This window comes from Myxine glutinosa, chromosome 2 (assembly GCF_964187855.1).
Source record: "Myxine glutinosa chromosome 2, kmMyxGlut1.1, whole genome shotgun sequence".
Lineage (NCBI taxonomy): Eukaryota > Metazoa > Chordata > Myxini > Myxiniformes > Myxinidae > Myxine > Myxine glutinosa.
This window is the reverse complement of record NC_136262.1, coordinates 17,077,739-17,149,827: the sequence shown is the minus strand read 5'-3', so window position 1 is coordinate 17,149,827 and position 72,089 is coordinate 17,077,739. Positions and strand designations below refer to the sequence as shown.

The following is a 72,089-nucleotide window of genomic DNA, read 5'->3' as shown; positions in this document are numbered from 1 at the left end:
TTTAAGCGCAAGGAATCAATCAATTCAATAAAAAAAATGAAAAGGAAAAACACGCAACAACGTGTCCCGTGATTGGCTACGGGAAGTGAGGTCTTTGGCTGATGGGTGATTGGCTGCCGGAGGAAGGTCGTATATCGCAGTTACGATGAATCGCAAATTCGTTTTTATTAGTTTTAAAACATCGTTTAACGCCAACATAGCGCCAACATAGTTTGCAAACGTGAAATAAATGAATACGCTCTCAAATGTGCCATCCGAGGCAGAGTGTGTCCTCCACGTTCGGCACACGCGATCGTTCGCTGCTCTCTGATTGGTTGAATCGTTTTTTGGACATAGCTCGGTAAGTAATTGTCCGATTAATATGAAACCTTGAAAAGGCACATCCTCGGGTCCCCAGCAATATACCTGGCAAGTTAAAAGTATATCGGACCCGTGGTTGTCGAGAAACAGCGGTCACAGACAAACAGACGTACAGACGTACAAACGTACAAACGTACAGACAGAGATTACTGGAATTATAGATAGATGTTGCAGTGTGATCCAGGCAAATGGTCACATAAATTTCCTTGGTGAAGGTAAGCATTCATCTCCAAGTTACACGGGAGAATGTCTTCATCATTCTTTGAGAAAGAGGGTGTATGCCATGATTAACTTCATTTTTAGCCACAAATTTTCTTTCTCGAACTTCTTCCCAATTCCGTTAGCACTCCCTTCAAAATGTGATCTCGTCTTATCCTTATGCTCAGTCACATCTGAATCTGCTTTCCGCACACACTGAATCAGATAGGGTACATCTTACCATGAAATCAGCATAATCATGTATATCTTCCGACAGTTTCACATTCAACAATTTGTTGTTTTTCCTTAACACATTCAAAAAGTTATATTCATTTATATGCGTCACACAAATAATATTCAATCAGGTATGTATTTCACTACTAAACTAAGAATAGCATCCACAATTGCTTTCAGGTTAATATAGTTCAAAAATTAACTCATGCAGGTATTTTAGCACTACTCTAAGAAAATAAATTGTATATGATTACAATCACAAACGGGAATATTTAATTCCCAACAACAATTTTCCCAAACCAACAAATTAAGCATAATGTATTATTACCATAATTCCTCTCCACTTTTCTTTTTTCTTTTTTTTTTCTAACAGTGTGTCACTCGTGGTGATATGAGTTCACTGATATTGTAATTGACACAACTCATAACATTGTCGTTATGCCATTATCTTAATTCTACTGTATTCATTTGCAACATCACTTGATTTAATCTTTTAATCTCAGTATTTATGTCGCCATAAAAGTCTTCCTTTTCTGGTTCCACATTTCTTTCCTCATTTGTCACTTCATGCGTTATCATCGTGTTGTTGGTTACCTTATTCAAACACACCGTCACTAAGGCTTTCAAGCAAGCCACCACTAAAACAATTGCCAATATAACTACTAAACCAACAAACAAATATTGGAGTATCTTAGCTACCGCCCCTCCAAATGTGTTTCCCAACAATGCAAAGGCACCCCCTTTTATATAATCGTGGTATCTTGCTCCCTCTTGTCTGATTGTATCGGCTATGTTATAAATTTCTTCTGACTCATCAGGTATGTACGTACAGCAATCTGTACCAATGACTGCACATGTACCTCCTTTTTCTGCTAACAGCATATCTAATGCCATACGATTTTGTAATGCCATCGTTCTTGTTGCTGCCAGCTCTCTTGTAAGTTTTTTCAATCCACTTGCTGTTTTATTTGCCAACTTCTCCATAGCCAATGCCATGTGCCTGAGTTCTCGCCCTGCCTTCCAGGTTCCATAAAATGGAAATATTACCATTCCAATCCATTCCCCCATGCTAATAGTTCTTTTCTGCCTAGAATGCAGGATATGCGTTGGTGACTTTGTTAACAGGCGCATGTGTGGAAGCACAAACCCAAGAAAACATGATCCTGACCATGTCAGTGGGAGATACGCATACGCCTTGTGTCCACATATAAAATATGTATTATTATAGGTCCATGTCGTATCTGACATCCAAGTTCCTTCCCAATACAAAGATATCATCTTTAAGCTAGTGTCCTTTACTGGGACAAGCAATCTCATATAGCCCAACTCGTAACTATAATGGTGGCAGGTGGAGTTTCCCATCAACTTATTATTCTCTGTGGTTCGATGTCGGATGAAACATAGGAGCCCTTTTATTTGTTGTTGAATAGTTACGTAAGGGGGCATAACTTCATTGTCATATTTAGGCCTATAACTGTCTTCAAATTCCTCACATTGATATCCCCCTTTTTCCCAACTAGCATCCCCTAGCATCATCGACATTGGTAAATCAGGTCGTATTGTTGCTACCAACCTCTGTGGGAAGCGACTACATAATTCATCCCAACCAAAAGGAACTGCCTCCAATGGTACTCCGTTCTCACTAGAATGCGGCATTTGTGTGCATATCCAACAATTACTTTCATTTGCTATATCAGCCCTTGTGTGGTCTAAATGTAAAAAAGTATTAATCCCGTGTAATCCATCGGGTTCTAAAGGTGTGTCCCTTTCTTCCATTAAACTTCTTTTTTGCTTATGTCGTCCCGCATAATCATATATCTGTATGTCGGCCACCAATGTTGCGTTTTGTTCTCTTATTACCCCGAAACAATGTATGCAACACAGAGTCCCCACTACAAGAGAACTCATTCCTAGGATGAATATCACCATTTTCAAGGAGTATCCGAAGTAGAAGTCTCTGTTTTCCCCTGATTTGTCGGCTTGTCTTGATAAGGTCTTTCCCTTTGTCCCACCTGTAGCCATCTGTAAAACATGTGAGCTACCCCTTGTATATGTTCACACCTCTAACATAATTATATGTCCATGACATTCAACATTATATACCAAACTTCCTAACCTTTGTAAGCTTCCTAACAGGTAAATAAAGAAAAATCCCTTAATATGTAGCATAAATCAGATTATTTGTCTTACCCTGATCCCCCTATCTCCCGGGGTTGAACTCAATCCCCTGATCATGAGTGTAGTTGTGATACATTTTTTTTTTACTCATGTTGTATTAATATCAGCAGGTAATTGGCAACCCTCGACTCTGATTCTGCAACTGGTCCTGACGGCATCAGCCCACGGGTCCTAAAATCATGTTCTTCTGCACTTTCACTCCCTCTTTCTGTTCTCTTCACCCTCTCTTTTGCTCAAGGTCATCTGCCATCTGCTTGGAAATCAGCCAACATCACCGCTTTGCACAAAAAAGGTGCAAAAACAGATCCCAGCAACTACAGACCAATCAGCCTTCTACCAATTATCAGCAAAGTCATGGAATCCATCATTGTTTCAGATATTAAATCTTTCCTCTTCTCCAATGGCTTGATCTCTGATCATCAATTTGGTTCCAGACCTGGTCACTCTACTCTGGACATGCTGCTTCTGCTTTCTCAACAATGGATGGAGGTCCTCAACGCCAAACAGGAAATTAGAGCTGTCTCCCTTGACATTTCACGTGCCTTCGATATGGTCTGGCACCCTGCTCTGCTCTCCAAACTCTCCTCCTTTGGTATCCATGGAAGTCTCCACGCATGGCTGGCGGACTTCCTCTCTGGTCGTAGTCAACGTGTGGCCCTGAATGGGTTTCTCTCATCTCCTCTTCCTGTTCAGGCTGGAGTTCCCCAAGGTAGTGTTCTGGGCCCTGTGCTTTTTCTGGTCTTCATCAATGATCTCTCTGACTCTCTTGAAAATCCTCTCTATCTCTTTGCTGACGACTCTACTCTCTGTCGCTCAATTCCTCATCCCTCAGATCGGCAGTCTGCAGCCTCCTCACTCTCTGCAGACCTGGACAAAATCACAGACTGGTCAAACAAGTGGAACATGTCTTTCAATCCTGACAAATCTCACACTCTTACAATGTCTCTCCGAAAGGACCGACTGGACAACCCTCCCATCTACTTTCTCAACAATCCTCTCCAAGAAGTTCTGTCGCTCAAGCTTTTGGGTCTCACTATCTGCCATGATCTTTCTTGGGAAAACCACATTTCCAAGCTGGCCTCCAAAGCCAGTCGCCGACTGGGCATCCTCCGTCGTGCGAAGTCCTTCCTTGGCACACCTGAGCTCCTCACCACATACAAGGCTTTCATCCGCAGCTCAATGGAATACTGTTCCCCCCTCTGGGCTGGTGCTCCTGCCTCACACCTTGCTCGGCTTCACGCTGTTGAGGCCAAAGCTTTCAGAATCATTGGAATCTCCTGCGATGTAGTCAACGCCGAGGGCCTTTCACTCACTCACCGCAGGCAGGTTGGAGGTCTTTCTGTCTTCTACCGACTCCTCTCCGGCCTTGCTCCCCCAGCTCTCTCTGTGCTCTGTCCCCCCAATATTCCTTCAGGTCGCACAAGATCTGCCTGCAACCCTCTTCTGGTTAAACTGCCAAAGTCTAGGCTCTCTGCTCACCTTCACTCTTTCATTCCCCTTTTCTCCCGCCTCTGGAACAAACTCCCCCACTCCCTTCAATCCCACTCCTCCCTCCAGGTCTTTAAAACAGCTGTTCACCACCATCTCTTATCTTCCCCCATCGAAAACCTTGATCTTTTCTACCCCCGGTAATTCACCCCAGAGTCCTTGCAGTGTTCATATGTTTTAATCCTCTCCCACCTCCCCCCAAGTCCTCCCGATGTCCCTGCTCTCAAATGTTGTGTTTGTGTCCTTCCCCCTCTCTTTTGTGTCCTTCCCCCTCTCTCCCCATCTTGTCTACCGCTCCCCTTGTTTTTTGTGTTTTGTGTGTCGGTTTGTCTTTTTGTGTGATTAATGTTAGCTCTTTCACGAGCCTCGATCTTGTATACAAAAAAAAAAAAAACAAAAAAAAAAAAAAATTGTATGTCATGTAGGCAAATAAATGTCACTATCCCAAGTAGGAATATCACATGTTGAAAATGTAATGTTTATCAATGCAAGGGGTGTTAAAATGTAATTCAAATGACTGTAAATCACAACTATCATTTATCTGCCACTGAATGTTCTGCTGGGCTGCTAGGTGCAGCCTCATTTTCTGTGGGATCATCCACCTTAGCCCCATGTGCTTGTTTGCAATGAGGGGCATGAATCCAACTTTCTATTTTGGGTCCATTTTTTTTTTTTTTTTCTATTCTTATCAATCTCCTATGGTTTATCATTTCGTTCCAAGATACCGCAACCAAAGGTTTTAACCAAAGCTCTACGAAACTATTTCCAATTTGAACAAAAAATGCCAGTGAAACAATGATTCGAAGAATTAACTTCAAGGGGTCAATAAATTTATTCTATAGCCAGATCTATTTTTCCCATCCAATAGTTTGCCTTGCCACAGTTTGCCTTGCCCTATGATGTCACATTGAAATTACCCTTTCAGTTCCCACCATAATTTATCCAAATTTGACTACACACCCATTTGCATGTCAGTCGACCACTGACCTATCAATCATGCGGAACACTAGTCCGAAATTCCCACCTGATCATCATGTGACCCTTGTCACTTGGTTTCAAAAATTTGCAAAGCAATTGTTCCAACTTTGTAAATTTAAAATTGTGTGCCCAACATAAAAGATCCAATTTCGGCATGTGATCAATTAATTACTAATTTGCTTACAAGCAAAAGAAAAAATGAATAATTCTTGCTCCGAAAACTTTTCAGACCCAAGAATCATCGACAGTTATTCATGTTTGTCCAGTAATCTAATTTGTTGAGGCCAATCGTCATTTGGGATTTGTCGCAATGAAGGCCTAATCATTGTCTGAGGTATCGGTCAGCACTGGTACCCTTGATCTTGGTTTACCCTATTAACTTGTCTTCCTGTTGACATACGGACATCTTCTTCTCCAATGTCCCATCTTTCCACACTTGAAACACCGGTTTCTGTCGTTGTCTGATCTGTGCACCTGTGCACTTGTATTGCTGGGCTGCATCTCTACATCCCTGAGTTGCCACTGCAATCTCTCGTTATCTCCTGAAACACGAAAAAATTCTCTGTATCGTCCTTTTTGGGGAGACAACTGGAAATCAGATGGGACAACTGTCACTTTCATTCCTACTTTCGAGGGCAGTTGTGCATTTGTCTCCTCCACTGTATCCTGTATCCTTTTTATTTTAAGTTCTAGATCCGTTATCCGTTCTTGCTGTTCCCGTTGTCTGGATTCACCATCCCAGAGATGGAATGCAAGCCAGTCTACCGTTAGATTCTGTCTCTTCCTGGCTTTCAATCTTTGTTCCAATCTTTCCAATCGACTTCGCTCAAATGTACCATCTCTTGGAAACTCCTCATCATGTCCCTTTGTCCACAAATACCAATTCTCGACCTGCCTTATAGCTTCGGCACCATAACGGTCGTACATATGATGTGTACAAGTACCTTTTTGTGGAATCTCTGGTTGTCCTTGTGTATTCTTGCAGGCTCCATTTCCCATTCTGCCTTTTATCAAAGTAGTGTTGGATGTGTTGTAGCTTGTTCCAGGTTCCTCTAAAGCTTCACTCGTACCTCCAGGAAGGATCTCTCCACCTGTTCACACGGTGATTTCCAGAGAGTCTCCCTCAGCTGTGGCTTTTGCACAATCCAATCTCACAGATCAGTATTTGCAGATGAGCCGGAGGGTCAGTATGAAATGGGTGAATCCTCAGGTGTCCGCTCTGTTGACGGGGAAATCACACAATGGTAACCGCACATATATATCTGTATATAAACTCACCACCTTGCTCAATTTTCCCAGGTTGTCTCCACATTGATAATATCTCGCAAAGATATCAAAGCTTCTTTCTTGAGACCGCATTTTCATCAATCAAACAATCAATATATTCAATTCAATTTATTCAGTTCAATTTTTTCAGTTAAATTTATTCAATTAAATTCAATCAATTAGATTCAATCAATCAAGAATATCCAGTCATATCATTCAACTTCTTCCATAAGTGTGAAGAATATCCAATCATATCATTCAACTTCTTCCATGATTGTCAAGAATATCCAATCATATTATTCAACTTCTTCCATAAGTGTGAAGAATATCCAATCATATCATTCAACTTCTTCCATAAGTGTGAAGAATATCCAATCATACCATTCAACTTCTTCCATGATTGTCAAGAATATCCAATCATATCATTCAACTTCTTCCATAAGTGTGAAGAATATCCAATCATATCATTCAACTTCTTCCATAAGTGTGAAGAATATCCAATCATATCATTCAACTTCTTCCATACACATGCATTATTTACAGATCGCTAGAGAAAAAAAAAAACACGAATAATAGATAAACCCGTGTGTAAGACCTCTCCCAAATTTTGTCCGCTCATTCACTTTTCCTGATTCGCATCAAGGATCTCCATCATCAGACAGCGTACTTAATTCCGCATTTTAATGAGAATTCAACAGGATTTTACGACTCAAAGGAAAAAGAACGAGCAGACCTTTTGCAGGACGATCGTTACAAAAATCGTTACATATATTAAAGTATTTATAATGTCGAAAATCATATCTTAATTCTTACAAAATTTGGTTCTTTGAATAAATCACAGCACCGGGAGAACCAGCTCAAAAATGGATCTTTGTGTTTATTCAGCACCCTAGTAATTGGTTCTTTGTGTACTAATTACACAGCACCCAGGCCCTGCTCATATGGATCTTTGTGCAGCGCTGCACAGCACCTGAGCAAAAGGGGTTTCATCTACATTTTCCTTATCCGGTGTACCATCCGTGATATTTGTTTGCTCATTCACTATTCCTGATTCGTCATCAAGGATCTCCATCATCACACAGCGTACTTAATTCCGCATTTTAATGAGAATTCAACAGGAATTTACGACTCAAAGGAAAAAGAACGAGCAGACATTTTGCAGGACGATAACTGGAATTAGTCGTGAAAATATATCCAAAATACACAAAAATACACACCCACACAAATAAACAACATTTATTCCGTTTTACAGAACAAACATTTTCTCTATCATGACATGCATGTCTTCAAAATTATATGACCAAGAGAAAAAGTAAAATTAATTAAAAACTGCGGGCAGTGATGATCCGGGGACCATACCGCTCCATCCTGATTGGACGAGTGCGTGCTAGAGTCGTTAACAACGACAGTCCAGATCCGATTGTTCAAAATTTCAACTCAATCGATCGAAAAATGAACGCAAGGATGCATTTTAAAGGTGCAGTGGCACTAACTGAGTTGCCACGAATATGGCCATGAAATTGCCAATATGGCCATCACAAAATATTTTCCTTAATCAATTGGCTCATAGCATAACCAATCTGCAAGTATTTCATCCGAAGATGTATCTCTGAGGAATTTTAATTAAATAAGTCATTTATAAATCAACGAGTTAATTTATTAAATGATTAATCAATAAATCAAAATTTTCCTTGACAGCCACATCACTTGGTCAGTGTCATGTCCAAATATCAGCTTCCTTACTCAAAAGGTGCCTGAGTTAATGTAATGTAATTACTGTAATAAGATTACTGCAATTACTGTAATGATTACTGTAATTACTGTAATTACCGGAACTGTAATTAATTAAATAAGTACTTCATTAATCGCTAATAATTAAATAACTCGTGAATTCTTATCCGATTTACTTAACATTTGAGTGTCCCCAAAACGTTGGAGCAAAACGTTGCAACAACGAAAGTGAAACGTTGTAGCGACGTTGTGGAAACGTCAGCAAAACACAACATTTGAATGTTCCCAAAACGTTGGAGCAAAACGTTGCAACAACGAAAGTGAAACGTTGTAGCGACGTTGTGGAAACATCAGCAAAACACAACATTTGAATGTTCCCAAAACGTTGGAGCAAAACGTTGCAACAACGAAAGTGAAACGTTGTAGCGACGTTGTGGAAACGTTAGCACAACCCAACATTTGAATGTTCCCAAAACGTTGGAGCAAAACGTTGCAACAACGAAAGTGAAACGTTGTAGCGACGTTGTGGAAACGTTAGCACAACCCAACATTTGAATGTTCCCAATTTATCCCATTAAAATCCCATTAAATCCCATTAAATCCCATTAAAATCCCATTAAAATCCTATTAAAATCCCATTAAAATCTTCAGACAAACCACTAGCAATATTATTCCTAGGACTAAAATTACCAGGACCATTATCAAACATTTATCAAAATATTAGGACCATCATCAAACCAATGAATGACTCAATCCTTTAATGACTACATCCAAACCCAGACATTTTGAGTTCCGTAACTTTAATACTTCAAATAATTCAATCCTTCCCTTCCTGATCCTTAGAGGTAGGGATGGGTTCTTTTTAGGATCATGTTGCATCGAGCATTATTTTCCAAAACAGTGTGAACATTAAACCACACCATTACCTCTGACATCCCACCATTTACACCACCTTTCCCATGATGTCGCGATATGACCCCATAATCCCACAAAACTCTTCGTTGCTTTATCATCCAATATGAAAATTCTCATTTAACCCGTTCAAAGAACGTCCATTTCGCAAAATCGAACCAACCACAACCTTCGCCATTAATATCTATTGTAAGCGTGCCGAATCAGTAAGCATCACCCCTCCTATGAGCCTCGACCAGAGGGTGGTTGTTACTCACAAACACTCGTCGCTAGCTGTTCCATTGTCTGCCGATTCCCACTCTGCTGCCGATTTCCACTGAGCCATCAGAGTGGAATTTGGAATTTTTTTATTTCTCTGAGCTCATGAAAGTGGTGGCAATGGGTGGTCTGCCATTGCTCTTCCACAAAAGCATCTTTCACCTTTCAATAAAATATTTGTACCAACCAAATCTGCGAGTATGGGGCGCAGAGAAAATACACAAAAAGCAACAGCCCTGGCTTTGCTTCCTGGAAGCTTCCTGGAAGCTTCCTGCAAAACGCTTTGCTTCTCGCAAAACGTCCGCCTATGGGAACTAGAGGGCGGGGAGGGAGAAGGAGCGGGAGCAAGAGACAGGGTGCCGGAATGGACATGAGGGACAATGAGGAACAGTGAGGGAGTGTTGGTATGCAATTTTCATCCAATCGCCATCTTTCACAATAATTCTGGACCGGCATGAGGTGGGATTGTCTGTCATGAATTTATTTGTTGATCGAACGAGTTTTAGACATGGCGGGAAAACTGGAAAAAAATTTTCTCTCCTCCACCCCTTTTTTTTTTTTTTTTTTTTTTTTTTACTTTTGACCCACGGCTTTCGTCCTACACAATTCCGTTTAATTTGTCTAAATCCGATCAGTCGTTCCAAAGATATAAGCCGTTTTGTCACAATACCATAAATTGGAATGAGGTAAAAATATATATATATAAATATAATTCCATTTCCCGGCTCCCTGTCGCACGCCGAGCAAGTCGCGTGCTTTGAACAAGTGCAAAAAAAAAACTACTTTACACGTGTACGGGTGTGTAAACGAGTGTACCGGCCTTACACGACCTGGAAGCAAATGGTCGCATGGTGCACGCATGCTCCGTTTGCTCCCAGGTCACAGTAAGGCCCTTAATGACCAGCACCGACCTGGTGCATTTTATTTAGACAGCGCAAAAAATACGTATTTACAGAAATCATTTAGAAAAACACGAATAATAGCTACAGTCGTTTATCGAAGTACCATTCGTGATGGGTCACGCCACCTATATCGCGGCATCGGTGCACAAGGAACCCCCAGGACCACCTCCTCCCCCATGTATGTACAAAACTATTCCCAAGTTCGTAAATCATATTGGACAAAAACAAGACACACTCACCTTTTAAAGACTTGTTTGTGTACACTTGATCCCAGCGGTGCCTCCAAATTGTAGGGGAAGTAGTGGGGGAGACTCAAGACTCCAATGACCGGACACAGGTTTTACAAAAGGTCTGGTTTATTAACTGGTTATTCACTTCATTCCATTACCAAATAATACCGCTTAATTCAATGGACCAGGTTAACTCTTTTCGCATGGTCCTTCTCGTTCGGCCGATGTTCCTCCGCCACTCCCGTCGGGCAGAGGGTCTGATGATGAGTGCTCGTCCGTTCCGTCGGTCAGAGCTTCTGGTCACAAGTCTCCTTGACTCAACGTTTGCTCTGGTTTATATGGACAAAACTGGAGTTAATCCCCTGTCCGCTGAATGTTAATCCTTTCTCCGCTGAATGTTAATCCTTTCTCCGCTAATGCCCCGAGGTCATGCATGCACCAAGTCCTGGCATCAGCTCGCTCCCTTCCTGCTGACCAAACGATAGGGGGGTGCTCCAGCCAGGGGCTGTGACCAGGTGGACAAGAGATTACCATGTGCGTGCACATTCTTGGCATCCATTTACGAAATCGTTACCAGTCTTTAATCAATAAGTTACACTGAGTTACACTTCCACAATGCCATCCATTTGGAGTCCGATTTGGTGTCAGGACCGGTCACCGTAGGTTTATAAGCCACTCTTCCTGTAGAGGGAGTATCTGTGGTTATCGGGAATGATTTGGCCGGTGGTCAAGTTTATGGTAACCCGATGGTTGTTAAAAAGCCCAGTAGGGAAAATAACACCACACCAGTTAGGGATGGCGACAAATGTAGCAAGTTATTTGTAGGTGGACTGAACTTCAAAACAAAGGAAGAAGTTCTGACCTCTGTCTTCAGCAAATATGGACCGCTTTTGGAAGTGCGGTTGGTAAAAGACAGGGAAACACAAAAGTCAAGAGGGTTTGGCTTTGCCACGTTTGAAAGCACAAAGGACGCCAAAGAGGCAGTGAAGAATTGGAATGGTAATGGAGGGTCGGACCATAGCCGTAGAAAAGGAAGGCCGTAGGCGGCGAGGGGGCGACCTAGGAGGACCACGGAGTAGTAGTTTTGGTGGTGGCCGCAATCGATATTATTATGGAGGCTCCCAGAGTTACGGCAGCTCCCAAAGGAAGGATTTATTAGGGTAGGGGCAGAGAAGGAGACCGCTATTCCCCGGACTACAGTGACAAGCGGTCCAACCGTGATGATTACGAAAGTTAGAAAGAGTTGAAGCACTGAATGCTGCGGAGCAGCCGAGCCAAAATTCCGACACGGATTAACCGTGAACGCCACGTTCCTCAAGGCGTCCATGCAGTGAACTTTCCGACACGGATTAACCGTGAACTCCACGTTCCTAAAGGCGTCCATGTAGTGAATACTTCCAGGCCTCACCACCCAACCACCATGGAACCTGGCTTTCAGCTCGGCCTCCCGCGAAAAGTGCTGTAGATTTGCTTGACTTTGGGTTTTTGATTACTACCCCTTAACCTTCATTCAAAAAAAACGAAAGTCAAATCAGAGGGTGATGAGATGGAGTTTGGCTTTGCAGGAGTCCAACTGGGAAATTGAACATGTAAAGGGCAGGGACAATGTCGTGGCTGACGCTTTGTCCAGAGTCAATTAACTTTGGAAATCTCTGTGGGTTGTTCGAAGTTTGTTGCTTTATTTTTTGGAAATATTGATTATTGTGGTTCACGGAATTGATGATTTGGGTTGTGAGTTTACTTTGTTTGTTTGCAGAGTTTGCCTACAAAGAAAGTTTTCGCTGTGTTCAAACTTTCTTTCTTGAGGGAGGGAAGTGTTACGGATTCGGCCCTTCCGTGGTTGTGGCTTTCATCCACTTGTAACATTGCTGGTTATGTATTATTATTCTTATCAGGGTTGGAAGGAAATGGCGATTATTGTTGTTTAAAGGAAATGATTATTGTCATTAAAAGGTTAAAAGCACTTATGGTAAAAATGTAACAGGAAATTGGATCGTGCACCGGAAGACGTGAAGCGAAGAAGCAGAGGTCGTGAGGCAAAGGTCGGGAAAAAGGCGTTTCGAAGCTCCGTACCTAGCGTGGTCGAGCATACATCGCGAGTGAACTTTGAGTCTTTGAAAGGAATATCGTGCAATAGGTGTTATCGCCGGAATATTGAGGAACCTGCATAGTCAGGTATCAGCATTGAGGTTCCGGAGAATCCTTGTCTGGAGGCTCCGGCTCGAGTGAGAGCCGTCCGCCATTCTGCCCCGCAAGCTGCGTCCACCGAAGAAGGTTTTGGTATGCGGCAACTTTTCTCATCCTCCGGCCGTCTGCTGGGGATGCGTGTGTGTGAAAGCGGCGTTTCAAGGTTACACGGCGGTTCACTGATTGAACGGTGAACGTGTACGTCGGCGCGTGTCTTTGGGGATTTTACATTCGACCGCGAGTTTGCTGGGTGTTGGACCACGTGACTTCTGTGCCGCTTCGACCGCCTACGCCTCGATTGATCTGGATCGGACATTGTTCCAACGATCGCTGGAGCGAATCAACTTCGCCTTGGAGAGTTATAGAGACATTGAGGAGTGCCGTGAGTTTGAGATAAGTACGAGATAAGATGGTACCATCTTAAGAGATTTTGATTGTCTGGATTTGCTATCGTTATTGGTGATGTTCTTCCTGTGTGACTTTTAATATATTGTTGCGGATATGGGATTTGCATCCATCCATATCCACTTGTAAATATTCCCCTATTTCCTCAATACTTCCCAACTATCCCCAATCCCCCATTCCCTAGTCCCATTTTCTGTAAACAACACTCTGTAGACCCGACCTCCCTCTATTTCCCCCATTAAATGTCGTGCCCAGGTTCACCGCATCTCATGTAAGACAACTATAGGACATCTTGCTAGTTATTCTTAGTCTATGTCAGTTAAGGACTCGTTTCCATTAATTCTGACCCTTCGTTGCACCAGAATGTGATTGTATGGCACCGTTAGGAAGTTTAGGACCTCCCAATACCTCCCCGCAGCTCTTCCTCACGGTTCAGCAACAACAACAACAACAACAGCAACGGCGGCGGCGTGCACAGGGAGTGCGCGTCCTCACTCCGGCTTGGTTGGTAGGGGGTGTTGGGAGGGCACGAGGCCTTCCCAACGAGCCGCCATCGAACATGTGCTCGACGGGGTTACCAAATAGGGGCTCCCTGTCAGCTCCTCGTCAAGAGCGGAGCCCGGTAACCCCCGCACCCAATGGAAGCGGCGGACCGGTCCCATCTGGGGCGGAGCCAACCAGCCGAGGGCGTGTCACTCCCCGCTGAGCATGCGCAGGAAGAGGGAGGTGACGTTAGATGCGCGCTGAGCTTGGAGCAAGCAAGACGTACCCTCCGAGCGCTGTGAGGCCTCCCCGCATCTCTGGACTGGACCGTGCTTTATCCTGTCCCCGAGCCAAGGTGCACCTTGTGCTATCGACTACCTGTCCCTTCCTGCCATCAATCTCTGTGTAAGTCAGCCTTGTTCCGTTTGTCTGTGGTCTGTCTGGGATAAGATAAGACTGTAATTAAGTGCCTATCTCTTCTGTGTCTTTACCTCACTCTACCTTGTAATCTACCCCCTTTTCTCCACCACTGTAATTATACCCTCCTCCGGAGGTCTTGAGAACTGTACCCCTTGCGTCGTTTCATCTATCCCCGTCGTTGTGTCCTTTCCATCATTGATTTAGCATAGCGCGATTTGGTCAACGTCTGGGTGGAATCGGGGTCTAGTCGGGGAATAACTGTTCGGTCGCGGTCATAGCAACCGCTCGGTCAAAATAACATCTAAACCGCGTCCGTAACAATTGGTGTCAGGAGTTGGGATTCGAACCTGGGACTACATTTATTTAGCCCAAATTTTGGACACCAATTGTGTTATTACCGTAACAATTGGTGTCGAGGAGTGAGATTCGAGGCCCGAACCAAATTTTTAAAAAAAAAACATCTAGAAAAAAATTTGGTCAAAATTATAAAGTCACCGAAATTTGATTTTGTTTTACAAAAAAAAAAACCCGAATTTTGAAAGTCGCGCTATGGCAGATCAAGACGGCTGGGTTCCGGTAGAGGAGAGTGAGGCAGGGTCGATCCAGCACCAAATTGAGGGACATGAGGAGAGCGAAGCAGTGAGGGCGGTAGGTTCGCAAAATGGCGTCCTCGCGCACGAGGTTACGGGCGCGCAAAATGGCGCCTCGCAGATGGCTACGGCGGCCGCGCCCGCTGCACAAGTGGGAGGGATTGACATGCAGGCCCTCATTGCGCAGCTACAGGCAGCTGTACAGATGAGTATGGGGAGCCAAATTGAGCAACTGGGAGAGCGATTGGAGGGCCAAATGGGGGTAATGAGGGACAAAGCGAGGGGTACCGGTGAGGGATTAGACAAGAAATTAGAGGGGTTAGACAATGGGATAGAAGGGGTGAAACATGGGTTAATGGGGGTAGAAAACAGAATGGCCGCTCAAGAGAATCAAATGGAAGGGATGAAAAAGGGGTTAGAGGGGTTAGAAAACAGTATGGAAGGCAAATTGAGGGACATGAGGGACCAAGCGGAAAGGGAAGTTAAAAAAATGGGGCAGCAGATAGAGGGGGTCAGAATGGGGGTAGAAACTAAATTGGATGCTCACAGGGAGGAAATGGAGCAGATGAGGGTGGCATCTGGGCAGGAGATGCAAGTGATGGGAGAGGAGATCAGAAGAGGTGTGAGTGAGGAGGTCGGAGGAGTGCGCGAGGAGGTGAGGCACTGTAAGGAGCGCATGGAGAAGGAGGTGAGAAAGGGGACTGTAAAATTGCAAGGTGGTATAGAGGATTTGACGCTGGGAGTAGAACAACTGACAGTGGGACAAAAGGAGTTGGGGGACCAGGTAAAGAAGAACACAGCGGTAATAGAGGGTTTAAAATCGACACAGAAGGAGATGAAAAAGGACGTAGGGGTAATTAAAAAAGAGTGTCAGACAGTACATGAGGACCTGACGAGGAAAATGAACAAGGTGGTAGAGGTGATGGAGGTTAAAGAGCGGGAGGTGCGGGAGCACATAGAAAAAAATAAGGTGGAGTTAGAGGAAGAACTTAAGGGGGCGCACAAGGAGATGAAGGAGGTGAAGCAGAAATTAGAAGAAGTGGAAGAAGGGGTGAGCGAAATTAAGAAGCGACGGAGAGAGGATAAGAAAGAGATAAAGGAGGAAGTAAAAGAATTGGTCCAAAGTCTGTGTTCGGATCGTGATGAGGTGCTCATTAACCGGATGAGGGATTCGCAGGTGATGGAGGAGAAGCGAAGAGAAAGAGGACCCGGTGTAAGTGGTGACCAATATGGTCGTGCGTATGATGCGCCAGGTGATTTAATAAGCTTGGGGGTCGAGATGGACCCGGATGTTCGTGAGAGGCCAAGAGTGAGGTGTATGGCTGGTCCGGAGGGTATGGAACGAGGGTGCGAGCGAGAGGGTCCGGTGATGGGAGAGGTGCGAGGCGTGAGTGAGCAAGGTTGTGGTGGTATGGAATGGGTAGCGGGTTGCGGAAGTGTGACCCATGCATCGACACCAACAGGGGTAGTTTTTAGAGGGACAGGGGAGGCACGGGAGCCCCTTGGGGGTAATGTACTGTGGGGGCCCGGCCGGTTCGGCCCCGCGCTGACCCCGCAAGGGGCGACGCACGGGGTCCGGCAGGCGGGCAACGACTCGCATACGAGGTGGTCCCACAAGGTCCCACTCGCGCCGTATGACGGCAAGAGTGATCTACGCATGTACCTGGCGCAGTTTGACTGTGTGTGTAAGGGCAACGGTTGGGGTGAGGACGAAGGTGGAGTACACCTGGTGGCCGCATTGCGCGGTGCGGCGGCGGAGGTGCTGACGGCATTACCACCGGGTGCTCTCACCCTGCCAGCCCTCCGCGACGCCCTAATTAATCGATTCGACATTGAACAGCAGAGCGAGCTTGTTAAAGCTCAGCTCGCGCTGCGAAAACGCAAGCCCCAGGAAGCCATCGGGGAACTTGCCCACGACATTCGCCGCGCAGTGGGGATCGCACATACTAACATGGCAGCGGATTCCCGGGAAAGCCTGGCGCTGGACCATTTTATCCAGGCCCTCCCGGATATTGAGCTCCGGCAACAGCTCGCCATGTGGCGCCCGCAGACTCTGAGCCAGGCGGCTGACGCTGCAGCCCGTTGGGAAGCAGCGAGGCCACTGGCCCGGGGGAGCGAGCGTCACGCAATGGCGGTCCGCCAGGTCGGACCCCCGATGGAGGGCGGACCCCTTAGGGGGCCCGCCCCCGACGTGAGTCCTGACCTGGCGGGCATGGTCCGGAGGCTGGTGGACCAGCGCCTGGCGGGACCTGGACCATGGCAGGCGGCCCCGGAGGTGGCCCGCGGTGGACCACGAGCGGGTCATCCAATTCGGACCTTCAGGGGGGGAAATTTGGAATTCCGGAGACAAGCACCTTATCAGGTGAGGTGCTATACTTGCAACCGTCTGGGTCACCTGGCGCGGCACTGTCGAGCCACGCGCCGGGATGATCCCCGGCGGTTGAGGTCCTCAACTCCGCCCAGGGGGAAGCGGGTTAGCCGACCCCAGACACCCCCCCACCAGACCCCGGGAAACTAGAAGGCCTTACACCGGCGAGCAGGCGCCCCCGTGGATTGCCTCGGCTTTAGATGCCGAGGCGGGACCCAGTACCTCTGAATAAGGGGGGCTTATTAGTGCCAGAGGACTGGAGGATTGATGAGCGATGGGCCCGGTGGGTAAGGGTGGCATCCCTGCCACCCTTCCCATGAATGGGGCAAATGCGCTATAGATTATGGGGTGTATGGCAGTGAAAACTAGCCCGGGTGGGTTAGGATATTGTGTGTAGGGATCTAGCGAAGATGACATTAGGTAACGTTAAGGTTAGTTAGTGACAAGGATACCTGTAGTGGGGACGCAGGTAGTTTAGTGTGTTTGATAATGACGTGGGAGCGCTGAGTGTAAGGGAAGACGGAGGAGCGCGAGTTTTAGAAGGGAGTAGACAGGGCAGATGATGCAGTGTGAACGGAAGTGCTGGTGAGCAGCTTCAAATGAGGCATCGGTGAGGCAATGCTCCGAGGTGTGTGTGAGTGTACAAGTGATGAATGAGAGAGCATTGCGGATGAGTGTCATGGTGAGTAGTGAGTGTTGTGGATCAGCGCGAATGCGCTTGGGGGAGTGAAGGGTGCAGGCGGCACCAAGTATGAGAGCACAGGTGTGCAAGTACAGGTGTGTGGAATATATGGAGCAGAGAATGAGTGGTGTGGAGAGAGTTAGAGTAAGTGGTATGGAGTGGTGTGCATGGTGCGAAGGTGTGGATGGGGGAAGAGTGGACCCCTTTTCACGAGTACCCGGGGAGGGTAGTTTAAAGAATAGTTAGAGGGTATAGGTAAATTGTGGTTGGTGTCAGTGGGTGCATGAGGATCCCGGGTGTGGATCGGGCAGCCCGTGCCAGAGAGGGCACTGAGGGGGTGAGAGTGCGAGAGGGCCTTCCCCAGTTAGTTAGGTTAGGGGGAGGAGCAGGTGAGCTCGGTAGGCAACAACAGTGGTGGAGGTGTGCAGGTGGGCGGACCAGCTAGGAGCGTCACACGACCCAGCCACCGAAATTGTGCGGGGGCACCGAGTGATGAATCGGGGGAGTGAGACCCCAACTTGAGAAGCACCACAGTTTGGTCAATGGGAATTGGTTTTTAGAACCCATAGTGTAAGTGGGCCAATGGTTTGGCAGGAGAAAGACCCCGGGTAATGTAAAGTTGTTAAAGTCAGTTAGGAAATAGTTAGGATTGATGAACCTGTCGCACCATACGCAGCCACTTACGTGAGGTGGTGATGATGACTCCACACCTGTGTTCCTTTGTTCTGTGTTGCAGGAAAGCAGAATTGCTGTGTGGATTTGTGAGACGCATCACGACGTGGATGAGACATTGGGGTGATTCCATCTCTCCCTCCTTAGGAGGGACTGATGATGAATTGGTGATGGCAGATTTTGATGTTGAGTTGGAGATGGCAGATTTTGATGAGAGTTGGAAATGGCAAATTTGATTGGTTAGGAGGGAGAGAAGACGAATTTGGTTTATGGGAGGAACGGGGAAGACAGTAGGGACGTTGGTGATGTGTAAAGTAGATGTTTATGGGTAGTGTTGTGTTTTGTGGATACAGTAAGGGGTAAGGGAGGGGCAATGTAGGTTACCTGGTGGGGGGGGGGGGGCGTACGGTAGGAACGTACCTGTCTCACCTGGTTCCCATGTGCCCCCAGTGTGCATTACCTTGAATTGCGTGCACTTTTGCGCCCTTTCCACCTTACTCACTTGTCTTCTTTTGTCTCCCACCTCCGAGGATCTGGCTTTGGGGCAGAGAGAGAGGAGAGAGAGGTGCTGGCTCCGCAGTTGTGGGCCTGTACTTCCGCTGCTTGCTGCCTGGATCGATACACCATATGGACCGCAATTTTTGTGGCCGCCCACCATGGACCGCAGTTCTTTTGCGGGCAAGCACCACCCATTGATGGACCTCTGGGTCAACGTGGCACCTATGCCATACAGGTGAACCACTTTTAGTTGGCCCCCTGACGGCCACAATTCAGAAATGGACGCGGTTGGCGCCTTTCTTTATTTCTAAAGAAGCCAGAAGGCCAAGTGCACTCCATGAAGGCAAGACTAGCGGCAGAACATCGGCTGGCTGCGACACCACCGGTGACCATGGACACTTAATTGTGCATTTTTATGAACACTTAATTGGTGCACCGGATGGTGCTGACTGTGCGTATGGGGTGGTGCTTTTGGTGCTTGGACGGGGGTGCTCTGCACATTATTAAAGGCCGTAGGGCCACAGGGCACTCGTGGGTTGGTGTATCGATGCTGGCATGCGTGCTCTCCCTATGCATAACATCTGCATGTGTTCCTCAAAGAACAGGTCCTGGATCGTAGTGTAAATATCAGTGTAGTCTTGTATAAATGATGCTCCCTACCGGCTGTATGTTTAGTTTGAGGATGCTTTCCGCGATTCGGTTATCCTGTGGGTGTGTTTCTGTTAGGAGAAGGGTGCAACGTCACAGGGGGACATATTTACTCATTTGTGAACATCTGTAAAACTGTCGCACTCAGGGTTGAGTTAATAGTAGAGGGAACTACATCTGAGTGCCACACTAACGTAGGTAAAAATTTATCGGGTCGGGACGCCCCGAGGTAGACAAGGGTGCAATGTTGCGGATATGGGATTTGCATCCATCCATATCCGCTTGTAAATATTCCCCTATTTCCTCAATACTTCCCAACTATCCCCAATCCCCCATTCCCTAGTCCCATTTTATGTAAACAACACTCTGTAGACCCGACCTCCCCCTATTTCCCCCATTAAATGTCGTGCCCAGGTTCACCGCATCTCATGTAAGACAACTATAGGACATCTTGCTAGTTATTCTTAGTCTATGTCAGTTAAGGACTCGTTTCCATTAATTCTGACCCTTCGTTGCACCAGAATGTGATTGTATGGCACCGTTAGGAAGTTTAGGACCTCCCAATACCTCCCCGCAGCTCTTCCTCACGGTTCAGCAACAACAACAACAACAACAACAGCAATGGCGGCGGCGTGCACAGGGAGTGCGCGTCCTCACTCCGGCTTGGTTGGTAGGGGGTGTTGGGAGGGCACGAGGCCTTCCCAACGAGCCGCCATCGAACATGTGCTCGACGGGGTTACCAAATAGGGGCTCCCTGTCAGCTCCTCGTCAAGGGCGGAGCCCGGTAACACCCGCACCCAATGGAAGCGGCGGACCGGTCCCATCTGGGGCGGAGCCAACCAGCCGAGGGCGTGTCACTCCCCGCTGAGCATGCGCAGGAAGAGGGAGGTGACGTTAGATGCGCGCTGAGCTTGGAGCAAGCAAGACGTACCCTCCGAGCGCTGTGAGGCCTCCCCGCATCTCTGGACTGGACCGTGCTTTATCCTGTCCCCGAGCCAAGGTGCACCTTGTGCTATCGACTACCTGTCCCTTCCTGCCATCAATCCCTGTGTAAGTCAGCCTTGTTCCGTTTGTCTGTGGTCTGTCTGGGATAAGATAAGACTGTAATTAAGTGCCTATCTCTTCTGTGTCTTTACCTCACTCTACCTTGTAATCTACCCCCTTTTCTCCACCACTGTAATTATACCCTCCTCCGGAGGTCTTGAGAACTGTACCCCTTGCGTCGTTTCATCTATCCCCGTCGTTGTGTCCTTTCCATCATTGATTTAGCATAGCGCGATTTGGTCAACGTCTGGGTGGAATCGGGGTCTAGTCGGGGAATAACTGTTCGGTCGCGGTCATAGCAACCGCTCGGTCAAAATAACATCTAAACCGCGTCCGTAACAATTGGTGTCAGGAGTTGGGATTCGAACCTGGGACTACATTTATTTAGCCCAAATTTTGGACACCAATTGTGTTATTACCGTAACAATTGGTGTCGAGGAGTGAGATTCGAGGCCCGAACCAAATTTAAAAAAAAAAAACATCTAGAAAAAAATTTGGTCAAAATTATAAAGTCACCGAAATTTGATTTTGCTTTACAAAAAAAAAAACCCGAATTTTGAAAGTCGCGCTATGGCAGATCAAGACGGCTGGGTTCCGGTAGAGGAGAGTGAGGCAGGGTCGATCCAGCACCAAATTGAGGGACATGAGGAGAGCGAAGCAGTGAGGGCGGTAGGTTCGCAAAATGGCGTCCTCGCGCACGAGGTTACGGGCGCGCAAAATGGCGCCTCGCAGATGGCTACGGCGGCCGCGCCCGCTGCACAAGTGGGAGGGATTGACATGCAGGCCCTCATTGCGCAGCTACAGGCAGCTGTACAGATGAGTATGGGGAGCCAAATTGAGCGACTGGGAGAGCGATTGGAGGGCCAAATGGGGGTAATGAGGGACAAAGCGAGGGGTACCGGTGAGGGATTAGACAAGAAATTAGAGGGGTTAGACAATGGGATAGAAGGGGTGAAACATGGGTTAATGGGGGTAGAAAACAGAATGGCCGCTCAAGAGAATCAAATGGAAGGGATGAAAAAGGGGTTAGAGGGGTTAGAAAACAGTATGGAAGGCAAATTGAGGGACATGAGGGACCAAGCGGAAAGGGAAGTTAAAAAAATGGGGCAGCAGATAGAGGGGGTCAGAATGGGGGTAGAAACTAAATTGGATGCTCACAGGGAGGAAATGGAGCAGATGAGGGTGGCATCTGGGCAGGAGATGCAAGTGATGGGAGAGGAGATCAGAAGAGGTGTGAGTGAGGAGGTCAGAGGAGTGCGCGAGGAGGTGAGGCACTGTAAGGAGCGCATGGAGAAGGAGGTGAGAAAGGGGACTGTAAAATTGCAAGGTGGTATAGAGGAGTTGACGCTGGGAGTAGAACAACTGACAGTGGGACAAAAGGAGTTGGGGGACCAGGTAAAGAAGAACACAGCGGTAATAGAGGGTTTAAAATCGACACAGAAGGAGATGAAAAAGGACGTAGGGGTAATTAAAAAAGAGTGTCAGACAGTACATGAGGACCTGACGAGGAAAATGAACAAGGTGGTAGAGGTGATGGAGGTTAAAGAGCGGGAGGTGCGGGAGCACATAGAAAAAAATAAGGTGGAGTTAGAGGAAGAACTTAAGGGGGCGCACGAGGAGATGAAGGAGGTGAAGCAGAAATTAGAAGAAGTGGAAGAAGGGGTGAGCGAAATTAAGAAGCGACGGAGAGAGGATAAGAAAAAGATAAAGGAGGAAGTAAAGGAATTGGTCCAAAGTCTGTGTTCGGATCGTGATGAGGTGCTCATTAACCGGATGAGGGATTCGTAGGTGATGGAGGAGAAGCGAAGAGAAAGAGGACCCGGTGTAAGTGGTGACTAATATGGTCGTGCGTATGATGCGCCAGGTGATTTAATAAGCTTGGGGGTCGAGATGGACCCGGATGTTCGTGAGAGGCCAAGAGTGAGGTGTATGGCTGGTCCGGAGGGTATGGAACGAGGGTGCGAGCGAGAGGGTCCGGTGATGGGAGAGGTGCGAGGTGTGAGTGAGCAAGGTTGTGGTGGTATGGAATGGGTAGCGGGTTGCGGAAGTGTGACCCATGCATCGACACCAACAGGGGTAGTTTTTAGAGGGACAGGGGAGGCACGGGAGCCCCTTGGGGGTAATGTACTGTGGGGGCCCGGCCGGTTCGGCCCCGCGCTGACCCCGCAAGGGGCGACGCACGGGGTCCGGCAGGCGGGCAACGACTCGCATACGAGGTGGTCCCACAAGGTCCCACTCACGCCGTATGACGGCAAGAGTGATCTACGCGCATACCTGGCGCAGTTTGACTGTGTGTGTAAGGGCAACGGTTGGGGTGAGGACGAAGGTGGAGTACACCTGGTGGCCGCATTGCGCGGCGCGGCGGCGGAGGTGCTGACGGCATTACCACCGGGTGCTCTCACCCTGCCAGCCCTCCGCGACGCCCTAATTAATCGATTCGGCATTGAACAGCAGAGCGAGCTTGTTAAAGCTCAGCTCGCGCTGCGAAAACGCAAGCCCCAGGAAGCCATCGGGGAACTTGCCCACGACATTCGCCGCGCAGTGGGGATCGCACATGCTAACATGGCAGCGGATTCCCGGGAAAGCCTGGCGCTGGACCATTTTATCCAGGCCCTCCCGGATATTGAGCTCCGGCAACAGCTCGCCATGTGGCGCCCGCAGACTCTGAGCCAGGCGGCTGACGCTGCAGCCCGTTGGGAAGCAGCGAGGCCCCTGGCCCGGGGGAGCGAGCGTCACGCAATGGCGGTCTGCCAGGTGGGACCCCCGATGGAGGGCGGACCCCTTAGGGGGCCCGCCCCCGACGTGAGTCCTGACCTGGCGGGCATGGTCCGGAGGCTGGTGGACCAGCGCCTGGCGGGACCTGGACCATGGCAGGCGGCCCCGGAGGTGGCCCGCGGTGGACCACGAGCGGGTCATCCAATTCGGACCTTCAGGGGGGGAAATTTGGAATTCCGGAGACAAGCACCTTATCAGGTGAGGTGCTATACTTGCAACCGTCTGGGTCACCTGGCGCGGCACTGTCGAGCCACGCGCCGGGATGATCCCCGGCGGTTGAGGTCCTCAACTCCGCCCAGGGGGAAGCGGGTTAGCCGACCCCAGACACCCCCCCACCAGACCCCGGGAAACTAGAAGGCCTTACACCGGCGAGCAGGCGCCCCCGTGGATTGCCTCGGCTTTAGATGCCGAGGCGGGACCCAGTACCTCTGAATAAGGGGGGCTTATTAGTGCCAGAGGACTGGGGGATTGATGAGCGATGGGCCGGTGGGTAAGGGTGGCATCTCTGCCACCCTTCCCATGAATGGGGCAAATGCGCTATAGATTATGGGGTGTATGGCAGTGAAAACTAGCCCGGGTGGGTTAGGATATTGTGTGTAGGGATCTAGCGAAGATGACATTAGGTAACGTTAAGGTTAGTTAGTGACAAGGATACCTGTAGTGGGGACGCAGGTAGTTTAGTGTGTTTGATAATGACGTGGGAGCGCTGAGTGTAAGGGAAGACGGAGGAGCGCGAGTTTTAGAAGGGAGTAGACAGGGCAGATGATGCAGTGTGAACGGAAGTGCTGGTGAGCAGCTTCAAATGAGGCATCGGTGAGGCAATGCTCCGAGGTGTGTGTGAGTGTACAAGTGATGAATGAGAGAGCATTGCGGATGAGTGTCATGGTGAGTAGTGAGTGTTGTGGATCAGCGCGAATGCGCTTGGGGGAGTGAAGGGTGCAGGCGGCACCAAGTATGAGAGCACAGGTGTGCAAGTACAGGTGTGTGGAATATATGGAGCAGAGAATGAGTGGTGTGGAGAGAGTTAGAGTAAGTGGTATGGAGTGGTGTGCATGGTGCGAAGGTGTGGATGGGGGAAGAGTGGACCCCTTTTCACGAGTACCCGGGGAGGGTAGTTTAAAGAATAGTTAGAGGGTATAGGTAAATTGTGGTTGGTGTCAGTGGGTGCCTGAGGATCCCGGGTGTGGCTCGGGCAGCCCGTGCCAGAGAGGGCACTGAGGGGGTGAGAGTGCGAGAGGGCCTTCCCCAGTTAGTTAGGTTAGGGGGAGGAGCAGGTGAGCTCGGTAGGCAACAACAGTGGTGGAGGTGTGCAGGTGGGCGGACCAGCTAGGAGCGTCACACGACCCAGCCACCGAAATTGTGCGGGGGCACCGAGTGATGAATCGGGGGAGTGAGACCCCAACTTGAGAAGCACCACAGTTTGGGCAATGGGAATTGGTTTTTAGAACCCATAGTGTAAGTGGGCCAATGGTTTGGCAGGAGAAAGACCCCGGGTAATGTAAAGTTGTTAAAGTCAGTTAGGAAATAGTTAGGATTGATGAACCTGTCGCACCATACGCAGCCACTTACGTGAGGTGGTGATGATGACTCCACACCTGTGTTCCTTTGTTCTGTGTTGCAGGAAAGGAGAATTGCTGTGTGGATTTGTGAGACGCATCACGACGTGGATGAGACATTGGGGTGATTCCATCTCTCCCTCCTTAGGAGGGACTGATGATGAATTGGTGATGGCAGATTTTGATGTTGAGTTGGAGATGGCAGATTTTGATGAGAGTTGGAAATGGCAAATTTGATTGGTTAGGAGGGAGAGAAGACGAATTTGGTTTATGGGAGGAACGGGGAAGACAGTAGGGACGTTGGTGATGTGTAAAGTAGATGTTTATGGGTAGTGTTGTGTTTTGTGGATACAGTAAGGGGTAAGGGAGGGGCAATGTAGGTTACCTGGTGGGGGGGGGGGGCGTACGGTAGGAACGTACCTGTCTCACCTGGTTCCCATGTGCCCCCAGTGTGCATTACCTTGAATTGCGTGCACTTTTGCGCCCTTTCCACCTTACTCACTTGTCTTCTTTTGTCTCCCACCTCCGAGGATCTGGCTTTGGGGCAGAGAGAGAGGAGAGAGAGGTGCTGGCTCCGCAGTTGTGGGCCTGTACTTCCGCTGCTTGCTGCCTGGATCGATACACCATATGGACCGCCATTTTTGTGGCCGCCCACCATGGACCGCAGTTCTTTTGCGGGCAAGCACCACCCGTTGATGGACCTCTGGGTCAACGTGGCACCTATGCCATACAGGTGAACCACTTTTAGTTGGCCCCCTGACGGCCACAATTCAGAAATGGACGCGGTTGGCGCCTTTCTTTATTTCTAAAGAAGCCAGAAGGCCAAGTGCACTCCATGAAGGCAAGACCAGCGGCAGAACATCGGCCGGCTGCGACACCACCGGTGACCATGGACACTTAATTGTGCATTTTTATGAACACTTAATTGGTGCACCGGATGGTGCTGACTGTGCGTATGGGGTGGTGCTTTTGGTGCTTGGACGGGGGTGCTCTGCACATTATTAAAGGCCATAGGGCCACAGGGCACTCGTGGGTTGGTGTATCGATGCTGGCATGCGTGCTCTCCCTATGCATAACATCTGCATGTGTTCCTCAAAGAACAGGTCCTGGATCGTAGTGTAAATATCAGTGTAGTCTTGTATAAATGATGCTCCCTACCGGCTGTATGTTTAGTTTGAGGATGCTTTCCGCGATTCGGTTATCCTGTGGGTGTGTTTCTGTTAGGAGAAGGGTGCAACGTCACAGGGGGACATATTTACTCATTTGTGAACATCTGTAAAACTGTCGCACTCAGGGTTGAGTTAATAGTAGAGGGAACTACATCTGAGTGCCACACTAACGTAGGTAAAAATTTATCGGGTCGGGACGCCCCGAGGTAGACAAGGGTGCAATGTTGCGGATATGGGATTTGCATCCATCCATATCCGCTTGTAAATATTCCCCTATTTCCTCAATACTTCCCAACTATCCCCAATCCCCCATTCCCTAGTCCCATTTTCTGTAAACAACACTCTGTAGACCCGACCTCCCCCTATTTCCCCCATTAAATGTCGTGCCCAGGTTCACCGCATCTCATGTAAGACAACTATAGGACATCTTGCTAGTTATTCTTAGTCTATGTCAGTTAAGGACTCGTTTCCATTAATTCTGACCCTTCGTTGCACCAGAATGTGATTGTATGGCACCGTTAGGAAGTTTAGGACCTCCCAATACCTCCCCGCAGCTCTTCCTCACGGTTCAGCAACAACAACAACAACAACAGCAATGGCGGCGGTGTGCACAGGGAGTGCGCATCCTCACTCCGGCTTGGTTGGTAGGGGGTGTTGGGAGGGCACGAGGCCTTCCCAACGAGCCGCCATTGAACATGTGCTCGACGGGGTTACCAAATAGGGGCTCCCTGTCAGCTCCTCGTCAAGGGCGGAGCCCGGTAACCCCCGCACCCAATGGAAGCGGCGGACCGGTCCCATCTGGGGCGGAGCCAACCAGCCGAGGGCGTGTCACTCCCCGCTGAGCATGCGCAGGAAGAGGGAGGTGACGTTAGATGCGCGCTGAGCTTGGAGCAAGCAAGACGTACCCTCCGAGCGCTGTGAGGCCTCCGCGCATCTCTGGACTGGACCGTGCTTTATCCTGTCCCTGAGCCAAGGTGCACCTTGTGCTATCGACTACCTGTCCCTTCCTGCCATCAATCCCTGTGTAAGTCAGCCTTGTTCCGTTTGTCTGTGGTCTGTCTGGGATAAGATAAGACTGTAATTAAGTGCCTATCTCTTCTGTGTCTTTACCTCACTCTACCTTGTAATCTACCCCCTTTTCTCCACCACTGTAATTATACCCTCCTCCGGAGGTCTTGAGAACTGTACCCCTTGCGTCGTTTCATCTATCCCCGTCGTTGTGTCCTTTCCATCATTGATTTAGCATAGCGCGATTTGGTCAACGTCTGGGTGGAATCGGGGTCTAGTCGGGGAATAACTGTTCGGTCGCGGTCATACCAACCGCTCGGTCAAAATAACATCTAAACCGCTTCCGTAACAATATTATTGGTTTGTTTATAACCATTGGTGTGGTTTCCTTATTGATTTCGACACGGAATAATATACAGACTTGGCATTTAATATGGAATTTTTTTTGTGGGGGTGAACTTACTTTTCAAGATGTCTTAGAACCAAAAGTTCATTGGAATTATGTTGAAATTATTCTAGATTTTGTTAATGTGACCTTTAAAAGAAACAAAAACCACATTTGACATTTCGAAACAAATAAATTGATCCTTGAAAGTGATGTAAACTGATATTGAACTCAATTCATGGACAGTACTGTGTTAAACTTCTGTTCGTTTTCCAGAAGTATCTCTTTATTTTGCACATTAGCCAATTTTTTTTTTAACAAAAACAAAGGTTAAATTACGAATGGGATTACGGACAGTAAAATATAACGTTCAGTACTTCGTGTCACCCCCACGAGCATTCAGGATAGCACGTATACGTTGAGGCATGCTGTTCACGAGATTTGCCAAGGTTTGGACAGGAATCGCTTGCCTTGCAGTGACAATAGCCTGCTGCAATTCACGCACAGAGGTCGGCTGCTGGTCCAAGTGGTCGATTTGACGCGTTAATTCTGCCCACAAGTTCTCTATCGGATTCATATCCGGGTACATGGCAGGCCACTCCATATGCTCTACACCATGGTCAGCAAGAAAGTGTTGGATCATGTGAGCACGATGAGGCCGTGCATTGTCATCTTGGAAGACAAAGTTTCCTCGAAAGGCTGCACGAGCAAATGGAAGCAATGTTTCTTCCAGAATGGCCCTGTACTTGAACTGGTCCAGGTTTCCATTCAGAACAACCAGGTCAGTTTTGCCCCCTGCATGAAAAGCAGCCCAAACGGTCACCCCACCAACTCCAGCTTGGACTCTTGGCACTATACAATCTTTGTTGTAGGCTTCATGCACTTGTCTGCACACTCGGACGCGGCAATCTTGACGATAGACCAGAAATCTAGACTCGTCACTGAAGATCACATAATTCCAGTGTCCTGGCTGCCATTGACGGTGCTCTCTGGCCCACTGCAATCGGCGCTGGTGGTGTTGTCTGGTCAGGCGTGGCTTTCTCAGGGGACGCCTGGCACGATAGCCTGCATGAAACAGTCGTTGGTTGACTAGCCTTCTGGATACAGGCACATTTGTCAGTTGCTGCCACTCAGCCCTAAGCCGATTAGCTGACTTGGTATGGCCATCGCGTACTAACCGGTGCAGCTGGCGATCATCCCTCCTTGTGGTTCTGCGGGGACGTCCTGGCCTCGATATTGCAGTAGGGACACCCCTCTGAGCATTTCGTTTCAGGATGTTTGACACCTGACCTTGAGTGATGCCATACTGCCGAGCAATAGCACGCTGTTTCATGCCGTAATTTCGTAAAGCCACCACTCCATGACAAACAGCATTGTCGAGTTGACGGACCATCTCCAGAGGAAGCGGCAATAACTTTTGGAGACGTGGAGCAGTTGTTTTCCACTAATACAGAACGCAACAACCCTTGTATACCCGACTGTGAAGCCAATCATCAAATGCACCTGTCCGTACATTTTGCCACGCCACCTGTGATATAATCCTGTTGTTGACTTCTTGCTGCGACAGACAATCAGTGACATGGTTCTTTTAACAAATAAATCACCAAAGTGTAAAAGAAACTCACCAGATTGATATACTGAGTTAAGAAAGTAAACCCAAGTCAAGAAAAAAACAAGTACAAAAAGTTTTAATTAAAACAAAAGCCACGTCGATGTTACACAATGCCTAGATGCAGCTGTGCCTATAACGTCGATGTTATAGGCACAGGACATTCCTATTGATTCGATTACTTGATGTTATTTTTGTGCAAAGTGAAAATATATCTCGGCAATTTCCCGTGTGTGGCGACGAATTTTTAATATATCTCGGCATTTTCCCGTCTGTTATTTCAGGCGGTGTATGACTGACCATGCCGCGATTTAAAAAAAATATATCTCGGCAATTTCCCGTGTGTGGCGACACGTGAACGAAGCTATGCTCCTCTCTCCACATTATTGTGACGACGTATAAATTAAATATTTCATCGTGACGATTGTCATCAAATGGACGAATTTTTAATATATCTCGGCATTTTCCCGTCTGTTATTTCGGGCGGTGTATGACTGACCATGCCGCGATTTAAACAAAATATATATATCTCGGCATTTTCCCGTCTCTTATTTTGGGCGGTGTATGACTGAGCATGCCGCGATTTAAAAAAAATATATCTCAATGGACTTGAAGTTACAGGCCTTTGAGAATTCATTTCGTTCTACAAAGGGCAACTTTCATCGGATTTTCTTCCCGTTTTTTTTCAACCGAGTCTAAAACTATGTTAGCGACTGTGAAAAATGAAATGATATATCGAATTTGATTTGAAATAAAACTGTGTGAGAGAGGAAGACACCACGGGCCTACAAAACAGGCCTCAAAGCTGTGCGAGTTAATAAAATGGTGGATATTTGGTTATATGAAGGCTCTCCCAGAATGGGTGGAGCTATGGTTCCCAGAATGGGTGGAGCTTTGACGTTTTGTCTTCTCTGCAAGAACAAGAAGAACAAGAAGAAGAACAACAACAACAACAGCAGAGGGCACTCTATGAGCAGCGTCTGCGACGCGGCTAAAAAATATTCCATATTAAATGCCAAGTCTGTATATTGTTCTGCCGGGGCTCCTCCCGGGGTTCGGAGGCATACCGAGACCAGGAGGTCGGGGAGGAGCACGTAACAATAAGGAAGAATTGATTAGTATTTGGTGAAGCTCAGGATATTATTCCGGATCCAGGAATTTTTTTGGGAAATTTTTTTTGTGAAAGATTTTTTCTGTTTTACTGCATTCGAGCTTTTATTCTTATTCTTAAATGATGTTTTTCTCCTCTAATTCCGAGATATATCAAAATAAATTATCTCACAGTTAGGGCCTACTTTCTTTTTCATTTATTGTTTTGGGGAGAGGGGATGTTAAACAAAACGTATTATTCCAACTTGACCCACGGCGGGAGTAATGGGAGTATGCGCTCAACTGAGTGCCGTTCTAGTTACTCCCACCAGGGAGTAATGCATTCAATCGTGTCCGTCTGTGTGTGTGTGTGTGTGTGTGTGTGTGTTCGTATGTTCGTGTGTTTGTGAACAAGATATCTGGAAAAGTTCTGAACGAATTTGGATGAAAGTTGGTGGGATGATTGCCCTTTGGATAAGGAAGAATTGATTAGTTTTTGGTGAAGCTCAGGATATTATTCCGGATACAGGAATTTTTTGAAGGATTGTTTACCATTGGAAGATAGGGCTCCAACTTGACCCACGGCGGGAGTATGCGCTCTACTGAGTGGCGTTTTAGTTACTTTCTGTGAAAACGTATTTGATTACAATTCCAAATGAACCTTCTCATTAAAGTGGAATTGAATGGCTGCCTTGGCATTTCTTGACATCTATTAAGATTTTAGACCACATAAATGTTCAATTCAATCATAATATTGCATAAAGTTGCATGTTTTTGTCTTTGTAGATTCGATAAAAGGGAACAAAATCTACATCCACGAAAATCAAGTCTTATGGAGGAGAAAAATGAAAATACTTCAACTGAATTTCACAAAAATGTGAATGAGACCGATCCGTACATGCACCCCATGTTCATCACCCTGGACGCCTCTTCGTTCCCCCATGAGGGACCCTGGAGGGTGATCATCCACTCCTTGGTACCTCTGGCTCTGTTCGCTGTGATGTTAAACCTGGGGGTGCTCGGGGCCTGCATGGTGCGGCGTTTTGATAAACCCATGGTGTTTTACATCGCACTTTGTGTCATCGCAGATGCACTTTGGGTTTGTCTGGCCATGGCCACCTTTGTACGTGGACTCTTGGCAGTGAAAAGAGTAGTATACTTTACTGAATGTGTCATTCATGTGTATTTCATTGAATGTGTTTCTCGGTCTCAATTTTTAATCCTGTGGTTGATGGACATCGACCGATACTGGGCCGTTCTTCGACCGTATTCATATGCTGTGTGGACAGCCAAGAGGACTGGAATGTGGTTCCTGTCTTTGTGTGTCATTGGTACAGCAATTATATCTACAATTTCTTATCCAATTTTTGCATCAAATTTGTACTTTTGCAAAGAAGAACTTATTATCACAGAAGCGCTTTGCATTATGGGGTTTCTATTTAATGTATCCTGTGCAGGCAAAAGGTTTGCAAACATGTATGGTCTAATTTTCGGATACTCTGTGTTAATCTTGTCAACAACCACCATCATTTTTACCTCCTGGAGAATCATCCTCGTGTGTAAAAAGTCCAGTTCAAGTACATTCAGTAACAAGGCCCTGCACACGTGCTGCACACAGATCATGGTGTTTGTTATTAGGGCGGGGTCAATGATGGCGTTTGTGATATCGGTTAGATTAGGAGATCATAGTATTTCATTCAGATTAATCCTCTACATAATCTGTATGTTTACATCACCCATTGCTGATCCCCTCATATATGGGTTGAGGACAAAAGAAATCCGAGAGCCCTTAATTCGCCTCCATAAAAGATGGAATAAAAATTATACATAACTTCTCGATGCAAGACAAATGCAAGTGAAGTGAATCAATAATATAACTTTACCAAGCGAGTTTATCCCTCTGCAAATCCTCATCATTCCCACTAACAATGACACGTGTTCCTAAAAAATATGAATACATTTTAAAGTGCAACAGTTTAAGCCGTGATGTCAGACTGCCAGGTTGTTTGCTGTGATGCACCCGAGACAGAAGTGCAGGTACTTATGGGAAGTTGATTTCAAACATTTTGATGAATACTTTTCATAGATAAAGCCAGGCCATAAGTATGTATCGTACCATGGCAGAAGAATGAATAGTGACTGTTTGTAGAATGTTTACATCCATGATCGACGACACACTTACATTCATGATCACGCCCTTGCACAAAGAAATCTGATTTCTGTCAAACCTGGAGAAGTTTCTGAGAAACCTCGACTCTGATTCTGCAAATGGACCAGACAACATCAGCCCACGGGTCCTAAATTCCTGCTCTGCCGCTCTATCTCACCCTCTCTCTTTTCTCTTCACCCTCTCTTTTGCTCAAGGTCATCTGCCATCTGTTTGGAAATCAGCCAACATCACCGCTTTGCACAAAAAAGGTGCAAAAACAGATCCTAGCAACTACAGACCAATCAGCCTTCTCCCAATTATCAGCAAAGTCATGGAATCCATCATTGCTTCTGATATTAAATCCTTCCTCTTCTCCCTGTTCTCTAATGTTGTGCTTGTGTGCTTCCCTCTCTCTCTCTCTCCCCATGTTGACTCCCCCTCCCATTATGTTTTATATGTCCCTTTATGTTTTTTGTGTTTTATGTGCTCATGTGTATCTAATGTGCTCGCTCTTACACGAGCCTCGATCTTGTATACAAAAAAAAAAATCACCCAAAAATCAACTTCTCAATTTTAGTCTGAAATAAAAATGATAAAAGAATGCAATGCAAATGAATGAGTTTTTATTTTATTCCAGAAATTCCAACGAACAGGATTCTGAGAGAAGGTTGGAGTAATCCAGTCCTTTGTTGAAGTGCAAAATCCATCAAACATTATGCACCGGCAAAGTTCAAATTAAAAATCACCTTGAAAAACGTTATATTAGTGAATAATACAGAACACAAACACATACTCAGTGAAAAACAATGAGACAATTGTGTGAAATGTGGCTTTAAGGTGAACCGACCCTGCCGAGTGAAATTGTTTTTATTATCATTTCATTCATTGTGTTGATTCATGATTTACATTCACAGATTTCTGTTCATTCAAGGTGTATTTTTATTCAAAATGTACTATGGCCAAAACCTGTCTTTGCAAACTTCAGTGATGCCACCACTGTAATTTGATGTGTCCGTCTGTTAAAAATTCCTCTCTACTTCTCCTCCCTCCTCAAGTCCACCACCATTCCCATTTATACCTTTCACTCAAAGAGTGTGACCTTTAGTCCAGCTGTGGTTTTATTCCCAAAGGAAGAGCGCTGAAGACTGAAATCATGACTCTATGTTCCAGCCAAACCATCCACATCATGCCTAAAATCATCATCATCACATCATCAATGTCTAAAATTATTTAATGCCAAGTAATTTCTGATACTGTACATTGAGTCCACTTTCCTCCAAATGCATTTACTTGTCTAAACAGTTATTCCATCCATTATCAGATTTTCTTGCAATATCAGTTGCCCTCCGAACCGCAGGGAGAGGCAGCGCTTCCCGAACGTGTGTATGGGTGTTCCGTTGGCTGCAAGCAACGCGGGGCTCAGGCCCGCGGTTCGCTTGTCGGACGTAGAGGCAGGGATAACGCTCACCTGTGCACCTGTGTCGCATAGGAAGCGGCGCCCGGACAAGGTGTCCGTTATAAAAAGAAGGCTGCCGGAAAGGCCGACGCTCAAAGCCGCTATCGAGCGTCGGCCCGACTTGCCGAACGAGCACGGCGGGCAACGCTTCTTTGCCTTGTGGCCGAACCTGGCGTGGAAATGGCACCAGGCTTGTGGCGGGTGTGGCGGAAGCCGTGGCTTTCACGGTGGTGGTGGGCTGGGCGTGGCGGCGGCCACGAGGTGTGCATCAGCCTCGAGATCCACGAGGTGTGGTGCATCAGCATCAGCCCCGTGATCCGCGACGGCCGCACCAAAGCTCGCCCGCGTGTGACATCGAGGCCGAAAAACTTGTCGGCCTCGATGCACTTTAACACGGTGAGACACAGGGGACATTTGTGGAATTTGAAGGAAATTTTTGGAATTTTAAAAATCTTTACAACTTGACTCTTCTTTCATCCACACAAAATTTGGATTACGTCCAATGAATTGATGGAATAAGTGAATGGGAAACGGGTTTCTCAACATGAATTGGGCAATGGGGTAGGATCTTACAGAGTTCAAACTTATTTCATGCAAGCACGGAGAGAAGATCACACATATCTAGTTACATTTTGCCAATAAAGGTATTTTCTGCAGGACTCTCTCTCATTTGACTCTCCAGTTGAGCCCATTCTATACACTCAAGCACTCGGTTGGTTGCATCATTCAAGGCCAAAGGCAGATGAGATTGAGTACAATGTTTTCGATTACATCGAACTGGGCCGAAAGTCTACCACGTACGAGACGGAGGAATGCAGACTCTACGGCACCCAGGGGCTTCTTGACTTGTATGACAATACATACTTTCGCGCAACTCTGGTTAAAACCAGAGTCGCGGATAGCCTAAACGGTCTTATTCAGAGGCACAACCCAAACACGGATTTTACTATGTGTTGCATGGGAGGGAGAAGGAAAATGGAGGCTGCGGAAGTGCTTACCTTCTGCGCGCCGGCGCAGCTTCGATCCTGCAACCTAAATTAACTCGACACGGACACCAAATTCAATGCACAAAAATAAAGATTTAATCCGGACCCGATACAATAAAACGCGACGATAATCAAATAATGGCCAAAATTGGGATGTCCCCACATGACAGATCTCAAAGCACAGATGAGGGAAAAGAATACCAAAATAACACGTCTCGTCATGTAAGGGGGGAACGCGTAGCTCGTTCTTATCTGTCTCTGATCGTCTTCCGTGTAACACGGCCCCGCTCGCCCGCCACCAGGCCTCGCTCCAAGCTCCGATCCACTCGCCGCCCACGAGGTCCGTGCACCAGCACCACACGTCCAACGCAGGCCAGCGAGCTCCACAGAAGGTCGACCCTCAACTCGAGCACGAACACAGAACGATGAAGAATGGCAAAGGGGGGAAGAGAGCGCGAGTCCACTGCACGCCAAGTGCCGCTTCGAGCCAAGTTCAAGCCAACGGAGCAACTCTCACAATCCTCCCCCTGTCCGAACTCCACTGCTGGCCAACTCCTCTGCTTGCCAACTCACTCACACTTCGAAAGTCCTACCGCCCCTTGTATCACTCCGCGGTGGCGACGTCAGCCTTGGCGCGCCACCCAATCAGTGGCCTCCACCGAATCACAGGCCTGTGGTGTAGTCATAGCACGTGGCACTCTATCTGGTTAGGCCCGTCGGAGGTGCAAATGGCAGCGGCCATGCGGCGGTGTCCTGGCCTGGGTTCCTTCCTAAGTCATGTCTGGGGAGGGCGTTATTTAGTGTTCCAATAAAGATCATAACTAAGTGTCTAAGGGGTGTGCAGTGCCAAAAGAGACAAAGGTTTGGCTGACCAGGTGAGACACAGGGGCGTTATCTTTTAATCCCTAACTCTATTTATCACACGAACCTCCTGGTAGGTTCACAAGTATACATCTTAACTCGACAAATGCCTACACATACTAACCTAAAGGTACATAGTGGGTTCTAGCTATCACGACATCTCGAAGCATGTTACCTATTCAGATCTAGCTGCTCTACATATTGCTCTACCCTCCCCCCCCCTCCCCCCTGACGTAACAATACATTCATTTTGAAAACCATTTTTAACCACTGTACAATTAATAAAACTTGCGCCTGCCACACTTAAATCCACATTGTCATTTAACATTTAAAATGGAACACACAAACAGGTCATATTAATTATAACACAATGTCTCCCCTGTAAGATGTTTGCATTTTTAAATCCAGTACAAAGGTTGTTGTGACCATAAGCCAACTCCGCACGTCCACGCGGAGAGAGCTGGCCTTCACCCCAACCTTACCATCATGATAAGGCTGTTCTCAACACATCATACTCAAGACAGAATTAATTTTAACACAGCATAACCTCCACTGCATTACAACCAACCATATGATTATCCACTTTAACCACATTTTAACTTGTAACATCCTCACACTCAATAGTTAGATATTTTCAATGGTACATTTGACCTTATATGTGATTGTGTATAACCACACATAAAATATGTAAACAAAGTGTGTGGGTGTTTAAATGCAAATGTTGAATTTTAACTTCTGGCTAAACTTAAATTTAAATTTTTTTACTTCAATACGACACACATGATTTCAATGAAATTGGACCCCGACATTCATCACCCGTGATCTACCAAGGTTTCCTCACGGCATAAACAATATCAGGGTCTAAAGTGGTCTGTGGAGGGTGTGCGTGTAGTTTGAGTGACTGTTGCTCTTGGCCCAAGTGAGCTTCAGGACTTGCAGTCCTATTTTTGTGACGATTTTGAGAGACTACGATGGTGACCACACTGAAGGAAAACGCTGTTTGTTGGGCATCAAACCCTGCATCAAACTCGGCATCAAACATTTGTACATCATTTTGTTTTGCGATGCGATCAAAGGTGGTAGACTTGTGGCCATTTTAGTTGCAAAAAACCCCGATGTTGAACACGTCCTCAACCATTTTTCGGACATGCATTTGGCGATGCAGTTAAAACTTGGCACACAGATAAATAATGATGGGTTACATATGCACGTCATTTTTTTCGAGATCAGATCCACGATGGCCGACTGGTGGCCATTTTGTTACTCAAACGTGTCCCCATCCATTTCTCGGACATGCATGGACCGATTTTCTTCAAACTCGGCACAAAGCCAATACATAAGTATACATATGCAGAAGATGTTGTTTTGTCATTGACCAAAGATGGCCGACTGACAGGCTTTGACTCCGCACAACACAATTACTAAAACCACGGCAGGGGTTATGACATTTTATGTCTTTTTCTTCTTGTTCTTTTTCAATAATGTAATTATTTTGAAATAAATGTAGTTTGTTAATTTTACCTCTGTCACCAAAGGTGGACAGCTGTTATTTTTCACCACTGTTTGTTTGTCACCCCCAGTGGACACCTGGGACGCCCCCAGTGAACAGCTTATCTCAAAAGGTTGTGGACACATTCAGATGAAACTTGGTGGACAGGTTGTTTGTGCGACAACGACGAAATGATTCAATATTGATGAAGATCCGAATCCGGATCCGAGAATTTCCAAGTGATTCTTTACCATTGAGAGATTAGGCCAAAAACGATAAATAGCAGAATATCTCAAAACGTTGTGGATGGATTCAGACGAAAATTGGTGGAGAGTTTGCGTATGTGACAAGGAATAATTGACTCATTTAAATGAAAGCAGCTCGCTTCGCCATCAAATAGGAAACATGTCACGCTGCAAAATGAAAAGAAGTGTTTTTTATTAATGGGTTTGAGAATATCACCTTGTGAGGTAAAGAATATGCTGTGCTTGTAAATGTTCTTCTCAACGTGTATGAAAGCCCACAATTTTATATTATTGTTCCTCTTCTTCCTTTTACACAGATGCATTGTCCCTGAGGTTTCGTGGATGTCCATTGATGCTGATTGACATGAAGAATTTGATAAGATTGTTGTAAAAATCAGATCTACAACATTGTCCCAATAGTATGTTTAATTCAGAATCGATCTCTAGCAACACCTGCAAGAAATGAACAAGTATCATATCAGTATCCCGTAATCATAGAAGTAATAATGGATTGGCAATTAGAGCAAGCAAGCCTGGATCATCTAGTAATACATACCATCTGAGTATGCACAACACCACACAGAATAAATGTCACAGGAATGCTCGGAGCGCTGTCCGTCCGAGTTCTTATGGGAGCCTCTCAGTGGTCAGAGGCAGCATAGCACCTGGGTTCCACTTAAACACAATTTCATCACATTCTCCCCCACGTTAAAACTACACCACCCCGAGGCGGAAATCAAGCTAGCGAAGCATAGCAGCAGAGTAATTAGATAGCAACGGTCCATATCAGTCAATCCAACCATAGCGGTCGGGGCGGCGAATTTCTTTCCCGGCGCTGGTCCGATAGGCACCGGATGCCACATCCCCGAGGCCGGAATCCCCCACATCGGAATACCCGCCTAAATCGGGTGACGGCGGTGGCCCCACAAAGCCATCCGGATCAGGTGCATGTGGCGATGGGGTAGCCGGTAGATTCTCCATTGTTGGATCAACTGTGCCGTAAGCCGGCTCATCAATATCCCCGCATGGGGCCAGATGGCGCACCGAGACCGTAGACTCCCGTCCATTGGGCAACAGCACACGAGCGTGCTCGGGATTGGCTTGAAGAATGCGCACCTTGTCGACGAGCGGGTCATATTTACTCGTGCGAACCGCGCGTTTGAGAAAGGCCGGGCCGGGCTTAGCAAGCCAGCCCGGCAAAGGACGAGTACTGCCCGAACGCCGCGGGTAACGAAAGATACGGTCGTGGGGAGTTTGATTTGTAGCGGTGAAGAATAAAGTCCTGATCGAGCTTAACGCCCCAGGTAGCGACCAAGCCCATCGATCCAGTCCTAGTCCGTGGGACTTAAGGCTCAGAGTAACGGGTCTCCATATAATGCCATTAAAGAGTTCCACCTGTCCATTCGCCTGTGGCCTATACAGAGTAGTATAGCTAGAAGCTATATTATGCTGGAGCAAGAAGTTCCTCACATCCTGGGACAAGAACACCGCGCCTCGATCGGTGTGCACATAGGCCGGATTCCCAAACATAGAAAACAAGTTCTGCAGACACCGGATAACCGTAGCAGCAGACATATTGCCGCACGGGAATGCAAAAGGGAACCTGGAGAACTCATCAGCTATCGTGAGTAGATAACGAGAATTACTCGAAGCCGGTGAAGCCGGCAGGGGTCCTTTGAAGTCCATTGCTAATCTCTACCACGGCCGAGTGGCCTGAACCAGCGTACTCATCGGAGGGTTGTAGAAGCGAGGTTTGAGTTCAGCACAAACGGAACAAGTGCGACAGAGCCGATGAATATACTCAATGGAATAGGGCAAGTTATGACTGCGCACATAATGAGTGAAACGCGTCATGCCGGGATGGCACAATGTGTCATGAAGAACGCGCAGATCCTCAAAGGAGGTGAGACTCGCACACACCGCGGGCCGTGATAAAGCATCGGCAACGAGGTTATCCCGCTCCGGGCGATATTTGATTTTGTAACAGAAATCGGCGAGCTCAATCCGCCAGCGAGTGATTTTCTCATTCTTAATGCATTGAGCATGTTGCATGTCATACATAAAGGCAACACTCTGTTGATCTGTGATGATATGAAAACATCGACTGAGCAAATATGGACGCCAACGCCTGATCGACTCGATAATGGCATACGCCTCCTTTTCGACAGATGAGTGTCTGCGTTCTGCGGAGGCGAGAGTCCTTGAAAAGAAGGCCACAGGTCGCCCCCTCCCCCCCCCCCCCCCCTTGAGAGAGTGTAGCAGCTATCGCGTGGTCCGACGCATCGCTTTCCAAAACAAAGGACTTGTTTTCGTCAATCGTTGACACAGCGGAGCCAGCGATGTCGGACTTCAGGCCATGGAAAGCGGCCTTAGCAGCGTGACTCATGGGGAACGCATTGCAATCCACAAGTGGACGAAGCTTCTCGGAAAAATTTTGAACCCACTTAGAATAATGAGCAAACAGCCCAAGAGCGCGCTTCAAAGAAGCATGTTTGTGAGGCGGGGCCATGTCGAGCAAGGGTCGCAGATGCTCCTTATCCGGAGCGATAGAGCCGTGGGTCACGGTGTATCCCAGGAGATCTATCGTTCGAGCAGAATAGCGACATTTAGCCTCGTTCATAGTCAGTCGATACTTGTGCGCAACCTCTAGGAAGCGCTTCAGATTAGCATCATGATGTGCTTTGTCGTACCCGCAAACCATGAGATTATCCAGATAAACAAAGACATCGGTTAAATTCTCCTTAGCAATGAGGTCGTCCATAGCCCTTTGGAAGCAAGGCCCATTTGTGACCCCGAAAGGTAGCCGGGTGAACAGGTACAACCTCTGTCCGGATTCAAACCCAGTGTAGATGCGATCTGCCTCGGGGATGGGAATCTGATGATACGCGCTAAGTAGATCAGAGTGCTATATACCGAGTACTGTGACACCTGTCGTACCAAATAATCCATTCCCGGAAGTGGGTAGGCGTCCAATTGGGTAAACCGATTAATCGTCTGCGAATAGTCGATTACCATGCGTTTGCGGTGCGATTCGGTTCGTACCACCAAAACTTGGGCCCGCCAAGGCGACCGAATAGGTTCTATAATACCTTCCTTTAATAGCTGCGCAGTCTCCTCAGCAATGAATTGCGTGTCAGCCCGTGAGTAGCGTCGCAATTTAACAGCAACCGGTGTACAGTCAGTAGTCATATTGGGAAACAGCGACAGTGGCTCAATTTCCATCCCTGAAAGAGCACACACAGCAAGAGTATCAGCACCACCAAATTCCATTTCCAAACGCCCATGTCGCCGGAGAAAATCGTGTCCTAGCAAAATTTCTGCACATAATGCTGGTAAGACCATTAAATGCACATCCGGAAACATTTGACCCTTAATCACAAGCTTTAGTCGACATTCCCCCCGAGTGCTGACCCATAGCCCTTGAGAAGCCATGAGGATTCTGCGTTTTGTCCCAAGAATCGGCCATCCATGCTTCTGAACAAGTCGTAAATCGACATAACTATCAGTGGTGCCCATGTTGATTAAAGCATTCGCAAATTTTCGTTCAATCATGAGTGGAATAACAGCGCTGGACAGGCCCGGTGGCCCTGCAGTAGTCGAGTCGTCGAGAGGTGGCGCTCGAGCCTCGCGTGTGGATCCGACGCCCGCTAATGTCTTTCGTATAGTCAAAGTTGAACGTGAGGCGGTCGGGTCGTCGGTAGGGGGCGCTCAAGCCACGTGCGGAGATGCATGCTGTCGTGTAGTCAAAGTAGATCGTAGGTCGATCGTGCTGCCGGTAGAGGGCACTCGTGCCACGCGCAGAGATTCGAGGCCAGTGTACGCCGATCGGGAAGCCAAACCCGGAAGTGTGCTGGGCGTCGAAAGAATTCCTGTCAAGGACGGTCGAGCAGCGTACCGTTGTGATTGCGTGACTTGTTTAGTCGGTGCGGTAAGCCTCATCAAGGTCGAGCGCTCAGCTCGGGGCGCACGGAGAGGGGCGATTCCAATCAAGGCCGCGGGAGGCACCGATTGTTTCATGAACGGAGAGAAAAGCACATTCAGCGTCGGGCGATTTCGCCGGCCCCGAGACGAACGACAAACGTTTGCAAAGTGACCTTTCTTTGAACACAAATGACACATCGCCTCCTTAGCCGGACAAACTGACCTGAGATGGTTCTGATTCCCGCAGAAATAGCACTTAGCGTTACTTCCTGGGTTGGGTCCAACAGCAGCGGCCGCTGTCACACTCGGGTCGAGATCCTCAAGCACATCGGGTGTCTCCGATTCCGGCGAAGATGCAGCATCCGCTTGCTCGGTGGTAGCTCTCTCCGGTCGTGTCGGTCGGGTTAATCCTGCAGTGACGTATGGATGGTCATACGCGTCGGCTTGTTCCTGTGCTTCGTTGTATAGGAGAGATAGCTGAAGAGCTTTTTCTAGCGTCAGATCTTCCTCTTCAAGTAATCTTTGTCTGATGACTGGAGACCAAATTCCAGAAACAAAAGAATCCCGCACAAGATCATCACAAACTTGTGCATGGGTGCGTGTCTCGGTAGTACAATCCTTCATTAACTGGCGGAGGTCTTGAGCGAACTGGTTGATGGTCTCCGTGGGTTCCTGTCGACGAGTCGCGAGTAGATATCGGGTGTAGACCACACTCCGAGTTTTGATGTAAATATGTTTCATTTCTTCCACAGCAGTATCGTACGTTCCGCACTGAGAAATGGACGTGTACACAGTATGGTTCACTTTGGAGTGCAGCACCACCAGCCTTGTGGCATCGGTGAGTTCGTACTGCGCGTCTAGGTGACTGGTCAGTAGCTTTAACCAGTGTAGCAATTGTGCCGACGCGTCCGGAGCTTGGGGGTCTGCGCCAAAGATTGGAACTTGTATCAGTTTATGAGCCATGTTGTTCTTGTTCAAGATGAAGAGAAGATTCTGAATTAATTGTTGTAAAAATCAGATCTACAACATTGTCCCAATAGTAGGTTTAATTCAGAATCGATCTCTAGCAACACCTGCAAGAAATCAACAAGCATCATATCAGTATACCGTAATCATCAGAGTAAAGATGGATTGGCAATTAGTGCAAGCAAGCCTGGATCATCTAGTAATACGTACCATCTGAGTATGCACAACACCACACAGAATAAATGTCACAGGAATGCTCGGAGCACTGTCCGTCCGAGTTCTTATGGCAGCCTCTCAGTGGTCAGAGGCAGCATAGCACCTGGGTTCCACTTAGACACAATTTCATCACAAAGATGAAGTTGAACAATGTTTCACTTTGACCTTTTCTTGTTTTTATTTCGATGTATTGTACACCGCTCCTTTCCTATTCCATCTCCAGGCACTGCATGAAGGTGATGATGCTCACTGAAAGGGAATACGCAATTTGCACTCCGGTTTCTTTCTGTCGTGTGACTACCCTCGGTAAACTCTGCAGGGTAACACAGATGACCAAAACGAGCTTAATACTCTGAGGCGTTCAGTCAAAATTATAGCGGAGGATATGCATAGGGGCAAATTAAAATGTACACAAATAAACAGGTTTATTCAAGAAAATGCCAATAACAAAGAAAATGCACGATGATTAAAATTAAAATCCTAAATTGGGACGTCCCCACAAACAGACCCAAATACAGACGAAAAGGAAAAATAACTGCAAAGAAATATGCGTCTGTGTGCACTTAACTATGAGCGTCTCCAAAATCTCGTCAGGATTGGTCCAAGATCGTCTGAGGCCTTGGCGTCTTTGCGAGAAAAACGCGCTAGTTCGCATGGACCAGGAGCAGGCATGCAGCTCGTTCCTCCAGCCATGCCCATCTTCGTCTTCCTCGCGCGTGAAACTGCAGCCTTTGGTCCGCAGCTCTGCCTCTTCACGACCACCAGCAAGATCTCGGAACATACATGGCAGGTCACGATGGTGTCCAAATCAGAAGGGGCAAGACGATGTCGGCACACAATCATCAGCTGTGGCATCCAATACGAGAAAGCACAAGAGGGAGCGAGACCAAAATGGTGTCAAGAACGAGATGGAAGCCAGGGAGAGAAAATGTCTGCCAAAGCATTCTTTTATCACACAGGCTCTCACGTCATCTGGAGTGCTTCGCCAATCAGCAAGTCGCTTCTTGCCAGTCCTTCCCATCAATCAAAACCCCAACCAATCACTGCTCTTCGGGGCGTGGCTCTCGGCCTGTCCGTCCTGTGTCCTCTCACCAAGTCAGGGTAATCAGCGGCAGTGCTTGATGCATGGTTTCCGGTGGTATTTTAATTAGTGAGCTTAATTATGGTGTGGATTGCGTGGCTTGGCTATGCGTCTAGTGCGGTGTCATAGGGAACAAACGAATAAACTACAGAGGTAAGGACACGGAATTAATTTACCCATAATCCCTCGAAAATTAACACAAGAGCCACACTCCGTATGGCCACACGTAACATTTATTCCGAACACCCGGAGCCGACTTATTAACATCAAGATGTCTACACGGCATTCGGAGCATATGTTGTGGATTTTACCTTTACCCATTACCTAGGAAAGCACTTTTAGAACTCCGGACAATGTACACGATAATTTATTCAAGATAAGGCTTGCATGCAAGGAAGATTGCTGAGTCCCCACGACTCTCATATCTTAGGAAGGCACCAAGTCACACTGGCGTTAATATACTGTCGCGCGGACCCTCAGGTTAATACCAGGGCTCGCGGATGGACCAAAAACGGCTTCACTTGGAGGCGACGACCGAACACGGATTTAACTATGAAACGTGGGAGGAAGAAGGAAAGTGGAAAGCTGCGGTAAAAGCGCTTACCTTCTGGTGAACCGACGGCAGCTTGGCTCCTGCAGGGAATTAACTCAAACGGGAATCCGGGGTAAAATGTACAAAAGAAACACGTTTATTACGGACCCGATACAATAAAACGTGACGGTAAATAAATGATAATCCTAAATTGGGACGTCCCCACAACTCACTTCAGATACAGACGAGGGAATGAATTACCGAAAAGAACACGTCGTGTACTTGTGAATGTGGGGTGTGGGTGCAGCCTTATCTCGTCCGTCGTCTTGCAGTGTATCGTCCACGTCCCACGCGGCCCTCTCCGTCCACCTCCGAGCACTACCAGACCTCGCTCCAAGCACCACAAGGCCTCGCTCCACACGAGGTCGATCTCCACACACGATCGGTCTGCCAAGTCCCAGTCAGCTCTCCCAAGAGTTGGATGTGCCAGAGAGACAAAGGAACGTGCAAGAAGCAAGCGAACTCCACTCAACTCAAGAGAACTCTCAGAAGCAAGCCAGCGAACTCGGGCTAGGACCGCGCATAGAGTTCAGCGCGCCCTCTTATAACCTTGCTGCGGTGACGTCCGCCGCGGCACGCCACCCAATCAGTGCCCTCCACAGGCCTGGAGCCTGGCCATAGCATGTAGCGTGGTCATAGCACGTAGCGTGTAGCATGGTCATAGCACGTAGCGTGTAGCGTGGTCATAGCATGTAGCGTGTAGCGTGGTCATAGCACGTAGCTACCCGAGGCCTAGCGGAGGTGCAGCTGGCTGCGGTCCATGCGGTGGTGCCCTGAACTGGCCTCCCGCCTTCCCCCTTCCAAAGTCTTGTCAGGGAAGGGAATTTAATTAATGCGTGCACTAAAGGGCCTAACTAAGTGTCTATGTTGGTGTGCATTGCCATAAGGGACAAAGATTTGAGGACCAGGTTTGACACACAGGCGCGTTACCTTTAAATCCCTACTCTATCTAACAATCGAACATCATGGTATGTCCCCAGGTATACTTCTTAACCGACAAACCGCCTAAACACACAGAACTTATTACAGGTAGATTCCCTATCACGACAGTCGGATACCGACCTACACCGATCTATCTGGCTCTAGATATTGCTTTACCCCCAGACATAACAATACTTTGCCCGAGGTCGAAATAACTGTCAACATGCTTCTGTGTTCATTCCTTCAACCAATAACGGATTGCTGTCTCGCAGAGAGAAATAGTACATAGTTGATGAGGTGAGGTAAAATCAATGCAATGTTGTTTTAAACATAACCAGAGCCACAAATCTGACTCCAGTCAAATAGGGCACAGGGTGACACAATCTGGCTCCATCCGTGTGAGGGGTCAATGAAATCCCCTTCACATATTACTTACACATTCTACCTGTACTAAAGTAATCACTGCCTACCCCCTATAAACGTAACATGTATTACTTGCAAAGTCGAAGATTTTTCAAGTATATTGGTCAGTTGCGTTTGTGGTTCTGTCTGTTTGTCTGTCTGTCTGTTTGTTACTTGGCGGAAAAGATTCCGGCAAGTATGTTGACCAGTTGGTTTGTTACTTGCCGGAAAAGATTCCGGCAAGTATGTTGATCGGTTGGTTTGTCTGTCTGTCTATGCACAGCACTACGTCTACACCGTTGAACGTAGAATCACCAAACTTTACAGACATATTTTTCTTTCCCTGGAATAGACTGTGCCCAATTTTAAACTCTCTCGGCCCAAGGCCTCCATTATGACGTCATAATTTGATAATTTGACAAGTACAAAACTTCATCCAATCAAGATGCAATTTCTTGAGCGCCATGTCGGCATAAACTAGTGGAGAAAAAAAAATAATGATGACGTCATCGGTCACGTGGTTCGGCCACCATCTTGTAAAAACGGAAGAACTTTGCACCTCTATATCTCCGAAAGTGCTGAATCTTATGATATTTCACCAAATGTCCGTCTGTCTGTTTGAAGGTACCGTAAAAACTGCTGAACCGATCGCAAAGATATTTTGGGTGGGTAATCCTGGGACCCAAGGGAGTAAAATAGGCTATTTAGTTTTCCCAATTTCAGCTATGGTCTCCAGCATTCTCAGGTTTGGACTCCCGCACAACATTCGCGTTCGCATAATGTTCATTATGACGATGTTCTCATTGTGACGATGTATGTGTTCACGGTAGTGTTTGACGTGACGGTGTGAACGTAATTTCGTAATGTTTTTCGTTTCGTAATCCTTTAATGAACGTTTAATGTTTAATGAACGCTTAATGTTTAATGAACGTTGAATGCCCTTCGATGTCCGGGGCCGCACGCGCGCTACACTGGACGGGCCAGCGTGTATCTTGCCCTTCGCTGTCAGGCTCGGGTAAACCGCTGAGCTACATCCGTGATGGGGACTGGGGCTTGAGACAGTGTCCCACGAACGAGGAATTCCCAGTAAGCGCGAGTCATCAGCTCGCGTTGATTACGTCCCTGCCCTTTGTACACACCGCCCGTCACTACTACCGATCGGATGGTTTGGTGAGATCCTCGGATCAGCCCCTGCACGGGCCGTTCTCGGCTCGTGCTGGTGCCCCGAAAAGATGAGCGAACTTGACTGTCGAGAGGAAGTAAAAGTCGTAACAAGGTTTCCGTCGGTGAATCTGCGGAAGGATCATGATCCGGACAACATGAGAGCGAGCGAGACGCGAGACGTATATGGTACGTGATCGTCCATGTACTGTTTAGCCATGTACTGTTTAGATTTTGATGATTTGCGTGTGATATGATTCAACGGATGTTTATATGAATCGTTTAAAATAAAAAAGCCTTCAATTTCTGATATTTTACCTTTTCATTTGGGCTTTCCAATTGAAGCCCCGCCCATAGGGCGGGTACTGTTGCTAGTAGAAAAAATTGAGACATGGCTCATTGTAAAGAACTCTCCATGGGGAATAAAATATGTTATTGATGATGTCATAGGTGCCTCCATTATGATGTCATAATTTGACAAGTACAAAACTTCATCCGATCAAGATGAAATTTCTTGAGCATAATCTAGGAATAAATTAGTTTAGAAAACAAATAATGATGACGTCATCGGTCACGTGGTTCGCCCGCCATATTTGTCCAAAATGGCTGATAAAAAAGTACATTCCGGCAAGTCCTCAGTCTCTGACCGATTTTTCATCTGTCTGTTTATCTGTTTGTTTGTTTGTTTGTGACTGTCCTGCAGGTCACAATTCCAAACCAATCATCACGAAACTTCACGAAGTTGTATAGGTTGTTCCATTTGAGAAGCCTATTTATTTTGAGGTCAAAGGTCACCTGGGGGTCAAATTTCTAAAATCGCCGTTTTAAATCAGATAGACTTGAAAATTGAATAACGTTTGTATATTGAGTCACTAAATTGGGACCATACTATTTTGAGGTCAAAAGGTCAAAGGTCAACTTAAGGTCGAACTTCCAAAATCATGAATTTTCATCTGAAAACCCATCAATTTTTGTCCAATTGCCTTGAAAATTGAACGGCATTTGTATAGTGCCTCAATGAATCGGGAAACCAACTATTTTTGAGGTCAAAAGGTCAAAGGTCAACTCAAGGTCAATCTTCTAAAATCACAATTTTTCATCTGAAAAATCGGCACTTTTCATCCTGTTGACCTGAGCTTTGATCAAGATCGTCAATTTTAATCTTGATGAAATGGACAATTTGCTGTATCAATGGAAAACTTTGGGGTGGGGGGGGGGGGGGGTGCGGATTTTGCAAGTATTGTGCTTTGCATGACGTCTTCCTTTTTCTTGTTACTTGGGAAAAAGAAAATTTTTTACAAGTGTGTTTATCACTTTGGTTTGTGTGTTTGTCTGTCCACTCACTTATACTTGCCTACAGGTCACAATTTTAAACTGATCTTCACGAAACTTCTCCAAATGGTAGAGTTCGTGGTCCGACAAAAGCCTATATATTTTTGAGCTCAAAAGGTCAACATAGGCCAAAGGTTGAGATCTCGCGAGATCTTTGTCGGCGAGGGCATGGTTTTTAGAAGCTGTCCACCCTCTCACGCTTTCGAAGTTAAGTAATTGTTCACAATTGTGTTTTTGTCGAAACTGTATTTATCTTTCGGTGTGTGTACCGATAGTGTGTCCCTAGGAAGATTCTCGGTGTTAATCTTTCATACCTGTATAAAAAATCGTCAGTTAATTCGTTGTGCGTCTTTTGAGGCCTTGTACCATGTCCTACCTTGAGGCTTTATTTTTCTCTCAGCGGTCCGTTGATTGTGCTCCAATTACTTTCGTTCTCTCAGTTTTTCCGAGTCTTTTCACCCCATACTTCCTTTTTTTTTTTTTTTTTTGTATACAAGATCGGGGCTCGTGAAAGAGCGAACATTAATCACACAGAAAGACAAACCGACACATAAAACATATAACATCGGGAGCGGTAGACAAGATGGGGAGAGAGGGGGAAGGACACAAACACAACATTTGAGAGCAGGGACCGAGAGACATGGAGACATCGAGAGATCTGTGGGAGGGAGAGGGCTTTGGGGGGGAGGCATGGGAAGGGGGGTGGGAGAGGTATAAAACATATGGACACTGCCAGGACTTCCAGGAAAGAAGTTGGAATTTCAAACAAGGTCCTTGTTTAAAATCTCAACTCAAAAAAAACAAACCAAGAAAACATTTCCTTCTCTGTTCTTATTCGTTGTTCTTATTCATTTATTCGTTGTTCTTATTCGTTCGTTCGTTCTTCGACCACTTGTTTCACTCCCATTTCCCCAGATAGTTTTCACTGTTTAATTTTAAAATGCTTAAACTTTCCCCTGAAGTACTGCATTCTGTCGTATATTATAACACCTTTTTGTTCTTCTTCTTTAAAAGGGTGCTTTCGACTTGCTCAACAAATCTATTCATTCCAAAAAAAAATCCCATCTCTTACAGTTACTCTTTCCGACATTCCCTAAACTCACCTGCACTCCACCCACCCCCCCCCCCCCCCCTCCAGCATCCTTAAATGTATTTTTGACTCGAAGGTCACAAGAAACTTATTTTGCAATAAATGTTCGTTTCCCATTAATCGCACAACACTTTCTAAAATCCAATCTCACCCCTCCCCTCCAAAACTTCCCCATCACTACTCCCCTCCAAATCTCCCCCCCCCCTTGCTCCTCCCCTCCAAATCTTCCCCATCACCCATCTCTTTCAAATCTTCCCCCTTGCCCCTCCCCTCCAAATCTTCCCCATCACCCATCCCTTTCAAATCTTCCCCTTTGCCCCTCACCTCCAAATCTTCCCCATCACCCATCCCTTTCAAGTCTCCCCCCTTGCCCCTTCCCTCCTAGACTCCCCCCCTCACCCCTCCCCTCCAAATCTCCCCATCTCCCATCCTTTTCAAATCCCCCCCTTGTCCCTTCCCTCCTAAACTCCCCCCTAACCGCTCCCCTCATAAACTCCCCCCTGGCCCCTCCCCTTCAAATCTCCCCACCCTTATTTCTTCTCCATTTCCCCCCTCTCACCCCTCCTCTTCAAAGCATCCTCCCCGCTTCTTCCCCCTTCCAAGTCTCACCTCCATCACCACCAACCTTCTGCCTCACTCTTCCCCCTCCTCAAATAACACCTCACTGTGCCTCACCCAATCACCATCAAACCTTTTGTCCGCCCCGTCGTTCCCTTTCTCCTAACTATTCTGAAATCTCTGACACACTGTCAACAGCTCTCCCCACCTCTTCCTCCTCTTCCACATCTTACCCTACCCCTCCCCCCCCTGTTCTGTATCCGATGCTCCCCCTTCCTCTTCATTAACGGTATGGACCTCAAACATCCGAGGCCTTCGCTCAAACTTGACTGATCTCTCCATACAGGTTGCTTCTGACAAACCAGACGTGATCTGCTTAACCGAAACTTTCCTCCTTCATGATGTCACTGATTCCTTAATATCTCTCCCTGGTTACTCCCTCCTCCGGTATGATAGACCTGAGCCTCGTCCTGGATGTGGGGTTGCTATCTTCATCAAAAACTCTCTTCCTCACTCGTCCTGCACTGCTCTCTCTCCACCTTACGCCCAGAAATACCTCTGGCTACGGCTTCCCCTTTGCTTCCACCTTTTGTTCATATGTGTGTTGTACCGTCCACAAAAACAGTGATGACTCCATCTACATCTCGCTGTCTGATAATATGGACCAACTTCTATCGACTCATCACAACTCTCTCTTCCTCATATGTGGTGATTTCAATTGTCACCATGCCAATTGGCTGGGTGTGGGTACCTCTCTCACCAGCCATGGCTCCTCAGCAAAGGACTTCTGCGACTCACTGGGACTGACACAATCTGTCAATATCCCGACCCGGGTCTCAGTCAACGGAGCATCTTCTCTTCTGGACTTGGTGATGACTAACTTCCCTGCAAATGTCTGCTGCTCTTCTTCTGCTCCAATCGGCTCATCTGATCATGTGCTTGTTAAAGTGGACATCCCTCTGACCATTCTCAGAGTGCCTCCTCAGCGTCGACGAGTCTGGCATTTCACTCAGGCCAACTGGCATGGTCTTCAAGCAGCCATCAATCATCTGGACTGGTCTCCCATCTCTACCACCTCTGACATCAACTCATCCTGGGAATTCTTCCAAAGTAAATTGCTCTCTCTCATGCACAGATTTATCCCATCTCGTCTTCAGTTGTCATACCCTTCCTCCCATCCATGGTACACGGAATCTTGTGGTGAGACTGTTGCCCAGAAACAACTTGCCTTCGTCTCCTGGAAAGCAAATCCAAATGGAAGGAAATCTCATTTCCTTTCACAAAGCCCGAAACAAGTGTGTGTCCACCCTCAGTAGAGCCAGGAAACAATATCTCACCGTTCTCAAGACCGAACTCTCTTATCTGTCTCCCTCGTCCAAATCCTGGTGGCGTCTGGTCAAATCTGTTTCTGGTGTTTGTTCCCCCTCCATCCTCTCCCTTACCTCAAATGGCTACACAGCTGACTCCGCATGTGAAAAAGCTGAATGCCTCAACTCTGTGTTTGCCTCTAAATCTTGTGTCCCAAACCCATCCCTTTCTGTACCCACCATACCCAGTCGTACCCAGCTGCTCTTGGACTCTGTGTCCTTTCCTCCTGACAAGGTGGAAAAGTTTCTGTCAACCCTCGGCTCTGATTCTGCAACTGGACCTGATGGCATCAGCCCACGGGTCCTAAAATCCTATTCTTCCGCTCTTTCGCTCCCTCTCTCTGTTCTCTTCACCCTCTTTTGCTCAAGGTCATCTGCCATCTGCTTGGAAATCAGCCAACATCACCGCTTTGCACAAAAAATGTGCAAAAACAGATACTAGCAACCACAGACCAATCAACCTTCTCCCAATTTATCATCAAAGTCATGGAATCCATCACTGCTTCAGATATGAAATATTTCCTCTTCTCCAATGGCTTGATCTCTGATCATCAATTTGGTTTCAGACCAGGTCAATCTACTCTGGACATGCTGCTTCTGCTGTCTCAACAATGGATGGAGGTCCTCAATGCCAAACAGGAAATTAGTGCTGTCTCCTTTGACATATCACGTGCCTTCGATACGGTCTGGCATCCCGCTCTGCTCACCAAACTCCTCCTTTGGTATCCATGGAAATCTCCACTCATGGCTGGTGGACTTCCTCTCTAGTCGTAGTCAACGTGTGGCCCTGAATGGGTTTCTCTCATCTCCTCTTCCTGTTCAGGCTGGAGTTCCCCATGGCCGAGTTCTGGACCGTGTGCTTTTTCTGGTCTTCATCACTGATCTCGCTGACTCTCTTGAAAATCCTCTTTATCTCTTTGCTGATGACTCCACTCTCTGTCGCTCCATTCCTCATCCCTCAGATCGGCAGTCTGCAGCCTCCTCACTCTCTGCAGACCTGGACAAAATCACAGACTGGTCAAACAAGTGGAACATGTCTTTCAATCCTGACAAATCTCACACTCTTACGATGTCTCTCCGAAAAGACCGACTGGACAACCCTCCCATCCACTTTCTGAATAATCCTCTCCAATAAGTTGTGTCACTCAAGCTTTTGGGTCTCACTATCTGCCATGATCTTTCCTGGGAAAACTACATTTCAAATCTGGCCTCCAAAGCCAGTCGCCGACTGGGCATCCTCTGTCGTGTGAAGTCCTTCCTTGGCACACCCGAGCTCCTCACCACATACAAGGCTTTCATGCGCAGCTCAATGGAATACTGCTCTCCCCTCTGGGCTGGTGCTCCTGCCTCACACCTAGCTCGTCTTCAAGCTGTTGAAACCAAGGCGTTCAGAATCATTGGAATCTCCTGTGATGGAGCTATTTCCGAGGGCCTTTCACTTACTCACCGTAGGCAGGTTGGTGGTCTTTCCGTCTTCTACCGACTCCTCTCTGGCCTTGCTCCCCCAGCTCTCTCTGGGGTCTGTCCCCCAAATATTCCTACTGGTCACACAAGATCTGCCTGCACCCCTCTTATGGTTAAACTGCCAAAATCTCGGCTCTCTGCTCACCTTCACTCCTTCATTCCTCTTTTCTCCCGCCTCTGGAACAAACTCCGTCACTCTTTTCAATCCCACTCCTCCCTCCAGGTCTTTAAAACAGCTGTTCACCACCATCTTCCAACATCCAAAACCTTGATCTTTTCTACCCCCGCTAATTTCACCCCAAATCCACTTTTTTGAAATTCCAACTTCTTTCCTGGAAGTTCTTGCAGTGTCCATATGTTTTATACCTCTCCCACCTCCCCCAAAGCCCTCTCCCTCCCACATTTCTCTCAATGTCCCTGCTCTCAAATGTTGCGTTTGTGTCCTTCCCCATCTTCTCTACCGCTCCCCTTATTTTGTGTTTTATGTGTCGGTTTGACTTTTTGTGTGATTAATGTTTGCTCTTTCACGAGCCTCGATCTTGTATACAAAAAAAAAAAAAAAGATTTCAAATTTCTAAAATCCTCAATTTTCATCCAATCTACCTGAAATTTGAATATGATTTTCTTGTCAGCTGACTGAAATCAACCACCAGCTATTTTTGAGGTCAACATTGGCCAAAAGGTCAACACAGGCCAAAGGTCAACAACAACTTAAAATTTCTAAAAGTCAATTTCCATCCAATTAACTTAAAATTTTAAGACTGTTTGCAAATCAGGTCACTGAATTCAACCACTATTTATTTTTGAGGCCAAAAGGATGCTTTACTGAGTGCCATTCTACTTTTTTCTCTTTTGCCAATTGTTGCTCTTTGAGTGATTTTGCATCTGTCTGTTAGTCCCCACAGAATGAGCATGCTTTTCTCTGTAAACGTTGGTTCGATTGCCAAGAAATTTTCACCACAAGAGCGCCTCCTCCTGTATAATTTGTTTATGATAGTTATGACGTCATAGGTCACGTGGTATGGGCGCCATCTTGGAAAAACCGAAAAACTTTGCACCTCTTTATTTCCGAAACTGCTCCATGGGAAAATTTGAAACGTGGCGCATTGTCAAGTACTCCTCATAACGAACAACACACATTCCTGATTATGTCATTGGTGTATTCATTATGACGTCATAATTAGACAAGTAGAAAGCTTTATCCAATCTGTTTGAAATTTATTGTGCATGATCTACACAAACATTGTCTGGGGGAATTAAACTAACCACGTCATTGGTCACGTGGTTCGGCAGCCATATTGGATTGAACATAAATCCATGTCATCAATAAACCACAGAAACTCATCAGCTAATAAACACCACACAAACCACAAACATGTCCTGGCGAGGGTCTGCATTCCCCGATTGCTCTTTCTTGTTTATTTTTAGGACAGTCAATGAGGGCATCTGCCCGTTGTAATGGGCAGGGACTACGCGGAGGCACATTGGTGATGCAGTTGCATTGCTCTAGGTCTCCATACAATTATAATTGATTTTATTGGTTTATAACCGAGGATTTGATGTAATAACAAAATCTCGCAACGTGTATGTTTTTGTTATTGGTTGGTGTTCCACGGACGGTAAGCTTTGCTCGGCTTCATCATCACAGAACTAACGTATAAACTTTATATTCTCAAAGTGTGGCACTTTTATTTTTCTGACATCCAGAAATGAAAAATACATTTTCTTCCACTTCAGATAGAAGAGGCTCTCGACTCTCGAAGTGAAAGGCTCTCGGATTTCTTTTGTCCTCAACCCATATATGAGGGGATCCGCAATGGGTGATGCAAACATGCAGATAATGTAGAGGATTAATCTGAATGAAATACTATGATCTCTTAATCTCACCGATATCACAAACGCCATTCTTGAACCCACCTTCACAACAAACACCATGATCTGTGTAAAGCACGTGTGCAGGGCCTTGTTACTGAATGTGCTTGAACTGGATTTTCTACACACGAGGATGATTCTCCAGGAGGTAAAAATGATGGTGGTGGTTGACAAAATGTACACAGAGTATGCAAGAATGAGAACATACATGTTTGCAAACATGTTTTCTCGACAAGAAATTTTAAGTAGGAATCCCAGCAAGCAAAAACCTTCTGAAATGATAAGTTGGTGTTTGCAAAAGTACAAACGTGATGCAAAAATTCCGTTTAGCATTTTAATTAAAATTGCAATACTGATGGCACCGAAACCTACGAGGCACCACATTCCTTTTCTCTTCGTTGTCCAAACTGCATAGGAAAATGGCGAGAAAATGGCGCAGTATCGGTCCATGTCCATTACCCACTGGATCAGTAGTTGAGATGCAGACAGAACATCAATACAATACATATGAAGGAGACATTCAGTAAAGGACACTCGTCTTTTTCCAGCCAAGAGTCCACGTACAAAGGTGGCCAGGGTCACGAATATCCAGAGTGCATCTGCGATGACACAAAGTGCGATGTAAAACACCATGGGTTTATCAAAACGCCGCACCATGCAGGCTCCGAACACCCCCAGGTTTAACATCACAGCGAACAGAGCCAGAGGTATCAAGGAGTGGATGATCACCCTCCAGGGTCCCTCATGGGGGAACGAAGAGGCGTCCAGGGTGATGAACGTGGGGTACATGTACGGATCGGTCTCATTCAAATTATTTTGAAATCCACTTGAAGAATCTCGATCGCTCTCCTCCATAGTTCAATTTATCAACGACGAGTTGAATACCAAGCTGGGGGCAAGTGGGGGGCACAGGTTGTGGAGGAGAGAGTAAGGGAGTGGTCAGAGTGAAAGGGGGAGGGGAAAGACATGTTTTGGGGAGGGGGGAGGGGGTGGTGGTGGCTTTGACAGGCCCCTCCATTTTGCGGGGAGGGGAGGGAGGAAGGGATGGAGGAAAAATGTACCGGTGTGAAGTGTTTTAACCTCAGTGTTACCCAGATTTAAAAAATTGTAATACCCTCTGCCACCAACACCAGATGGCGCTACACGGTAGACATTTACATAGATAATTTACGCCCCTTCCCCGGCCCTCACACCCCTGCCTGAGGCCGCGGCCACATTGCCTATGATACCCCCACACAAAGTTGTATTTGTACCCCAAGTAAAGCGTTTATTGCTGGAGTAGCAGGCGTTGCTCAGGTGAAAAAGAAACATTAACATTAACATATTTGAAATGAGGGCAAATATAATGGAAAAGCAATTGCATCCATATCAGAATCCATCACAAATGTCAAATCATTTTACCTTTTCGTTGAATATATGCTGCTGAATGTGCCATAGATTACGTTTCTGAGTTAAGTTTGATGACGTTCAGGAAGAAGACTTACAGGTACCACCAACTTTGACCGCTTGCGGAATTGTTTGGTTGAATCTGAATTGTTTGATTCATTTGTGTTCAAATGTCTTGTAATTGTTTTGTATTTATTTATGCGTACGTGTACTTGTATATAACTTTCATTAATGAAAAAGGCCTAGGCACTATAAAAAAAAATAAACCTAGGCACTATAGAGTGATATATATTTAATCCCCCAGAAATCGACCTTTTTTTCAAATATATATATATTTAAACAATCATACGCAAACAAGAAATCGACCCCCCCCCCCCCCCCCCCCACACACACACACACACACACACACACACACACGGCTCTCTTATAGTATAGATGCCTCGATTATTTTGTGGTTGCATTTCCAAATGAGAGCACAGATGTCTCAATTGGTGAAGGAGAGACCTGATATAACAAAGGGGAAACATAACAACGTAACCTGATACAGGATCATTCATGTTAGAATACCGATTCTCCTTCAGTCTAGACTCTGGATTATTTATGTTTGAGAAATACATCAAGTAAATCTGACATCATTGAAATATCGGGGTATTTCAGAACAGATCTTAACTTTTGTTTTTAAATAACCTTGCATGTATATTGCAAAAATGAGAAACTGCACGTGTTTTTCCAGCTTTTTTTTTTGCAGTGGTTACAGAGAGTACTGGGACGAGGAAAATAAAGAAGGGGAAAGAAATAGGGAGTCAAAAGGAAAATCCTCCCTGCCAAGTTTATCTATGGACCAGTCAGTGTGCGTTTTGGGGAGGGGACGGAGGGGTTCTGCACGTTTGTAGATCTCAAATCATTCGGATAGAAAGTATACGGAGCAATAAAAATATGAAATTCACGTTTCAACAAGCATTCTGAGTATTGCGCTGCAATGCATGTCCCCTACCGGCAGTCTGTCGTCCGGAAAACACCGGTAGGGGACTAATAAGCCCGCAAGGTCTCTTCGTGGAGCAGCCTGCATGCATTGCACTGTGTGGATTATATAATTACCAACTCACGGTCTGAGGTAACTCGGCTAAATATTATCCGATTTGCACCAAATAAAGTTTATGAATGGTTGCACAGACCCCTACTTCTCACTAAAAGTGGAAACAGAATGTAAATTGGAGTTAAAATAAACCCGCAAGGTCGCTCCGTGGAGCAGCCTGCACGTATTGCACTATGTGCGAATTATATAATTACCAACTCACGGTCTGAGGTAACTCGGCTAAAAATTATCCGATTTGCACCAAATAAAGTTTATGAATGGTTGCACAGACCCCAACTTCTCACTAAAAGTGGAAACAGAATGTAAGTTGAAGTTAAAATAAACCCGCAAGGTCGCTCCGTGGAGCAGCCTGCACGTATTGCACTATGTGCGAATTATATAATTACCAACTCACGGTCTGAGGTAACTCGGCTAAAAATTATCAGATTTGCACCAAATAAAGTTTATGAATGGTTGCACAGACCCCAACTTCTCACTAAAAGTGGAAACAGAATGTAAATTGAAGTTAAAATAAACCCGCAAGGTCGCTCCGTGGAGCAGCCTGCACGTATTGCACTGTGTGTGAATTATATGATTACCAACTCATGGTCTGAGGTAACTCGGCTAAAACTATCCGATTTGCACCAAATAAAGTTTATGAATGATTGCACAGACTCCTACTTCTCACTAAAAGTGGAAACAGAATGTAAATTGGAGTTAAAACAAGGAATATCAACAGCTTTGTCTTGCCGCACTCCAAATTATAGTCCGGAAAACTGTTGGGGAAATTACCAAAGTTCAAAGTGCCATAACTTTGTCAAAAATGATCGAAACGTCGTGAAGTTCGAACTTGATCTGTAACTTATCATGAGGAAACCATGTACCAAGTTTGAAATCATTAGCATTCAGAGTTTAGATAAAAAAGTCCGGAAAGCTGTTCTTTGCATGACGGACTGACAGATGGACAGACTGACGGACGGCGTGCAAACCTATAGTCCCCTCCGGTGTACACCGGTAGGGGACTAATAAGACTACGAGTATACTGTTCATAACAGTGGTATGCTTCTGAACATTTCATTGGCTGTAGTATTGTTTTGAATACAAATATGGCTGTCATTTTTGCTAACATAATGAAACACCTCTCTTAATCGCTTGCTCTGTTTGCTGAATGGCTGGGCAAGTGGTTTGCAAAATGGTTGATATGGAACGGCTGCATTTGAAATCGGTACCAAGCAATAGCAAGTCAATTGTTAATGGAACACGACCCTGGCTGGCCTCGTCCTACTTCCTTCTTTCTCGCTTAATCTTGTCTTGGACAAAAGTTGGACACAATTCCCGAGGAGTGATTGTTATTCTTCTTCTTCAAGTATTAATCTTGCTGAATTCCTTGCATATCACAAATCCTATTAAATTTTAACATTTGTAATTATGCCATTATCTGAGGAATGTGGGATTTTAAATTTTTTAATAATCGACATTCAAATCTTTGCCATTTAAACTTTTGCCCTATTGCAAAGTTCGTCTAAATTTTATTGAAATGACGAATACTGTGTGATTAATGTTCGCTCTTTCACGAGCCTCGATCTTGTATACAAAAAAAAAAAAAATAATAATAATAATAATAATTTTAAAAAAAATCAGATTCGTGTCGACTGAAGTTATATCACATCTTAAAACAACCTCTGACTCCCAATGGTATTTGATTAAATGTAATTTGTCATGTGACCGATGTCACACTAAGCTTTCAAAAATTCAACACAACCAACACTCATGTACGTTTTTTGAATTGAACTGATCAAAAGAAACTCTGATTAGTCACAATACAATCCTGAACTCATGTGATGCTTGCTTTATTGATGCCGGAGATCACCATGCTATACATCCTGTAACTATAATCAGCCGTGATGTTTTCGTTGACCAAAACATTTATAACTATGAGCTATTCCACCATCTCTTATATCCCGCATGTGCCCATTTTGATTTTCAGCACAAGCATTAGAGCTTGAAATACGTGATAATGGGTCCGTGTTTGACACCTTTAAGTTTGACACCAACACCTACAGTCTCGTGAAAAAGTAAGTAGACCCCATGTAAAGTTTTGACTTTTTCAACATATTTCAACATACAGCTATTTGATCTTCATTTCAACAATATTGATCGAAAAAGGTGATATAATATAACAAATATCATGAAACATTTACATTTTGTAGTCCATTGTATAATTTAAATAAACATAAATGCAAATTTCGCATTGGGAAAAAGTAAGCACACCCTTGGCTCTAATAGGTGGTATTGCCCCCTTTGGCAGAAACAACCTCAAGTAGGCGTTTTTTATAAATGTCTAATAAAGCTTTAAAGATCTCTTTTGATCTAGGCATGGTGACGCCGCACACTTCAACAACACAACCAAAGGAAATGTCTGAGGTTTAAATAAGACAGGATCCTCCAAGATCCTCTCTAACGATGTTCTAATCATTTGCACCTGAGCTGGTGCACCTGATTCCAATTTTAGGTATTTGAAGTAGTGATAAATGTAGGGGTGTACTTACTTTTTCCACATGTGAAATTTGCATTTATGTGTATTTAAATTATACAATGGACTACAAAATGTAAATGTTTCATGATATTTGTTATATTATATCACCTTTATCTATCAATATTGTTGAAATGAAGATCAAATAGCTGTATGTTGAAATATGTTGAAAAAGTCAAAACTTTACATGGGGTGTACTTACTTTTTCACGTGACTGTATATATATATATATATATATATATATATATATATATATATATATATATATATATATATATATATATATATATATACAGTGGAACCTTGACTTACGAGTTTAATTCGTTCTGTGACCGAGCTCGTAACTCAATTTGCTCGTTTCTCAAATCAAATTTCCCCATTAAAATGCATTGAAATGCTATTAATCCGTTCCAGCCCGCCAAAAACCACACCAATTTTTTTTTAAATATACAGTATATATAAAAATATCTCGCGCTTTATATTTCACCTGTATGCAGCATACAAGTTGGCAGGATGGCCTGGACTGGAGGTACGCACACTTGACTCTAAAGTCTAAACTGTCCAGCCTGGGTTTGAATCCCGACCCAGCTATAACCTGTCATGGGTGAATCACAGGCAGGGTGATTCATCAATGTGTGTACCGCTAAACTGGGCGCCCCGTTTGCGTCCCATTAGTTGTTGGATGTTAAGGATCTCACCGTGTTTTCCACAAAGAGAAGGCGAGCTATCGCCGGCACTCTGAACAAGTTGTGGCCTGGCATGCTCTTCTCCTCTGCCGTTTAATATACGTCCTCCTCGGCATCTTTTTCCAGAAGAGCCCTGTCTCGTCACAGTTGAAGATTTGCTGGGGGATGTATCGTTCGGCTTCTATCAGTTCGGCAAAAGTTATAATAAAATCTTCAGCTGCCTTCACATCCGCCTCACCAAGTCGACAACACGCACACCTCGCTCATGTTTTTCGACGATTGCGTGTTTTATATCCAAGCACATCATCCTCTTCTTCTTCTCAGTACTGCCCTTGGCACTCAATTTCTTAGGACAGGGGGTTCAAACTAAGAAATTTTCCAAAATAACCAAAATGCGAAAACAAAACAGCAGCGATATACGGCAGAGATACTGTACTTGCACGGCAAGATAACCACGTGACCGGAACCCACCTGGTGGGGGGTGGCGTAAGCTCCAAAATAACCAAAATGCGAAAACAAAACAGCAGCGATATACGGCAGAGATACTGTACTTGCACGGCAAGATAACCACGTGACCGGAACCCACCTGGTGGGGGGTGGCGTAAGCTCGTAACTCGGATCTCGGCTCGCATCTCAAAGCAATAAACCGCCCGAGCGACGGCTCATATCTCGGAAAACTCGTAAGTTGGTGCACTCGTAAGTCAAGGTTCCACTGTATATATATATATATATATATATATATATATATATATATATATATATATATATATATATATATATATATATATATATATATATATATGTGTGTGTATGTGTGTGTATGTGTGTGTATGTGTGTGTGTGTGTATATATATATGTTTGTGTCTGCATGTGTATATGTGTATATGTGTGTATGTGTGTGTGTGTGTGTGTGTATGCATGTGTGGGTGTACATGTGTGTGTACGTGTGTGTGTGTGTGTGTGTGTGGATGTATATGTGTATATACACTACCGGTCTAAAGTTTTAGAACACCTCAATTTTTCCAGTTTTTATTGAAATGTACGCAGTTTAAAGTCTCAATGTACTCTGAAATTAAGCATAGAACAAATAAACAATTGGAGATAAAAAAAGAAATCATAGAATCATTTTGTTTAACAAAATTTAATTTAAATTTTTGACTCAGCAAAGTAGCCACCTTTTGCAGATATAACCGCCGAACACACTCGTAGCATTATTTCTGCAATGGAAATCAAATATTGTTCGGGAAGTTCTTCCCAACACTGTTGCAGAAGTTCCCACAAATGTGTTGCACTTGTAGGTTGCTTTGCTTTCACCCTACTGTCCAGTTCATCCCAAACCAGCTCGATGGGGTTTAAGTCTGGAGAATGTGCTGACCATTCCATGATTTGAAGCCTACCATCTTGTTCTTTTCCTCGAAGGTAGTTTAGACATAGCCTGGAGGTGTGTTTAGGGTCATTATCTTGCTGTAGGATGAACCCCTGACCAACTAGGCATACAGTCACGTGAAAAAGTAAGTACACCCCATGTAAAGTTTTGACTTTTTCAACATATTTCAACATACAGCTATTTAATCTTCATTTTAACAATATTCACAGATAAAGGTGATATAATATAACAAATATCATGAAACATTTACATTTTGTAATCCATTGTATCTATCTATAATTCCAGCAATCTCTGTGTGTGTGTGTGTGTGTGTGTGTGTCTGTGTGTGTGTTTGTTTGTTTGTCTGTGACCGCTGTTTCTCGACAACCACGAGTCCGATATACTTGAAACTTGCCAGGTATATTGCTGGGGACCCGAGGATGTGCCTTTTCAAGGTTTCATATTAATCGGACAAGTAGTTACGGAGCTATGTCCAAAAAACGATTCAACCAATCAGAGAGCAGCGAGCTATCACGTGTGCCGAACGTGGCGAACAGACTCTGCCTCGGACGGCACATTTGAGAGCGTATTCATTTATTTCACGTTGGCAAACTATGTTGCCGCTATGTTGGCGTTAAACGATGTTTTAAAACTAATTAAAACTAATTTGCGATTCTTTCGCTTTCCTGCGCGTTTGTGCATGCTATGGCGATTTCTTTACCAAACTCCGCAAGCCGTTCGCTTTGGACCAAACCATTTCATGTAAATAGAGGGGGGGGGGATTGTCACCGTACTCGCAAGCCGTTCGCTTTGGACCAAACCATTTCATGTAAATAGAGGGGGGGGGGATATAATTTTAGATATATATATAGTACGGGCATGCCCTAGTAATTTAAATAAACATAAATGCAAATTTCGCATGTGGAAAAAGTAAGTACACCCTTGGCTCTAATCGGTGGTATTGCCCCCTTTGGCAGAAACAACCTCAAGTAGGCGTTTCTTATAACTATCTACCAGTCTCTGACATCGACTGGGAGAAATTTTTGCCCACTCCTCCATGCAGAATTCTTTCAGCTGTGCGATGTTTGAGGGCTTTCTTGCATGCACAGCTCGTTTCAAATCCCCCCACAACATCTCGATGGGATTTAGATCCGGGATTTGACTTGGCCATTCCAGAACCCTCCATTTCTTTCTTTTCAGCCATTCCTTGGTGGATTTACTGGTATGTTTAGGGTCATTGTCATGTTGCAAGGTCCACCTTCGGTTGAACTTCAACTTTCCGACATATGGCCTCACATTATCCTCAAGCACCCTCTGGTACAATGAAGAATTCATAGTGGATTCTATGATGGTGAGCTGCCCAGGACCTGATGCAGCAAAGCTACCCCAAACCATAATATTTACACCACCATGCTTTACAGTTGGTATCGGGTTCTTGTGGTCAAATGCTGTCTTTGGTTTGCGCCAAACATGTCTTCTGGTACTGTGGCCAAATAGCTCTACCTTTAACTCATCTGTCCAGAGCACATTGTTCCAGAAGTGCTGGTCTTTGCCGAGGTGTTCATTGGCAAACTTTAGTCTTGCCCTGATGTTCTTTCTGGACAGCAAAGGTTTCCTCCTGGCACACCTCCCATGTAGATCAAATTTGTGCAGCCTCTTTCTAATGGTAGACTCGTGCACTTTGACATCAACAGTGGCAAGAGCTACCTGTAGGCCCCGTGATGACATTCTGGGGTTCTTAGAGACTTCTTTCAGCATCTTGCGGTCTGCTTTCAGGCTGAACTTGCTGGGGCGGCCTGGACTGAACAAGTTGGCAGTTGTTTGGAATCTTCTCCACTTGTAGATGATCTTCCGGATAGTTGAATGATTGATTTCAAATTGTTTGGAGATCTTTTTAAATCCATTCCGAGACTCGTAGGCATCTATAACCTTCTTTCTGAAGGCCTCAGAGAGCTCTTTTGATCTAGGCATGGTGACACCGCACACTTCAACAACAAAGAGCAAACCAAACTAAATGTCTGAGGTTTAAATAAGACAGGTTCCTCCAAGATCCTCTCTAAAGATGTTCTCATCATTTGCACCTGAGCTGGTGCACCTGATTCTAATTTTAGGTATTTGAAGTAGTGATAAATGTAGGGGTGTACTTACTTTTTCCACATGCGAAATTTTCATTTATGTTTATTTAAATTATACAATGGACTACAAAATGTAAATGTTTCATGATATTTGTTATATTATATCACCTTTATCTATCAATATTGTTGAAATGAAGATCAAATAGCTGTATGTTGAAATATGTTGAAAAAGTCAAAACTTTACATGGGGTGTACTTACTTTTTCACGTGACTGTATAAGACAAATTCTCCATCAACACCTATAAGACAAATTCTCCCCAAAATTATTAATCACCGCTATATTTTATGTTCTGTAAACAATTTGAACCATTTATATTTGAATTAAACAAGTTATGCAATTCTCAGTTTAAAACATATTCCCAATGTAATTGGAAGCGAAATGCATTCTAATAAATTTAAATATTCCATTTGAATCATCCTCATCTGTTTCTTTCCAAAACATTAATGAAGTTCACAAATTCATGGTTTCCACTATAAACTGGCTACCCTCAATATAAAATTCAACAAAATGTAAATTTACAATGTAGAGAAGGAATCTTTGCCGTTTACAAGGAAATGCTGGAACTCACAGCTTAACATACAATCAAACGACGGCACACACTCTTCGATGTAACGCCCTGTCTGCAAAATACTAGACTAGAGCGAGTCCATGGTGAAATGGAGAATGATGTGCTCCCTCTGAGCTTACAGAGTTTAAACTGTTTTTAGAAAACGTGTCAACGTAAAGAATCTGAGCCTTTATTTTTATACCAGCACCGAATTTCATGCAGTTTTCAATGTTTTTTTGTTACCAATATATAACCCTAACTTCATGTTCTTTAATAGCATGAACTTCAGTGAAATTGATTATAACTGTGATTATTGATTATAAATATTTATATATTTATAATTGCATTTTTATTATAAATTGATTATAAATTGATCTCAATTATAAATTGATTATTTATTATAATTATAAATTGATTATTAAAATTATTTTTATTTATTATAAATCAATAGATTATAAATTATAGATCTATATAATCAATTAATTACATTGATTATAAATCAATTGATTTGATTGATTAATCCTCAATTGATTATAAATTGATTATTGATTATTTTTATACCAGCACGAAATTTCATGGTTTAAACGTTTGTTTTTTTTACCAATATATGACCTTTACTTCATGTTCTTTAAAAGAATTAACTTCAGTGAAATTGATTATAACTGCGTAAAGTCTTCGATTGAACGAGGTACAAGTGAACTGGCTTGAGATTTTAATTTAAATAGCTACGTAATTAAAGCTGATGTGGGAGCAGAGATAGTGCAGAATTTGCACGTTTTTTTTTTTAAACAAAGCACAATATCTTTTCAAATAACTGATTACTGGTAAAATTACAAAATCTTTTTGTTTCCATCATCATCGATGATAAAGAAACTCAGTTTCACATCACGCCGTTTTAACAGCATGTTTTGCACAAAATACCATTTGGAGAATTGTAACAAACATTACAGGTTGTTGAAAAATATTTGTCATCGTAACACTTGTTGGAAATAAAAATTATGTTTCGTTAATGTGAGTACGTGTGGGTTAATGTCAAGCATAGATTTGGAAGTTGATTTCATGGAATTAGTTTAGATTTGACAATTTGAAGAGAATAATGTCTTTCGGGGGGAAAAGATTATCAATAAACATAAATTTAGTTTAATTGTGTTTAAAATATGTGACATAAAACTACCTGTTAAAGCCACTTACAAGCTAATCAGTAATTTGAAAATAATTGCTTATCGCTCGATCTTTAATGTAAACTCTCATCACAGACAACTCATCAAACAATCTATTGTTGCTTCCATTCTCCGAATCTTGTAACCTCAATACTTTCCAACCCCAAAGCACATTGAGGGTAAAATCAGAAGCCAGTGAAAATGGATCCTTCAGATTCCGCATCTCAATATTTTAAATATATGTTTCTAATTTTCATCCAGTTTGTACTGGAAAATTTCCCGTATTAAAATATTATTGGGACAAAAAACATCAACGCTCTGCAAGACAAAGTAACATTCACAATTATGATATCCGACTGATCTCTCTTGTTACAAACTGATCACTTGTCTCACCATCTTTGGTGATGTTTACTACACATTGTCCATTAACCAACAATCTCACATCTCCTTACGCCACGGTTGTTCAAATTTGGGTTCTCTATTTTCCCTTTATACAAGGAATCAAGACGGTATAGCTTGGTGCAACAATATTCCGTTAAAATGATGTAGGAAGAATATAAATGGTCTTTCCATTTGAGAGGTTGAATGTGGATATTACGAGTGTAAGACAATAGGAAATATAATACGTATTTACAAATATTAGAGTTGGCAGAAGAATTATCCTTTGTTTTTACATGCAAATTAAACGAATCACTTTGTACAATTACTATACTATGGTACAGCAATGTGTGCAATGTAATTTAAATCCAAACACGTTATGGAATTGGGAAGTTCTGAAGAGTAAACATTTAGCAATTCTGACAAAGCAAGAAATATCACAGGAAATTTCGCATTTCAACTCAAACGTGTTTACGCATTACTCGATTCGATATCATTACCCATTACTTTCCTTGTTGTTCAGATTACCATCACAGACTGTTATGAATACCTTGAGTCGAAATCACGACGTGGCTTCAAAGATCCTTTGCTTTCGAATGAAGCTATTTCCTGTCCTTCATCCAATATATATTCACTTGTTGGGAATACAAGGTCACTATGAATGTGTCAATTAATTCCCTTGATTACAAACTCCAAATTATATGAAATTATGGATATGATGATGATTTTTTTTTTGGCAATACACAATACAAACTGAACTAGAGGGCTGCGATTGGAGATCGCTGATGATTCCCGGTATAGCCAACTCGTAATGTTATCCAATTAGTGGCACTTGAAATTCTGCCACACAATGAAAATTTTTTAACATTGTCCAGGACGTGAAAGAACAAGACTTGGTAGGGCGTATTCCCCCGCCAGGATGAACAGTTTACGTTTTGTATCCCACTGATAGGCCGGATCTGGATCTGCACCTGAACCTGAACCAACATCGAATTGGCTTGTTCTTGTCACCTAACCAACTCATCCATTAAGTTTTGTCCGAATCCGACTGCAACTTTAAGAGATATCCTGCACATAAAAACAGACAAATGTGAAAACATAACCTCCATCCATCGCAGATCCATCGCAAATGGTGGAGGCAACAATGAAAAAGAAGATAAGAGAAGACTTCAGGAATTATAACACTCGGCAGATAAAGGAAACGATTAGAAAAACGACCTTTGACTCATCTGTCCACAGCACATTGTTCCAGAAGTGCTGGTCTTTGCCTAGGTGTTCATTGGCAAACTTTAGTCTTGCCCTGATGTTCTTTCTGGACAGCAAAGGTTTCCTCCTGGCACACCTCCCATGTAGATCAAATTTGTGCAGCCTCTTTCTAATGGTAGACTCGTGCACTTTGACATCAACCAAACTAAGACACCCGCCAAACTAACACATCCTCCAAACAAACACATGTGCCAAAGTAATAATAATAATAATAATAATTCATTTATTTTGTATCGCGCTTTTCCAGAAGCCCAAAGGCGCTTTGACAGAGTGGAAAACATAATGCATAACAATACATGAAAACAACAATTGCAAAAAGACAATAATCAATAGGGAAATATTTAAAGCAAAAGGAGGGAGAAGGAGAAGAGATAGTCAGGGGTTAAATGCTGTGGGTTGAATGTTGAATGCAGCGTTGAACAGGTGGGTCTTTAGTGATGTTTTGAATGTGGTGAGTGAGGACGAGTCTCTGATGGTGTGAGGTAGTGAGTTCCAGAGGGTGGGAGCAGCGATGGAGAAGGCCCTGTCCCCCCAGGATCTGAATTTGGTCCGGATGGAGGGGGTCAGGAGGTTGGTACCAGCAGAGCGGAGGTTGCGGGTGGGAGTGTGTCTGGAGAGGAGGTCAGCCAGGTAGGATGGGGCCAGGTTATGGAGGGCTTTGTATGTCAAGAGGAGGATTTTGTACTGGATTCTCTGGGGGATGGGGAGCCAGTGAAGCTTGTAAAGGACGGGGGTGATGTGGTCACGGGTCCGGGAATGAGTGAGTAGACGGGCAGCGGAGTTCTGAATGTATTGGAGTTTATTGGTGATTTTTGAGGGTGAACCATAGAGGAGGCTATTGCAGTAGTCCAGACGGGAGGTGATGAAGGCGTGGATGAGGGTTTCTGCAGCCGTGGAGGAGAGGGATGAGCGGAGACGGGCAATGTTTTTCAGGTGAAAGAAGGCTGTCCTTCTGCCGACTAATACATCTACAACTAATACAACTAATACATCCGACAAACTAACACATCTGCCAAACAGACACATGCGCCAAACGAAGACATCCGCCAAACGAACACATCCGCCAAACAAACACATGCGCCAAACTAAGACATCCGCCAAACAAACACATGCGCCAAACTAAGACATCCGCCAAACGAACACATCCGCCAAACAAACACATGCGCTAAACTAAGACATCCACCAAACTAACACATCTGCCAAAAAAACACATGCGCCAATTTAAGACATCCGCCAAACTAACACATCCGCCAAACAAACACATCCGCCAAACAAACACGTGTGCCAAAATATGACATCCGCCAAACTAACACATCCGCCAAACAAACACATGCACCAAACAAAGACATCCGCTAAACAAACACATCTGCCAAACAAACACATGCGCCAAACGAAGACATCTGCCAAACTAATACATCCGCCAAACAAACACCACCGCCAAACTAAGACATTCGCCAAACTAACACATCGGCCAAACAAACACATGCGTCAAACTAAGATATTCCCCAAACAAACACATCCGCCAAACAAACACATGCGTCAAACTAAGACATCCGCCAAAATAACACATCCGCCAAACAAACACATCCGCCAAACTAACACATCCGCCAAACAAACATATGCGCCAAACTAAGACATCCACCATACGAACACATGCGCCAAACTAAGACACCCGCCAAACAAACACATCCACCAAACAAACACATGCGCCAAACTAACCCATCCGCCAAACTAACCCATCCACCAAACAAACACTTTCGCCAAACAAACACTTTCGCCAAACAAACACTTTCGCCAAATGAAGACATCCGCCAAACTAACACATGTGCCAAACTAAGACATCCACCAAACTAACACATCCACCAAACTAACACATCCGCCAAACTAACATATCCACCAAACAAACACATGCACCAAACTAAGACATCCGCCAAACTAACACAGCCGCCAAACTAACACATGCGCCAAACTAAGACATCCGCCAAACGAACACATCCGCCAAACAAACACATGTGCCAAACTAAGACATCCGCCAAACTAACACATCCGCCAAACTAACACATCCGCCAAACTAACACATCCGCCAAACTAACACATCCGCCAAACAAACACATGCGCCAAACTAAGACATCGGCCAAAATAACACATCCGCCAAACAAACACATGCGCCAAACCAAGACATCCGCCAAACTAACACATCCGCCCAACTAACACATCCGCCCAACAAACAAATGCGCCAAACTAAGACATCCGCCAAACTAACACATCCGCCAAACAAACACATGCGCCAAACTAAGCCACCCGCCAAACAAACACATCCGCCAAACAAACACATGCGCCAAACTAAGCCATCCGCCAAACTATCACATCCGCCAAACTAACACATCCGCCAAACAAACACTTTCGCCAAACAAACACTTTCGCCAAACTAAGACATCCGCCAAACTGAGACATCCGCCAAACTAACGCATCCACCAAACAAACACTTTCACCAAACGAAGTCATGCGCCAAACTAGCACATCCGCCAAACAAACACATGCACCAAACTAAGACATCCGCCAAACTAACACATCCGCCAAACAAACACATGCTCCAAACGAAGACATCTGCCAAACTAACACATCCGCCAAACTAACACACGCGCCAAACCAAGACATCCGCCAAACGAACACATCTGCCAACCTAACACATGCGCCAAACTAAGACATCCGCCAAACTAACACATCTGCCAAACAAACACATGCGCCAAACTAAGACATCCGCCAAACTAACACATCCGCCAAAGAAACACTTGCACCAAGCTAAAACATCCGCCAAACTAACACATCCGCCAAACCAAGACATCCGCCAAACCAAGACATCCGCCAAACCAAGACATCCGCCAAACCAAGACATCCGCCAAACTAACACATCCGCCAAACTAACACATCCGCCAAACTAACACATCCGCCAAACAAACACATGCGCCAAACTAAGACATCCGCCAAACAAACACATGTGCCAAACTAAGACATCCGCCAAACTAACACATCCGCCAAACCAAGACATCCGCCAAACCAAGACATCCGCCAAACTAACACATCCGCCAAACAAACACATGCGCCAAACTAAGACATCCGCCAAACTAAAACATCCGCCAAACAAACACATGCGCCAAACTAAGACATCTGCCAAACTAACACATACGCCAAACAAACACATGCGCCAAACTAAGACATCCACCAAACAAACACATCCGCCAAACAAACACATGTGCCAAACTAAGACATCCACCAAACTAACACATCCGCCAAACTAAGACATCCGCCAAACTAACACATCCGCCAAACAAACACATGCGCCAAACTTAGACACCCGCCAAACAAACACATCCGCCAAACAAACACATGTGCCAAACTAAGACATCCGCCAAACTAAAACATCCGCCAAACAAACACATGCGCCAAACTAAGACATCCGCCAAACTAACACATCCGCCAAACAAACACATGCACCAAACTAAGACATCCGCCAAACAAACACATCCACCAAACAAACACATGTGCCAAACTAAGACATCCGCCAAACTAACACATCCGCCAAACTAAGACATCCGCCAAACTAACACTTTCGCCAAACAAACACTTTCGCCAAACTAAGACATCCGCCAAACTAACACATCCGCCAAACAAACACATGCGCCAAACTAAGACATCCACCAAACTAACACATCCGCCAAACAAACACATGCGCCAAACTAAGACATCTGCCAAACTAACACATCCGCCAAACTAACACATGTGCCAAACCAAGACATCCGCCAAACTAACGCATCTGCCAACCTAACACATGCGCCAAACTAAGACATCCGCCAAACTAATACATCTGCCAAACAAACACATGCGCCAAACTAAGACATCTACCAACTAACACATCCACAAAAGAAACAAGTGCACCAAGCTAAAATATCCGCCAAATTAACACATCTGCCAAACAAACACATGTGCCAAACTAAGACATCTGCCAAACTAACACATCCGCCAAACAAACACATGCACCAAACTAAGACATACGCCAAACTTACACATCCGCCAAACAAACACATGCGCCAAACTAAGCCATCTGCCAAACTAACACATCTGCCAAACAAACACATGCACCAAACAAAGACATCCGCCAAACAAACTTGTGCGCCACACAAACACATCCGCCAAACAAACACATCCGCCAAACAAACACATCTGCCAAACTAACACATCCGCCAAACAAACACATCCGCCAAACAAACACATGCGCCAAACTAAGACATCCGCCAAACTAAGACATCCGCCAAACAAACACATGCGCCAAACTAAGACATCCGACAAACTAACACATCCGACAAACAAACACATGCGCCAAACTAAGACATCCGCCAAACAAACATGTGCGCCAAACTAACACATCCACCAAACAAACACATCCGCCAAACAAACACATCCGCCAAACTAACACATCCGCCAAACGAACACATCCGCCAAACGAACACATCCGCCAAACAAACACATCTGCCAAACAAACACATCCGCCAAACAAACACATCCGCCAAACTAACACATCCGCCAAACAAACACATCCGCCAAACAAACACATGCGCCAAACAAAGACATACGCCAAACAAACACATCCACCAAACAAACACATGCGCGAAACGAAGACATCCGCCAAACTAACACATCCGCCAAACAAACTTGTGCGCCAAACAAACACATCTGCCAAACTAACACATGCACCAAATTGTGTGCAGTGCATCACCAAATTGTGTGCAGTGTGTCACCAAATTGTGTACATTACATCACCAAATTGTGTACAGTGCATCACCACATGGTGTACAGTGCATCCCCAAATTGTGTGCAGTGCGTCACCAATTTGTGTACATTGCGTCACCAAATTGTGTACAGTGCATCGCCAAATGGTGTGCAGGGCATCACCACATTGTGTACATTGTGTCACCAAATTGTGTACAGTGCATCACCGAATGGTGTACAGTGCGTCACCAAATTGTGTGCAGTGAATCACCAAATTGCGTGCAGTGCATCACGAAATGGTGTCCAGTGCATCGGCAAATCGTGCAGCGTGCATCAA

The 72,089-nt window shown here is 45.3% G+C and overlaps 1 protein-coding gene across 1 annotated transcript; it reads right to left on the bottom strand.

The window, feature by feature from the left end:
• Window positions 1-42,820: 42,820 nt before the first annotated feature.
• Window positions 42,821-55,307, bottom strand: LOC144890755 (olfactory receptor 8H3-like). Its single transcript, XM_078772564.1, has 2 exons — window positions 54,468-55,307; window positions 42,821-42,925 (listed from the first exon to the last, which is right to left on the bottom strand). The coding sequence occupies exons 1-2, from the start codon at window positions 55,305-55,307 to the stop codon at window positions 42,821-42,823; spliced, it is 945 nt and encodes a 314-aa protein (XP_078628690.1).
• Window positions 55,308-72,089: the final 16,782 nt, after the last annotated feature.

Coding starts and splice junctions, on each gene's coding strand:
- LOC144890755 (XM_078772564.1), bottom strand. CDS start 55,307: ATGGAGGAGAGCGATCGAGATTCTTCAAGTGGATTTCAAAATAATTTG. Junction 42,926..54,467: donor GAATGGCGTTTGTGATATCG/GTGAGATTAAGA, acceptor GTTACCCTGCAG/AGTTTACCGAGGGTAGTCAC.